Source organism: Prionailurus viverrinus, chromosome C1 (assembly GCF_022837055.1).
Source record: "Prionailurus viverrinus isolate Anna chromosome C1, UM_Priviv_1.0, whole genome shotgun sequence".
NCBI lineage: Eukaryota > Metazoa > Chordata > Mammalia > Carnivora > Felidae > Prionailurus > Prionailurus viverrinus.
Genome location: NC_062568.1, coordinates 196,886,799 through 196,954,425, shown reverse-complemented (window position 1 = coordinate 196,954,425; position 67,627 = coordinate 196,886,799). Strand labels below are relative to the sequence as shown.

Below are 67,627 nucleotides of genomic sequence, written 5' to 3'. Positions count from 1 at the left end.
TTTTTTGTACATTGCAGCACCCCTTGAAGGCTAAGTGTGTTTTATATCCATATACACGTGTCCTAGAAAGAGGTATAGCCAATCATAACTTAGGGTACAAATGGAGTAAGTAGGAATTAGCTGGGGACTCTCTGGTTGACGATCAAGGGGAGACATTGAAAGAGCTGTCAGTTGATGAATGAAATGATTAATGATAAGCATTAAAAAAAACCAAAACATTTATGGAGCTCTTATGGTGGAAAGGGGGCAGATCTTGTTATCTGATGCTGAAATGTAAGGGGTAGTCACTGTTACTATTCCAGGCACTGTGGCCCAGGACTGCACATGGTTTGTCTCTGAGAATCCTCACAGCTTGTAACGTCGTAAAGAGACAGGATCAGTTCCTTTTTTGCAGATGAAGTAACTGAGGTTCAAGAAGGTTAATGACTTGCACAAGATCGCCCAGCAGGGTGATGACAGGGCCAAACTGAAGCGTGTCCCCAACTCCGGAACTCTGTCTCAACAGCTCTGCTCTCCTGATTTTGACCTAGTTTTAGGACTACAGAAAGGAAATGTGGCCAAACCCAGATCAGTTTTCTAATCTACCCAGACATTTTGTGTTCACCATTTGCACCAGCAAAGCTCTGATTCTGGCAACTTGACGCAGGTCTTGAAATTCCCACTTGTATCAAAAAAACAATTCTGTTAAACTGTGACTCTTCCTGGAAACACGATACCCTTTTCCTGGAGAAACCTCTTCTCCTCCTTACTTTCCTTTGTGCTGGGTTCATGGGTAATTTCCCTAAATTGGTACCTTTCTCAGAAATTCTCTCTCAAAACTGGGGCAGTGATAGTTGTTGATTTTTGTTAGAGTTGGTAGGTCTGGTTCTCTTTAAGTGTTCTCTCACCTTGGTGTTGCACAGTAATTGAAAGCAGGCAATCTAAAGTCACAGACCCGCGTGTATCTGGCCCTTGTTGCGTCCTGGGGCAAGTAACTTCACTTTCCTGAGCCTGTTTTCACACTTGTAAAATAGAGATAATAACCATACTTACTACTGTATAACACTTAGAACTCAATAAGCACTTAACTGTCCGATATTATCTTCCAGTGAGTGGTTCTGATTTTATAGAAATTAATGTTTTTTTTTATTCTCTCTACAGCTCTTGAAATATTTGAAGAAACTCTCCACCTTGCCTATTACAGTAGACATTCTTGCGGTAAGAACTGTTAGATATTATATAACTATATTCCATCCCCTTCCCACTGGGAGGGATTGTACAGTAAGGTTAAAAGCATGGGCTTTGAAAGTGAAAGAAGCCAGACACAAGGCCACATAACGTATGGTTCTATTTATGTGAAATGTCCAGAACAGGCAGATCCATAGGCCCGAAAGTAGGGAGGTGGAGGAAGTTGGGAGGAATGGGGTTTCTCTGTAGGTTTACGGAAATGTTCTGGAATCAGTGGTGATGGTTGTGCAGTATTGTGAGTGTTCTGGAAACCAACAGACCATACACTTTAAAATGGTTAAAATGAGCTTTGCGCAGTGTGGCATTATCGTGGCCAATGAGGTTTACCCAAGGTACGATTATTGCTAATAAAAAAAAATAATAATAAAATGGTGAATTTTATCTTAGAATTAAAAAAAAAAATTAAAAGAACTTTGACTTTGGCATCAGTTAGTGTTGGGTTCAGATCCACGTTCTAGGACTTCTGGCTAATAACTGGACAGATTCCTGCCTCACAGAGTTGTTTTAAGGACTCATTGAGACATTGTATGCGAAGCTCTTAGCTCAATGCCTGCCACCTGCCATAATCACTCTTGTTATTTATCCTTAAAGTTCTGGAAGTATTTTAATATATTGTTTTTTCTCTTTGGAGTCGTGTGCTTTGCTACTGTGTGTCATTAGAGCTTTGAGGCATAGACACAAAGTAATTTTGTGTTGAGACTTGCAACATATGTTTAAGGAAGGAGTTTCTCAAAGCAAGAGGCCTTATTTCTTCGGAAAGTTGTGAGCCTAGTTCCACAACCCTCTAACAATTCTTCTGTCAAATTTGTAGGAGACCGGGGTTGGGAAAACAGTAAATAGCTTACGAAAACATGAGCATGTCGGAAGCTTTGCCAGGGACCTAGTGGCCCAGTGGAAGAAGCTGGTTCCTGTGGAGCGGTAAGAATGTTGATTACTCTGTAGGTTTGCTCAACCTCATGCTTCAGTATGGTACCTAGAATGTTTACAGACAGGATACGTTTTATTATTCCTTCTCTGCCTTCTTATTTAAAACATTTATTTGGCCTTGATTATAAAAATAATTCGTGATCATTATAGGATTTTAGAAAATATTAAAAAATGGAAATAAGAATGAAATTTTTTTGTAATTCTACCATCCGAACATAAGCATTATTAGTATTTTGGTATGTTTCTTTCTACTCTTTTTTATTTTTAGAGAGAGAGTGTGTGATGCACACAGGGGAGAGGGGCAGAGTGAGAGGGAGGGAGAGAATCTCAAGCAGGCTTCACTTCACACTCATTGAAGAGCCCAACACAGGGCTTGATCTCAGAACTGTGAGATCATGACCTGAGTTGAAATTAAGAGCCAGACATTCCTCTCCCCTCTTTTTAAAAAATGTTTGTATACAGCTGGGAACAAACTATATAAATAATGGCCTGCTCCCCTCCATTTTTTTTAAGATTTCATTTTTAAGTAATCTACACCTGTCATGGGGCCTGAACTCACAAACCCTGAGATCAAGAGTGGCATCCTCCAACCAGCCAGGTGTTGCAATAGCACCTACCCCCATCTTTTTTTTTTTTTTTTTTAAAGGTTGGTTTATTTATTTTGCGTACTTCTGCACAGGTGAGCAGGGGAGGGGCAGAGAGAGAGAGAGAGAGAGAGAGAGAGAGAGAGAGAGTCCCAAGCAGGCTCTGTACTGTCAGCCCAGAGCCCGATGTGGGGCTCGATTCCATGAACCACAAGATCATGATCTGAGCCAAAATCAAGAGTCAGACCCTTAACCTGTGGAGCTACCCAGACGCCCCAGCCCCCTTTTTAACATAACAAGTTAAATTGTCCCTGTTTTGAAAAACTTCAAAGCATTTTTCTTTTTTTTTTTTTAATTTTTTTTTTTTTTCAACGTTTATTTATTTTTGGGACAGAGAGAGACAGAGCATGAACGGGGAAGGGGCAGAGAGAGAGGGAGACACAGAATCGGAAACAGGCTCCAGGCTCTGAGCTGTCAGCCCAGAGCCCGACGCGGGGCTCGAACTCACGGACCGCGAGATCGTGACCTGGCTGAAGTCGGACGCTTAACCGACTGCGCCACCCAGGCGCCCCCAAAGCATTTTTCATGTCCCCAAGATATTTGATCTTTGTATCCTGTACTTAAACGTATCGTTTTCCATCGGTTGAATATTTGAGTTTTCCCAGTCTCACAACAGTGGAGTATCATAGAGCAGAATCCATTCACCCTCTTCCCAAGACCTTGTGTCTAACTCTGCATCTGTTTCCATCTATTTTTGTGAGTTCAGGTTCTATGACTTTGTCCTCTGAACAAAGATTACACTGATTTTATATCTGCTTTATCTGCTTTTTCTTTTATTCTAGAAACTCCGAGCCTGATGAACAGGACTTTGACAAGAGCAATTCCCGGAAGCGCCCCAGGGATGCTGTTCAGAAGGAGGAGACAGAGGGGGACTACCAGGAAAACTGGAAAGCCTCCAGTAGCCAATCCTATAGTCCTGATCACAGGCAGAAAAAACACAGGAAACTCTCGGAACCTGAGAGAACTCACAAAGTGTCTCACGTTCAAGAGAGGAGAGACGAGAGAAAGAGGTGCCATAGAGTTTCCCCCGTTTACTCTTCAGACCACGAATCTTCTGATTACGGCCATGTTCAGTCCCCTCCGTCATCTGCCAGTCCCCATCAAATGTCCACAGACCATTACAGATCCCCGGAGGAAGATCATGAGCCCTTTGTCCCACATCAGAAGCCTGGGAAAGGCCACAGTAATGCCTTTCAGGACAGACTGGGGGTCAGTCAGGACCGACACCTGGGGGATCCCCAGGGGAAAGGGGTTGTGAGTCAGAACAAGGAGCACAGATCTTCTTACAAGGAAAAACGTCCAGTGGATGCCAGGGGAGACGGGAAGGCATCTTTGAGCAGAGAGAAATCACACAAGTCTGTCTCCAAAGAGGAAAACCGAAGGCCGCTCTCAGGGGATAGCACGAAGGAGAAACCACCCTCTAGTGTCAAGAAAGAGAAGGAGAAAGAGGGCAGCACCAAGAAGAAGTTTTTACCCCCCTTGGAAGTTGCTTCAGACAACCACCTTAAAAACAAGCCAAAGCACAGAGACCCAGAGAAAACCAAATCGGACAAAAATAAGCAGAGTCTAGACAGCTTAGATGTAGGAAAGGGGGCGGGAGACCCGCTGCCCAAGGTGAAAGAGAGGGGTTCCAACAACCTAAAAACTTCAGAAGGGAAGGTAAAAACTTCTCATTCAGATAGAAAGTCAGTGGGCTCCCTCCCTAAGGTTGAGGAGGCAGATATGGATGATGAATTTGAGCAGCCCACTATGTCTTTTGAGTCCTACCTCAGCTACGACCAGCCCCGGAAGAAAAAGAAAAAGATTGTGAAAGCCTCAGCCACGACTCTTGGAGAAAAAGGACTTAAAAAAACTGATTCGAAAAGCACTAATAAAAACTTGGACTCCGTTCAGAAATTACCTAAGGTAAATGAAAACAAGTCCGAGAAGCTTCAGCCAGCTGGAGCCGATTCAGCCAAGCTGAAAAAGGTAAGCCCTTCGGCCCCTTGGTGGCTTCCCAGTCAGAGCATCTGGCCCCGCACAGTTCCCAGGACTTGTCTTGCCGCTGTCGTGCTTGGCTGGCTTTTTCGTGGCCTGCCGTTTCAGTTTGAAGTAATCGCCTCCAGGCCTTTGGAGGTGCTGCCAGGGTGTAGCTAGTACCCAAGACGAGTGTTTTCGGAGGTGTCCCGCTGTGCTGGGCCCATCCCGGTGTATCTCCTGCCCTCGGTGGTGTCAGACCTGACCGACGGCCCTCCTCCAGCCTGGGTCTGCTCGTGAAGTCGCCTGCCTGGTCACCGCGGCTGGCAGTCGGCCGAGGGCGGGGAGCTGTGCTTGCCCAGCGGGCTGTCCGGTTACTGGTGTTCTCACCGCAGGTTCCCGCTGATGCATTGCCCGTGTTGCCAGACCTCCCGTTACCCGTGATCCAGGCCAATTACCGGCCGCTTCCTACCCTGGAATTGATGTCCTCCTTCCCACCAAAGCGAAAAGGTAATTTTCTGCGTTCTTTTCTGAATGGAACAAAGATTTTAAAAATTTGTTCACGATGTCATAAGATTTGGGTGAGCTTTCTAGTGTCCTGGGCTCTGGAGTTTGACGGCTTGGGTGTGAATCCCAGCTCTGGCTTCACGTTCTATGAACTTGGATAATCATTTCCTTGGATTTCAGTCTCATGCTCCATAAGTGGACCTGATAATGGTGTCTGACTTACTAAGTGGATTAAAAATGATAATGCTGGTAAAGCTCTTAACTCTGGGTTTTTCCACAGGGTGAATGTTCAGTAAATCTTTGCTGCGGTTACTAGCTACCCTTCATATGTTGTACGTGAGCTTTTTATCTTTAAAAAAAAAAAAAAAGGTCTAGTTTTAATAGCAGAAGAATTAGAAGCCACATAAGGGTCGCTCAGCAAGAGACCAATCACATGAACCGTGGTCACGCACACAGTGGCCTCCTGTATAGCTGTAAAAAAATGTGGGAAGGTCTGTGTCTGACATAGGATGATTTCTAAAATGTGGCAAATGAAAAAAGTTGATAGTGGGGGTTTTTTAATCGGTGAAAAAGGAATGAAATACATATTTACTTATTTTTGCATAGACTCGCTAGAAGAATACACACAAGAAACCGGTAGCCCTGGTGGCCTTTGGGAAAGGGCAGTGGGAGGCTGAGGAGAGGGGAGAGAAGGAGAGCTTTCCCTGCACAGCTTAGTGCCCTGTGTGACGCGCGGTCCTGCTGTCCTTGCCCTGCAGCACTGTCTTCACCCCAGGAAGAGGAAGAAGCTGGATTCACCGGACGGAGAATGAATTCCAAGATGCAGGTGTATTCTGGCTCCAAGTGTGCCTATCTCCCCAAAATGATGACCTTGCACCAGCAGTGCATCCGGGTACTTAAAAACAACATCGATTGTAAGTCCCACGCTTTTCTCTTGCTCTTAACCCCATTGTGGCCTTGGCGGGGCTGGCCAATATTCGACACTTCCACCTTTGATTCTCTGCAGCGATCTTTGAAGTGGGAGGCGTCCCGTATTCTGTCCTCGAACCCGTTTTGGAGAGGTGTACGCCTGATCAACTGTACCGCATAGAGGAATGCAATCACGTGAGTATCCTGTTTGGGTGCAGAGAGGGCCCTCGTCGGGCTCGCGTCTCCAGAAGTAGCTTTGTCTCTGAATCCGTAGTGGGTGAAGGGCGGTGGCACGGGTCGGTTCACTGTTGTGGGCCTGTTGGTTTGCCCGTGGGCCTGTAAACGTGCGTGTTTTTAGCACCTGCTCTGGCTTCAAAGTGAGCTTCAAAAGGACCGGGAAAACGTTACCGACCCTTCTCCTTAGCTCGCCTGGTCACAGGTCAAGGGAGAATTCTGGCAGCTCGGCCTCTGGGATCCAGGGCAGGGACAGAGCTTTGTTTTCGACACTCGGTGTCTGGTGAATATAGAAGAGCACAGGTCGGCTGGGTGTGTCCCAGAGGCATCCAGGTCTGTCCAAATATCTTTCCTGTAATGCCGGGACATAAAGGTCATTCGATCACATTAGCTGGCTGTCTCTAATTCTGAACCCTTGCGGGTGACAGTTGCAGGGAGTGCCGGGAAAGTGCCTGGATGTGACTTCATGCCAGGTCTACCTGTCACTGGTTTCCTTAAAGGAAAAGACTAACCTTTTTTTTCCTTTTTAAAGTTCATTTAGTTATTTTGAGAGAGAGAGAGCATGAGCTTGAGCACGAGCTGGGGAGGGGCAGAGGGGGAAAGAGAGTTCCAGGCTGGCTCCACACTGTCAGTGCAGAGCCCAACATGGGGCTCAAACCCACAAACCATGAGCTTCTGACCTGAGCCAAAATCAAGAGTCAGATGCTTAAGCGACTGAGCCACCCAGGAGCCCCAGAGAAAGACTGATCTTAAGCTAGTTTCTGTGTTGTCTTCTCTCCTAGTCCCACAACCCCCCAAAAGCAGCTAGTACAGTGCCTTGCACTTAACATTTTTAAGTTTATTTGAGGTGGGGGGGGGGGGGTTGGGCAGAGAGAAGGGGGGAGAGAATCCTAGGCAGGCTCTGTGCTGTCAGCACAGACGCTTAACCAACCTGGGTTAACCCAGATGCCCCCTTAACGTGTTTTTAATATAGTGATTTTTTTTTTCTAGAATTGTGGTATTTTAATATACTACTACTACAAGGACCAAAAAAAATCATTAGGAGGAAAGTGGTCAGCCTGAGGTGATGAAGGATGGAAAAGAAATCTGTCAGAGTGCTTACATATAAATGATGCCCTGGTTCTGATTTTAGGTATTAATTGAGGAAACAGATCAATTATGGAAAGTTCATTGTCACCGAGACTTTAAGGAAGAAAGGCCGGAAGAGTATGAGTCGTGGCGGGAGATGTACCTGCGGCTTCAGGATGCCCGGGAGCAGCGGCTACGAGTACTGACAAAGAATATCCGATCTGCACATGCCAATAAGCCCAAAGGTAGAGGGGGGCGAGGGGGTGGCAGTGGGGAGCCGAGCAGGATGAGGTGATCTGGCGAAACAGTGAGCCCTGTGCTCTGATCGACAGCAGGGCCTTGGTGGGCTGGGCTCATGTAGCCTCTGGCTCCTGTATCTGGCCTGCTTTTGCAGAAGGGGTGCAGGGATGGAGCGTGTCTTCGGTCAGTACACTTACTGCCTACAGGGGTTTTCAGCGTTGAGAATCTCCTAGCTTTGGGAGCACCTGGGAAGGTTTTGTCTCTTACCAGTGTACATTATTAAAAGAACAGTAGCGTCTCTGCTCGAAAAGGCAGGTGTCGATCTCCCTATTTCTCTACAGGCCGGCAGGCAAAGATGGCCTTTGTCAACTCTGTGGCCAAGCCCCCTCGTGATGTTCGGCGGAGACAGGAGAAGTTTGGGACCGGAGGAGCAGCTGTGCCTGAGAAAATTAGGTGAGCTCTGCACCTCCAGGGTCTCCTTGCGCCCGCGGAAAAGAACCCCGGGAGCTTGTTACCCAACCCTCTGAGGCAGCCCAGGGGCAGGAAGCAGTTCACTTTTGGGGTGAGAGCATGGCAGTGCAGGTCAAGGGTTCTGGAGGCCGACCTTGACCAGCTCAGCACGTGCCCTCCCCGAGCCACCACTTCCGTGGCTGCAGCGTAGGTGGACAATTATTCCTGCCTCTCAGGGGGTCAAGAGTCAATGGAGAACAGGACCTGGCTTCTGGGAGATACTCCCTCGTGCTTTCCCCTTTCCCCATTGAAACCAACGGCGGCTGGGACGCCTCGCTGGGTCAGTCAGTGGGGCATGCAACTCTTGACCTTCGGGTTGTTTGAGCCCCATGTTGAGGGTAGAGATTGCTTTTTTAAAAACTAAAAAAATAAATAAATAAGTAAACCATGCTGCTGTGATGACTATATAATCTAAGTCACATTAGCATTTGAAAAATACGGATTCACACCTAAAGGGTGAAAATGGAGTTGAGATGATCATTCATTCTGAAGGGCTAAACTCTGTCGTCTCTGTGTCATCACCAGGATCTCGGGTGTTCGCGTCCACTGGTCAGAGCCACAAAACTGGGTCTTCCTCAGAGAGGCCAGCTTCAGGCTGTCGGTGCTGAGGGCAGATCCGTCACACTCAGGACTAACTAGCCTGCTCTGTGTTGCAGGATTAAGCCGGCCCCATACCCCACCGGAAACAGCCACACTCCTTCCGGCAGTGGCAGCAACAGCTTCAGCGCCAGCCCCGAGGAGCCCGCCTATGATGGTCCGAGCACCAGCGGTGCCCACTTGGCTCCCGTGCTCAGCACTGTTTCCTATGATCCTAGGAAACCGACTGTGAAGAGTAAGTGACTTGGGGTTCACGCCCAGATATTTCAAAACGGCATTTGAGCTCCATAGCGTCTTTATCGTCGTATTACGCCATGCGTGCCAGACGAGGCATACGTGCTCTGCGCATGGCTGGGCTCGATGTGGGTGCCTCCGTCCCCTGCTTTGGTTGCAGTGCACGAGTTCTCTTGCAAATAACGATTGCGGGGAATACTCATTTTGGCACGCCGCTTCGTTTACCTACGTGTAAACCTGTTTCTCCAGGGGTTCGTGACGGTTATTAACTGCTTGTAGTCCATCTTATTGAGGGTTTACGACCTATCATTCCAGCTTCTGAGTTTTGTGTTTTCATATCTAGTTGTGCATATTTTACATTTTATTAAGTTTTACCATAGACTGTCCCCAGTATTCTAAGGGGGTGTCTGCCTGTTAAAACCATGCTTCTGTGAGGGGCACCTGGGTGGCTCAGTTGGTTGAGCATCTGACTTCAGAAGCTCAGGTCACGATCTCCTGGTTCGTGAGTTCAAGCCCCACATTGGGCTCGTCGCTGTCAGCTCGGAGCCCGCTTCAGATCCTCTGTCGCCCTCTCTCTCTACAACTGTCCTGCTCACGCTTTCTCTCTCTCAAAAATAAATTGAAAATGCACAGCCCACTCAGATCTTCTGTCTCCCTCTCTCTGTCCCTCTCTTATTCTCTTTCTCTGTCTCTCTCAAAAATAAACATTTAAAAAAGCATGCTTCTGGATTCACTTCAAGACCCACGGGCAGGTAGAAGTGTTGGCAGAAGCTTCTGTGCTCAGGTTAAGCATCCAAGAGGGCAGGCCAGCCATCCACAGGTGATGTCTGCACTGAGCACATCTTAGACCTGTTGCTGCACTGGACAGATGGGAGTGAGAGGGGCTGCTTTTTGCTGGTTTGGATACTGGCGGCGGGGGGTGGTGGAACAGAGTGAAATTATGGCCCAGGCTGGCCTTTAGGTGTTAAATTCCAGTCCTTCCGCTTACTGCACAACCAGGGGCAGGTCGGCCAGTCTCTTGGGAGGTTGGGGACGTGGTTGGAATTAGAGCCGGGGATCGGCAAGGGCCCGGCAGGTGCTCAGGAAGTGGAGCTGTTGTGGTGCTGGAAATCAGAAATGGTTTCCGCTGTACCCATTCCTCTGATAGTGCAGAGCCAAGAGCAGCAAGGCTTGGCCTTGATTGTGAACCACTCACAGTGTGTGTCTGAACTGCCACAATCTGAAACCACCGCCTTATTTCTCTTCCCACAGAAATCGCCCCAATGATGGCCAAGACGATTAAAGCTTTCAAGAACAGGTTTTCCCGACGATAAACTGAGGACTCACCTTGGAGATGAAATCTGGGGGAGGAGTACAAGGACAATGGGGGTTAGGGAATGGAACTTCCAGAGGAGACCAGAATCCTCTGCTCCGAGGAACCTTTTGGTCTCCGAATCCTGCACAGTCTGCAGGTGTGGGCACCTGTGAACCCGTGTGCCGCAGCCACTGCCTCCCTGCCTGGAGAACACTTCAGAATTCTGGAGAAGATGTGAAGCCTCAGTCTTACTGAGGATTTTAAGGTCAATTATACTTTTGTTGTTAATTAGCTTCTTTGTAAACCATAAGACATAGTTTTAATTAATAAATATTGCCCCCAGATTGTATTTATATTACCCCCAGTATTTTTTTTCTTTTTTTCCTTTCCTTTTTTTTTTTTTTTTTTAGGTCCTCTATCAAACACTTAGCCTTTTATTTTCAGGGTTCTTTATTACAGTTAGATAAAAACCTAGTAAAAGCCATTCCCCTGTCCCAGTTCAGCTCTCCTGAGTGGACCCTGGTCCAGAGGGAGGGCTGGGCATCCTCAGAGCCTGTGTGCTGCCTGCTGCACGGAGGGTGAGGAACGGGTCCTGGGCTGCCCGCCCTAGAGGGCCGCCTCGACATGGAGTGTTCTCGCTCCACCTCAGAGGCCCTTCTCAGTGTTGCTTGAGTTCCTATGCAGGTGCATCTCTTTCTTCCTCATTAAATAGTATTTATTAAAGGAGGTTATTTGTAAAGGTCTCGAGTCTTTTCCCCAGCCTTTTTGCCAGTTCCCACTTTTTTGAGGCTCACTAGAGGACACAAACTTGGGGGATCAATTTGCACAGAACCCCAACATTTTTACAATTTCTGATTCAAAACTTTAGGGCTTTTTTCCCTCCCCTATCTTCCCTCCTCCCCGCTTGCAGGGGGGAGACACGAACACACGGCAGGGCTTTTTGTGCCCTCCCCTCGCCCCCACCCGCCACAACTTCAGAGGTTGAAAAGCCAGCACTTTAATCTCGTGTTCCCTGTGAACTGCTAACAGAAGTGAGTGGTTTTAAAGGTTGTAATGCTGTGTTGGAAATGGGTTTTGTTTTTGCCTTTCTTTTAAAAGGTAAGATCATGTGATTGGGAGAGCACAGGAATTTGCTGTTTTGCAGAGAACTCTGCAGCTGAAGCACTCTCTACTTCTAGGGTGTTTAAGCCAGAATTTGGAGGGAACGGCCCACTTAGGCAAAGTGTCTGAGCTGTTAGTGTCAGGATGGGGGAGAACGCGGGGGACACCCATCAGGTCTGAGAAGGGAGGATCTCACTTGCAAGCTGACAGAGGAACGACATCACTTAGGAGGCCAGTGTCAGCGCTCTTCCTGGCTGCTGGAGAGCGCTGGTCTAGTAGGAACCCGCTTGGTTGTGACCCAGGGGAAGCAGATGCTGTAAGTTTGAGGTGCCTGCCCTCCAGACACCCAAGGGGTAGACTGAGGGCGTGGTTAGTAGGACAGCGTTGGGAGCTTGGCAGGCTCCCTCTTGACAAGCCCCCTCAGAGCCCAGAATATGGGGTCCACTGCTTTTAACCATCCCGGAGACCTCAGGCTAACTTTGAAGATTCCGGAGCCGGCAGAGAATCTGTGCAGCAGAAGCTGCATTGTTCAGTGTGCGTTGCTGTGCAGGGTGCCTGTTGCAACAGGACACAAGGGTTGCCCTGTTTTAATTTGCTGTGTTTTTGAATTGGGGAAAACATTTCTCTTGATCGCTTGTATTGCATTCCACCCCCAGCCTGGGCCTGCTCCCCAAATCTGGTATTAGGAAGCCTCTTACCGAATGCCAAGTGAACATCTGGGCCAGGTGCCAGACATCTGTTGGCCTGGAGTAGCTTCCCGTAGGTGTCCACCAGCTTGAATTTGTCTCTTAGCCGCGTGTTCAAGTCTTTGTCATTGAAACCGGTATTTCACACTGCAGATTCGGTTGTGTGTGATTTTAATTTCCTCTGTTAGGAGTCTTTAGGCAGGGAGGAAGGAAAGGACATCTGTTTGTTCACGCCGACGTCACTACCCATTTTTAGCACATAAAGACTTTTGATCGGCCCTGTTTGCGTAGAGCCAGATCTTTCCCTCCTCCTCCTCCAAGAGTGTCTGCATCAGGGATGTGACTTGGTGAGAAGCGTAAGGAGGGAAGAGAAAAAGCCGAATTTCTGAACAACCTTCTCACCTGGGTTATTGAAATGGCTGCAGAGCAGACACAAAACAGGATGATGTCGAACCTTTGGTCTCATTTGTGAAAACGTGTGCAATTTTGTTTCTCCTGTGCTACACTACATACGAATCGAATCACCAAATTACAAATGAGCCCTTTGTGATCCTTGGTGTAATGAGCAGTGTCTTCGGGCTTTCTCTTTCTGGGAAGTGGGAGGGAACAGAGCAAGGTATCTGCCTGCTCTTCCTTTGTATTTTGGTCCCAAAATGTAAATACAATTTTCTATGTTACTTTTTTGTGGTAACTACCAAGATGAATATTTTAATTAGATAAGTTATATGAAAAGGAAGGACAGTTCCATGTCTAAATAAAAAACGAAACAAAACTCCACGCGCTGTGGTCTTTTTTCCTTTCTCCCTTACCGTGTCCTGGAATGGCAGCTGGTCACAGAGTGTGTGGTTCCCAGGCTGTGAGGCAGAGAGCTTAATCCCTGGCCTGGGCTGCGTCAAGGATGTTGGGTTTTAGGTCTGTAGCAAAGCAGGACTGGGGGATGGGAATTGAGGGTAAAGAACCCCTGAGCAGAGGGAGGAAACTCGGATGAAAACAAGCACCTTGCAGGTACCAGACACTGTCCCTTGTCATCCTGAGACTGAGAGATTAACCCCTTATTGCAGCCAGAAACTGAGGCTCAAGGATGAAATAACGCAGCCAAGGAAAGGATTTGAAACCCAGATTCTCTGACTGTAAAGTGTGTGCCACCCTACCTGTCAGTCGGTCACTGCCGGGTGGGAAGGACCGGGTTCGTCTCCTCCATCTTCCACTGACTTCCTAACAGGAGCATGATGACAACTTGTGCAGAAGGGTCGTGTCAGCAAAGACCTGATAAGCACCCACGCCTTGGCCCTGGCTGAGCTGCAGGAGCCTCAGCGTCCGGACATCACTACCCATCACTACCCAGCGTCAGGAGCCAGGGCTCGGGTGCTTGCAGCTTGCGGCCCCTGCAGACACGGGGCTGGATCTTGCATCAAACCTACAATCCCGCAGCGGCACACTGTTGTTACCCTTCTCTCCTGAAGAGGGCGTTGTTGGCGTGTGGGCTTACCTCTTCCCAGCCTTTACTGGATCGAATTCTCACTGTAAGAAGTTCTGTACATTCAACGATGGAACATGGGATCTGATGGATGACGACCCGGAGTTTGTAAGTTAGCCCTTTGTCCTTTACTCATTAATTCAGCATTTGCGGAGCCAGCACCCGGATTGGACCCTGGGATACACAGTGGCACAGAAGTCTGGCACGCGCAGTCCGGTAAGAGTCACCGGGCCCACTGGGGATGCACCTGCCACGGGGGGCAGGCCCTGCTCTGACTCCTATACACTCGCTCGGTTACCACAATGATCTTTCATGGTAGGTGGTCAGGGCCCCATTTTTAAAATGAGAAGACTGAAGCACAGAGAAGGTGTGCAAGCTGACCCAAGCATGAGCGGTAGTGAGCAGCACTGTGTGTCGGCCTTTGTCCCAAGCACGTGTTGTCAGTGACATTTACCCATCTCCTATATAATCACACGTCCCCAGGTTGGGCCCTTGGAGCAAAGCTGACCTCCGATGCAAAAAGATCCCCTAACTGTTGCTAAGAATGATTTCTTCTCTTGGCTGCATGTAATTAATGCCCAAAAGAACCCTCTCGCTGGCTTATCACCTTGACAGATGTCCCCTTCACAGCCTATCTCCACTAGGGTTCTGCATCCACTTGAGTCTCTCTCAGATTATTTGGCTAACTGGTGAAACAGGCAGTTTGTCCTCACAGGCTCCTGGACTTCCCTTTCTGTGATGCCTACTCTTTTTACCCCTTTCAAAAACTTGGGTGGAAAGTTCAGACATCAGAATTTAATATAGCTACACCTCTGTTTCTCAACTCTCAAATCTCTGGGGTTGGGGCCCCAGAGTGTGCATTAAAAGAAAAAAAAGTAATTCTTAAATTTTTAAAAAATGTTTATTTATTTTTGAGAGAGAGAGACAGAGCGTGAGCGGGGGAGGGACAGAGAGAGAGGGAGACAGAATCCAAAGCAGGCTCCAGGCTCCAAGCTGTCACCACAGAGCCTGATGCAGAGCTGAAACCCACGAACCATGGGATCATGACCTGAGCTGAAGTCAGATGCTTACCCGACTGAGCCACCCAGGCTCCCCAAACAATAAATAATTCTTAAAATGTACATTATTAAAAAGTTTGAGAACTGCCCTGGCTAATTTGCCACAAGCTCTTTGCAGCTGGCCCACCGGTCAGAGCTGGGAAGCTTACACATCTGGTCACGCAGTACACTTTGCCCCCGCTCCGTGTCCTTGAGTCAGACAGACACAGCCCTTACCTTCCTGGAGCTTCCATCTAGTAGAGGAAAACAGTAACCAGATAACTGTACAAATCATTGTTTAAAATACAGATTTCTCAGGGCGCTGGGTGGCTCAGTCGGACTTCGGCTCAGGTCACGATCTCATGGCTGGTGGGTTCGAGCCCCGCATCAGGCTCTGTGCTGACAGCTCAGAGCCTGGAGCCTGCTTCAGACTCTGTGTCTCCCTCTCTGTCTCTGCCCTTTCCCCACTCACACTCTGTCTCTCCATCTCTTAAAAATAAATAAACTTAAAAAAAAATTTTTTTAAATACAGATTTCTGGGCCCCACGGCAGAAATCTGTTCAAATAGGTCAGAGGTAGGATCTGGAGATAAATACTTTTCATAGGCCTTCCCCAGTGAGTTTGATGAACAGCCTGGTTTGGGAATGCCTAGTGTAATGGAAAAACAATGCATGAGCTTTAAAGGGAGTTAGGTCCAGGTTCAAATCCTGGCTCCACTATCCTTTAGCTTTGTGACACCTCTTTGACTCAGTTTCCTCACCTATAAAATGGGAATGATCACACCCCATAGGAATTCTTGTAAGGATCCAATGAGAGAAAGGGAGCTCAATACGTTTTAATGTCCTTCCTTCATTCCCTCTAAATTTAGAATGAAAGGAAAAGCTTTATCTCCTATTGATGGGAACTGAAGCTTTAGGGTCACGAGCTGAGAACCACTTAGAGGTCAGCAAGTCCTTCCTCATCACCCAAATCCTAGTCGATGCTGCCTCAGACAGGGTTTTTCAACTTTTCTCTTTTTGGACTCCCGTCTATTCTTTCAGGCCCTTATGCTATATAGCCCCTAACAGCCACGAAAAAGGCAGACTCTACCTAATTCCTTCTTGTCTCAGGAATCACAACTCACATGCCAGGAATTTGGCATAGGATGGTAGGAGGGGGGTGGGGAAACAGGAAACGAAAGCTATTTATAGCTCCACCTGCAGCTATGTCTTTGGAATTTTAAAGACAAGACAGAAATCTAGACTTCTTTGTAAAATTTCCCTGGTTTTAAAACCCTGAGCCACAACTGTATGAAACAGATCAGGAAACCTGTACGGGGTGGATAACTTCCCAGACAAAAGCAACTTACCAAGGCTGACTCCTCTAGAGTCTAAACAGCCTCCTTACCACAGAAGAAATAGACAAACCGGTTGTAGAGCCCCTTCTCTAGATGGTTTCATAGGGAAATTCTTTCAACCTTAAAGTCAGGTAATACCAACGCCACTTAAACTATTTCGAAGCAAAGAAAAGGAAGGAGAGTGCTATTGAAATTAGGATAATGCAGACATGGAAAATGGATAAAGACTGAACCAAAAAAAAGAAAAATTACAGACGAATCTTATTTATGAATATTGGCGTGATTACCCTAAATATTAGCAGAATCTAACAGCATATCGAAACAATGAAACAGGGGCTCTTGGGTGGCTCAGTCAGTCGGTTGAGCGTCTGACTCTTGATTTCGACTCAGGTCATGATGTCACTGTCACGGGATCAAGCCCCGTGTTGGGCTCTGTGCTGGGCGGGGAGCCTGCTCTCTCTCCCTCTCCCTCTCCCTCTGCCTCCCTCTCTCTTTCTCTTTCAAAGAGAAATAAATATAATTTAAAAATAAAACGGAAATCATACCTAAATGGGGTTTACTTAGGACTGGCAGGATATTCAGACTATTAGGATAGGCTGGGCAGTCATTCTTAACCGGAGGTGATTCTACCCCTACCAAGACACGTGGCAAAAATGTTACACATTCCACAACATGCAGGACAGCCCCCCCCCCCCCCCCGCCCAAGCAACATATTATCTGACCCCCAAATGTCAACAGTGCTGAGGATACGGAACCCTGGACTTGGGCATGCTGTAGTGACAATTCCCAAGTCTTGGTGGCTCAAAACAGCAAAGGTCTGCTTTGCTCTATGTCCAATTTGGGTCTGTTGGGGCTTCACTTTACATCATCCTCACTCAGGGACCCAGGCTAAGGGAGGCACCCACCCGTGCTGCTAAGGTTTCCAAGACGAATGAAGAATACTGCACTGGCCACTAAGCTAAGTCCAGAAGTGACAGCCGTCATTTCCATCATGTTTCACTGACTGCACCTAAATCCAAGGGGATAAGGAAGTACAATCCCTCCGTGTGCGTGGACACAGAGAACTGGAAATATTTGCTAACGGCACCGAAGACTCCAAAAGCAATTGCAACAGCCTAGATCCTCAGATAATCCACAAGGCCACCCCACTTCCAATCCCATACTTCCGAGCTGTGTGCCCTTGAGCAAGTCACTTAACTTCTGTATCTCTGCTCCTTCCTCCAAAAAGGAGGAAGATATAGCAACCTTGCAGAGCTATTAAGTAATGATTTCATGAGTTAAAATGTGTAACGTGCTTAAAACAGTGCCTGAGACATGGAGTTCAGGACATGTTAGCCAGGATGTTGACGATGAATACGGTGAAGTACCCCACATGGAAGGGGCATTTGGTAGAGGGTTGTTGTTACGACTGAAGCTCTGAGGAAAATGACTGTCCAAGGTCACCTAGCTGGTAAGTACAGCATGGTGGTTAAGGGCCTGAGCTCTGGGGTCTCCCCTTGGCAGTTAGTAAGTACTCAGTAATGTTAATTAATATTTGGAGAAGGTTCAATGTGGTTAAGAGCATAAACACTGCCTGGGTTTAAGTCCTAGGTACAATACTAACCAGCTGTGTGACCTTGGGCAAGTTACCTAGCCTCTCTGTGCTCTATTTTCATCATCCATAAAATGAGGATAATAATAGGACACTTGCAGTTATAAAGATTAGAAAATAATATAAGCAAGGCCCTCGGGGCAGTGTTTGGCGCATTATTAGCACCGTGTGGTTGCTGGCTATATTTTTACCACACTCTTAGCCACACAGAGGCATCCAGAAGTAAAACAGTTCATTTCTCCCAGCCTAATTAAGACGGCCGGTACAAATTTAGCAGTTCTTGAACCGCAGAAAAGTTTACAAGGGACCTGGGAATGAGAGAAGGAAAAAAATTGGAAACTTTTCCTACCTGCTCCAGGCAGTCCTAGAAGTCAGTGAGGATGTCCATTTGTTCTCAGACGTCCCTGCAAGGTAGGAGTGCAGGAGAAGGGACAGGCCGAGTAAGGCCAGTTAGCAGAGGCATTATTTCCAACTCAGAGCCAAAAACTCTGTTAACTGCTGGTTCCCTCCAAATTCAGCCCGCTGAAGCAATTGCAGTTTTCCATCCAAGCAGACGGGGGCGCTGAGTCAAAAACCTTGCTCTTAGTAGAGACTAACAGTCACTGTCTAACCTTTTCCAATCTACTGACCAGGTGTTGTTCCAAACATTTTCCATGCATGCTCTCTTATGACCCGTGTAATAAAACCCTACAAAGTAGGTATTCTTATTAGCCCCATTTTAGATATGACAAATCTGAGAAGAGAAACTAAGCAACTTGCCCAGCAGGCCATACCTAATATTTGTAGGATGGGGACAAAAGTACAACTGGAGGCATATTTAAAAAATTATAAATGAAAAAAAAAAAGAATAATGTAAAAAAAAAATAATAAAATAAAATAAAAAATTATAAATGGAGTTCATGAACTGTTATACAAAATACAGTCTGTTTTGCTACCTACAAAAATAAACCTTCACAATGACCTGGGAGGCCACGTTCAAATTTCTGGGCTTCTCAGAGCTCTGCACTAGAAGTTGGGGGAAGGGAGAGAAGCAGGACCCTCACCACCACCCGCCCCCCTTCTCCTTATACCTTTAAGTATGTTTCCCTGCAAGGGGCCTTGGGCACATGTGTGCAGATGTCCTAACCTGTGTGCTCAGGTTCTGTTTTAAGGTTTCTTTCTTTCTTCCTTTCTTCTTCTTTTTTTAATGTTTCTTTATTTATTTTGAGAGAGAGAGAGCAAGGGAAGGGCAGAGAGAGGGAGAGAGAGAATCCCAAGCAGGCTCCGTGCTTTCTGTGCATTGTTCGACACGGGGTTGGATCCCACAACCATGAGATCATGACCTGAGCCAAAATCAAGAGTCAGACGCTTAACCGACTGAGACGCCCAGGCGCCCTGTTCTAAGGTTTCTAAATTGAAAGGGTCCATCTGATATCCAGCACAGTGGATCACAAAAAGCCACAACAAAGCACAACATCATCACATTTTCTAATACTAGGGACTGAGAGAAAATCTTAAAGGCTTCCAGAAAGGGAGCGGTGGTGGGGGTGGGGGTGGGGGTGGGGGGATCCATATAAAAAATCAGGAATCAGAATGGCATTGTACTTCTCAAAGCTAGAAGAAAACAGCAAAATCTTCAAAATTCTAAATGAATTTTATCTTCAAATTACCAATTAAGTGGGGCGCCTGGGTGGCGCAGTCGGTTAAGCGTCCGACTTCAGCCAGGTCACGATCTCGCAGTCCGTGAGTTCCAGCCCCGCGTCGGGCTCTGGGCTGATGGCTCAGAGCCTGGAGCCTGTTTCCGATTCTGTGTCTCCCTCTCTCTCTGCCCTTCCCCCGTTCATGCTCTGTCTCTCTCTGTCCCAAAAATAAATAAACGTTGAAAAAAAAATTTAAAAAAACCCAAAGAATCTTTAAAAAAAAAAATTACCAATTAAGTATAAGAGAAAAGTAAAGATATTGTCAACAGTCACTTAATATGTATGGTAGTGTGGTAGCCAGCCTTTAATGAGTTCTATCTCCTGGCATTCATAACCTTATATAATTCCCTCACACTTTGAATTTGGCTGACCAAATCTGTGGAACCCTGGGATATTCCAGAATGACTGTATGTGATTCCTAAGGCTAGCTTGTAAAATACATTGTGGTTTCTACCTTGCTCTCTCTGCTTTGGTGAAAGCTAGCTCTCCTGTCTTAAGGACACGCAAGCAGTCCTATGGAGAGGTGTGTATGACAAGGAACTGAGGCCTCCAGTCAATAGCCTGCAGCAACCTGACAGCCATGTAAGTGGCCATCTTGGAAGTGGATCCTCCAGCCCCAGTCAAGCCTTGAAAGACCCTAAGCTCGTGAGAGAGCTGAGCCAGAACCACCCAGCTAAGCCACTCCCAAATTCCTGGCTCAGAGAAACTTTGAGATACATGTTAACTGTTTTTCACACAACAAAATATAATTAATACAGATATACTGGGGAGGAGGGGGAAAGGAGCCACAGCATTTTATAGTTCTTCCCACCAAAAGGTGACGTCAGTATCTCCACCCTTGACTTTGGATTTGGCCACGAAACTTGTTTTGGCTGATGGCACATCAGCAAAAATAACGCAAGCAAGGGTTAAAAAGTGCCTGTGCAATTGGGTCTTCCCTCTCTTGCTTCTATAGCTCCTACCATGTGACTAAGCTCAGGTAGCCTACTGGAGGCATATGGCTCCCATCACCTCGGCTGACAGACAACTTCAACCAACCATGTGAGTGAGGCCATTCCAAGCTATCCAGCCCGAGCCAAACTGGCCCAGAAAAGAATTGCCCAGGTAATCTACAAAATCATGAGTACAGTTCTCGGCACATTAGTGCTCAATAAATCAGTAAAGGAGGGGCGCCCGGGTGGCTCAGTCGGTTAAGCGTCCGACTTTGGCTCAGGTCATAATCTCGTGGTTTGGGAGTTCGAGCCCTGCATTGGGCTCTGTGCTGACAGCTCAGAGCCTGGAGCCTGCTTCAGATTCTGTGTCTCCCCCTCTCTTCATCCCTCCCATGCTCATGCTGTGTCTCTCTGTCTCTCAGTAATAAATAAACGTTAAAAAAAATTAAAAAATCAAATCAGTAAAGGATGACAAAGATGAAAATGACAGGCTAGAAACCAGAAGTGAGTAGATATCCTGAGTAAGTAAGGCCTGTATTAGTCCCACGGTCTTTCCAAAGAAAGGCTACTGAGAGTATCAATTCAATTAAACAAATATTTACTAAAGTGTTTACCATGTGCCAGGCCCCTGGCCTGAAACTGTGATAGGAAAGCAGGAATAATTCATGACATTGTGCGGTTCTGAACCAGAACCCAGCTCACCTATTTCACACAAAATTGAACTAGGACATCAGAATATGTTTGAATGGAACTTATTTTTAAAATTTTTTTTCAACGTTTTTATTTATTTTTGGGACAGAGAGAGACAGAGCATGAACGGGCGAGGGGCAGAGAGAGAGGGAGACACAGAATCGGAAACAGGCTCCAGGCTCTGAGCCATCAGCCCAGAGCCCGACGCGGGGCTGGAACTCACGGACCGCGAGATCGTGACCTGGCTGAAGTCGGACGCTTAACCGACTGCACCACCCAGGCGCCCCAAATAGAACTTAAACAGATGGATCTTTTGATTTGTATTTCACCTGCCCCCATTCTTGTCTGGACACCCCAGAGCCAGACATGAAGGGCAAGGGGTATCCACAGTATCCCATAACTCTCTTTACATCCTCTGTCTTTCCCTCTCCCCACCAGCAGTTAAGAATGTATTTGACCCTGAATCCAAAAATCATTTCAACTCTAAACAGTGGCTGCCAATTCTTTTGACTTCAACCCACGACGTGAAAAACACTTTGCATTGCACCTGGGTACTCAAACCCAAACTGAAATGGAAGTTCTAGAAATTGAGACTCAAAATGTGTGATATATTCTGAATTTTTAATTATATTCTATTTTTATGCTGGTCACAATCCTCTAAACGGATTTGAACACCTATTAATGGGTCACAACCAGCCGTTTGACAAAAAACCCTGCTCTGATATGTCACACGGCAAGGGGACTCTTAAAGGTCATTTAGTCCAATTCTTGCACCTCACAAGTAGTAAATGGAGACTCAGAGAAGTTAAGTCACTTGCCCAAGGCCACGTAGCTAGCAAGTTGGCAGTGCCTGGATTTGAACCAAGATCTGACTCAGCTGTTACCATGTGTCAGCCACTGTGCTGGGTTCTTTCACTTCCTTATTTCATGTAATACTCACTGTGATTCTATGAAACATATCACCATTCCCACTTTACAGATGACAAAACGAAGTCTCGGGATGGGGAAAGTGACTTATTCAGAGTCACACTGTCAGTAGCAGACCCAGGACCGGTCTTCAGATCCGGTGGTTTCGACCGCTAAGCCCACTATGGAGTGGTTATGGAAGTGAGTGTGTGCGCTCTCAGTGCCTACACGTGCACGTGGGAAGCAGCTACAACGTTGTGCTCCCAGCCCATCAGGACCTTATCGCTGTACACGCTTTCTGCGACCAGCTCCCCCAAAACGTTGGTGGAAAAAGAGCCTTTAGCCTAATGGGGAAGAGGATTCGAATTCCAGCCCCATCATTTACTGGGACACGAGCCTCATCTCTCTGCGCCTCAGTTTCCACACCTGGGAAGCGGGGAGAGCAACAGGACCGCGGACTCCAGACCTGAGTCAACAGGAACTCCCTTGCACCTGGAAGCGCTTATCGAATGTCAAGCGCTCGCCGAGCCCCGCCCCCCGCCTTCCCCCCCCCCTTCCCCCCCCCCCCCCCGCCCCGGGCCCCGGGCGCATGCGCCGCACAGGGGCGCCTTTTACGACGCGGCGGCCGCGGTGCGCTTAGCGGCGGAGCGGAGCGAGCGCGGCGCGGGCGGCGGCGGCGGCGGCAGGGCCGAGGGGACGCGCGGACGGCGGCGTCGCCATGTCGCACGGCCACAGCCACGGCGGGGGCGGCTGTCGCTGCGCCGCCGAGCGGGAGGAGCCGCCCGAACAGCGCGGCCTGGCCTACGGCCTGTACCTGCGCATCGACCTGGAGCGGCTGCAGTGCCTCAACGAGAGTCGCGAGGGCAGCGGCCGCGGCGTCTTCAAGCCGTGGGAGGAGCGGACCGACCGCTCCAAGGTGGGCCTTTCGGGGCCTGGGGCGGGCGGGCGAGGCGGGGACCCGCGCGGGGCCTCAGGCCTCCCGACTGCTCTGTCCGCCTCAGTCCTGCTGTTAAAAATAACGACAGCCCGCTTGCCAAGCGCTTTCCCGTGCCTGTCACCTGCCCGCCCCTGGGGAGGGAAACAGCGTCGAGTCTCCCCATTTTGCAGGTAGAGGAACTGAGGCCCGGAGAGGGAGAGGGACGCTTTGGCTTTACGAAGCCGACATTCTCTTCCAGGGCTTTCGGGAGGATGGCTGTAGGGCGTTTTCTCTACTGTTCGACTACCAGTCCCAGTGGCTGCCTGATCATATCACCTGATGAAGACCAGAGACAGCGTAGGCAGATGAAGCGTGTTATCCTATCTAGAGCATTTACCGTTGTGGGGTCACAGAGCCATTTAAAAGCTGTGGACCCCATAGGCACATACTTTTGCACACAGTTTCAGGCTCGTCGAGCCTGGAGGTTCGTTCATGGGCTCCCCATTTAAGAACGCTCTGAGAGGATGGCCTGTAGACTCTTGTTAGCATCAAAGTAGTAAGTGCTGAAAAACGGAGGGAGGTCGACTATTTATTTGCATTGCACTCCCAGTTGTAGAACAGGGTGGAAGATGCCTAAAATTGTAGGCTCTCAGCAAATATTTGTTGCTTTCTCCTCCCCACTCCCCATCCCCTCCAGTTTGTTGAAAGTGATGCAGATGAAGAGCTTCTGTTTAATATTCCGTAAGTACCTCCTTGGTGTTTGCCTCAGGCTAGATAGGCTGTACCCAGAATCCTTATCAGGATTCACTCACTGGTTGTGTCAAGAGCACACATCTGTTTCTAGAAATGGGGGAGATTACAGTGTGGTGGGTTTGAGGAGGAAAGCGTAAAGATGTTTCGGTTGAAAGATAACTGAGAAGCCGTGGTAAATTTCTTAGAATTGCAGGATGCCAGAGGCAGACAGGATCTTAGAAATTTTCTGGTACAAGTCTGACACATGAGTCACCTGAAACCCAGGAAGGGGAAGGGTCTTGCCTGGGGTCACGCAGCTAAGCAGAAGTTCAGACCCAGGTTGACAACTTCTTTTGCATCCTGGCAGATTTACAGGCAATGTCAAGCTCAAAGGCATCATTATAATGGGAGAGGACGATGACTCACACCCCTCTGAGATGAGACTGTAAGTGGCAAGGCCTTCAAGAAGCCTCGGAGTTCTCTTTTCTCTGGTAGCACTTTATTCCAGAATGATCCCCTTTTTTTTTTGTTTTCTACTGGGTTAAATATCCCCTCCTCCCCCTCTTAAAAATCTTGATCTTGTTCTGCATCAGAATACACTTATCTCTTCCTGAATTAACGACTTTTTTAGATTAAGTGTCTTGAAGGCCAACAGCTCGTGTCTTTTCAAAATGCTTTTGCTGTGCCAACCATTCATCCAGAGAGCATCCTATAAATGCCAGTTGTTGATGACTTTGCAGTTTCCTTAGTAACCCAGCTGCAGATCTCAAATGGTCTTTATGGTTTCTACTCCTGGGGTTAGTTTCCAAATTTACCCTTGTTATTTCACACAGTTAAAAATCTTTGCGTGTGTTTTGTTTACATGGAATTACTCCATCTGAGTGTGCATGCCCTTTAGCGAGCAAAGTTCCGTAGGCCTCTTGCGGTACAGGAATCTGTTGCCACCAGGGCTGGTGCCCCCTATTTGACCGCTTGCCTTATTCCAGCATAGCCTTCCTAAAAGGAGGGGCAAACTTTTGAGTGCTGGAGAAACAAATACCAGAAGAACTTTACATTTTAAGGAATTTCTTCTGAAAACGTTTAAAGAGAAATTTAAGAAACTCACACTTTTTGAATGTTAGAAATATAAATTTGAAAGCAAACCCACATATGCAATCATTTTAAGGGAACAGTACATTTGAGTTGATGGTTTTGGAGGCTTGTTCACTGGGGAGATGGATTGGCTTGAGAAAACTAGAAATCCGTGTTGCATTGTGGTTAAGAGGGGGCTCTGGAATAAACTGCTTGGGTTCCAGTTCTGTCTGTACCACTTGCTAGCTCCATGACTGTGGGGCGTTACTTACCTTCTCTTTATCTCTGTGCTCTCATATGTAAAATGACAACAGTAATAGCAGGAACTTCGTAAGATTGTAGAGAGAATTAAATGATCTATAACATGTAAAGAGCTTAGAAGAAGTCTGGAACTTTATTAATAAATGCCCAGTTTTGGGAGGGCAGGTACAAATACTTACGTAAGACCTCCCATCTAAACACTTTACCTATATTACACTTTATCGAATCTAAGATATCATTGATGTAATTATCTGATACACCATTAATAAAGAAAAAATATTGCCTATTCAACTATGACATGCCACTGACACATCCGGAAAAGTTAAATTGGTACTTAATGAAATTTGAACACAGACTAGGTGTTAGATGTTGTTAAGGAATTGTTAATTTTTGTAAAGTGGTATCACTTTTTAACAGTGGTATTTTAAGAAGTCTTTGCTTTTTAGAAATATGTACTAACGTGTGAGTGAAGTGAAATGTTTCAGATTGCTTTAAACTATCAAGCACAAACAAAATGGGGGTGATAGGAAATAGGCATAATGTTCATTATTGAAGCTGAGTGATAAATGGAGATAGAGTAATTGTATTTTTCTCTCTGCTTGTGTATAATTTGACATTTCCCATAGTAAAAATTTTTAAGTACATGTATCTTAAAAGTGATTCAGTTTAATCTCATCACTGTATCGGATATGTACTATTGCCATCCTCAGTTTATACATGAGGAAACAGATACAGAGAGGTTAAATCACTTGTCCAAAATTATACAGCGGGTAAGTGACAGAGCCAGGCTTTAAGCCCAGGAAGTCTGGCTCCAGAGACACTGCTTTTAACTACAGTGCTACGCTGCCTCTCATAATGCTGCTCATAAATGTTCACTATTATTATTCTGTGCATCATTCTTAGAAACACTTTGAAGCAAACACTTGCTTTCTTAAATTACATGCATTTTCCTGCCGCCAATATCTAGGCCCCTTCTGTGTGGGTGTGTTAATAAAACACTCTGGAGATGGTGGGGGTGTGGCGCAGGTCTTTAGAATCTGAGAGTTATAGAGGAGACAGCTGTTTCTTAGATATTTCTTTGAAAAATTTATTTCTTCATTAGCAGTTTTACTTGACTTTCCAAAGCCCATTGTCAGTTGGCAACCTTGTGCTCTTTTCAAACTGGAAACCCGCAGATACTATGTGTTTAAAGAACTGTAAGATGACTCTATGTATAGGGTAATTTTGAACACAAAAGTTGCTTGAGTGTTAAGTTACCTGCTCTTATCTCTTAGCTGTGTTTAATGTGTTTCTGCCAAACTATTTTTCTCCCATGAGTAAGCTGTTTTGTTTAACCTCCTCAGCTTGGTGTGAATGTGCTGAGTTGCTGATTTTCTCCATGCATTTGCTGCGTGTGACCTGGTTTGAGCCTTCTCTTTGTATATTGCTTCTCATGTGATCTTAACCCACTCAAAGATGCCACTGGCTTCTGTTGCAGTTCTCAGCTCTTTTCCTGCTGGTTTAAAGATATTTGTGTATAAATGCCAGTAAAATGCCATTCCTAAAATTTGATCTTCTTTTGATAGAACTGAAGGCAGTTGAGTCAATAGGCAGTTTTGAAAAACTGCAAAATATGATAATGCACATTCTTGATTTTTCTCCCCTTTCCTTTCTCAGGTACAAAAACATTCCACAGATGTCCTTTGATGATACGGACAGGGAGCCAGATCAGACCTTTAGTCTGAATCGGGATCTTACGGGAGAATTAGAGTATGCTACAAAGTAAGCACTGAACCTGTTTCCATTCTCTGGCTTCTGAGGAACAGCAGGTGTTCATTTGCAGCGAACATAAATATGCATTAGCACTTACTGAGCTTGCAGTTTAATTTTGGCCCATCTCCTGCTTTCTTAACATCAGAAACTAGTTAAAACAGTGGAGGGAAGCTTGATCCTCAGCTTGGTCAATTTTTGGCAGAGATGCAGTGCAAGCCATAGGCCTGTTGCACTTGTAAGCAGTTGACAGATCTGAGTGAGCTCCTAGGGTGGTCTTAGGAAAGATGTTTTCAGAATTCCTCTTTGCACAGTGGGCTTACAACAGGCCGAGTTACACATGACCACTTTAGCTCTTCACTGGCTCTCTTTTTCCTAATGGTAAGGTCGGTGAGATCGGCACTGAACTTGCATTAGAATCGCTGCTTGATCATACATCATTTCTCGTTCCCGCTCCTTGAGGGCAGGGCAGTGTTGACTCATTTTTCTATTCTTACTGCCTTGGGCAGGATCTGGCAGATGCTCAGGCAGTGTGTACTGAATCGATTGCTTATCCAAAAGGGAAGAATGAGACCTAAGAGCCCAGAGTGTTCTCTGACATTTGCCCGGGTGTTACCACAAGTTAGAGTTAGAATTGTTTCTGAGCCGGTGGTGAGATATTCATTGAACTCTAACCTGTGTCTTCTCTCCCCATCCCTTTCATTCTCTAGAATTTCTCGTTTTTCAAATGTCTATCATCTTTCAATTCATATTTCAAAAAACTTTGGAGCTGATACCACAAAGGTCTTGTATATTGGCCTAAGAGGAGAGTGGACTGAGGTAAGAAGGGGCAGGAATTCCTGGCCCCCCGGTATATATGCATATGTGTGTGTATATCTGTGTGTTGCCATATGGGCACTTTAGGGAAAGGAAAGAGAGCAGGTGAGACGCTGCTTGCTCCCAGTCTGTTTATAATTTTTCTTGGTTTCGTTACTGCACACTGTCCATCTCCTTTGGCAGGCTGTCCGTACTTTTTTTTTTTTTTAACGTTTATTTATTTTTGAGACAGAGGGAGACAGAGTATGAACGGGGGAGGGTCAGAGAGAGGGAGACACAGAATCTGAAACAGGCTCCAGGCTCTGAGCTGTCAGCACAGAGCCTGACGCGGGGCTCGAACTCACGGACCGCGAGATCATGACCTGAGCTGAAGTCGGATGCTTAACCGACTGAGCCACCCAGGCGCCCCAGGCTGTCCGTATTTTTAAGGGAGTTGAAGTAGCCCAATTGACACCAATTCATTTTTTTCACTTTAAGGTTCTTTTCTTTATCCACCATTTTTGATGACCTTTCTTGTGTCAGGAACCAGAGAGAAGATGATAAGATAGACAAGGTCCTCTTCTCATGGTGGCACCATTATAGTGGGGGGATGAATCTTCTAAGTTATGGGGTGAATCATTGATAATGGTCTTTGCAGTCTTCCTAGGATGATTGTATCAGCAGGGGGAAGAGGTGGCTTCCAGAAATGAACCTGAGTAAGGACGACTCCACTGTATGGTCTGGGAAATGGCCAGCTGACCCAGCCTCTCACTTTTCTTGCAGCTTCGACGACACGAGGTGACCATCTGCAATTATGAAGCCTCAGCCAACCCAGCAGACCACAGGGTCCATCAGGTTACCCCACAGACACACTTCATTTCCTAAGGCTGGCCAGGGCTCCCACAGAGGCGCTGTGTCAGTGAAGACGTGCAGCATCCTGTTGGGGAGGACAAAGAGATGGGGTTCCGGAGAGAGTTGGCGCCACAGCCTCTGCCAGGCTGTGTCTTTGGGGCTTTTGCTGCAGAAACCCGGCCTATGGAAGATACCACACCACCGGGGAGGGTTGTGTGGGTGCTGAGGGACAGTCGTGGTTCTCTAGGGCCTAGGAATTGAGTCTTGGACTGGTCAGCATCTGGCAGTCATTGGATGATGCCTGCCTTTCCAGTCAGTGTGGCCATGGGATCCCAAGCGTCTTGTTGCTTTGTGGCAGGATTTTTGTGTGACTTGTTTTTTTTAAACATGGAAACTGTTTCCTGGGCTGCAGTAAACTTTCTGAAGCCTCAGCATTGCGTTTCTATTAGCCATCAGGAGGGTCTCCAACTAGAAATACTTGTCCCTGCTTGCTCCTTCTTCTTGTCAGCGTTCAGCATTCTTGTCAAGTTGCCCGGCTTGGAGTTGTCTGTCATGTACTAGTGTCCCATGGTAGCTAGGAGAGCAGGAATGTCCTGATGATGCTTGATAGCTTGAGGAGACGGTCTTTCTACTGCCTAGGTAAGCAGTCTGGGGAGAGCATGGGCATCATTTCTGTGTTTGTGAGTTATCCTGGTTGGATAAGGTTGGGACTTAGGTAAGATTCCCCTTGGGACATCTTTAATGTTTATTAGCTTCTAACTAGTGTCATAAGCGCAGTGCCAGAAATTGGAGATCTCAGTTTTTCTGTTCATGGCTTTTTATTCACCGTAACTAATAAGCTTCCTAATAAATCTTTGCCGGACTTCATGTTTGTATATTCTTTTGATTTCTTGGCAGTACTGATGAAAATTTTACTTCACAGGAACTGTGTGGAACTTTGAAATTTGTTGTTTTGTACTAGGTAGATCGTAAGTGCCACAGTGATATATATTCAAGACTAGATCATTTCTCCGGGAAAGATACAGTGGACTAAAAACACTCCTACACCCACCCACCCACACTTTGTAAAGAGGAAGGTGAAGTTACAAACTGATGTCCCATTTATCATGAGAGGAAGTAACTTGAGTGACATTTACAAAGACAAGGGAGAACAGATTCTGGAACTCACCAGAAGAAACGAGAGCAAAGAGAGTAAGTGAACAGCACACGGCAGACCCAAGACCTTGGACTTCAATTTTAAGACAGCAATTGGAGAGAATTTAAATATCTAAAATGAGTTCGGAGATGGTCAGTTTCTCTCCTTTGTAGAAAATAGGAACAGTGGATAATGGGAATCAGTGTTGAACCTGATTCTCTTGAGAGAATTCTCCTGAAAGTGTTGGCCCACACTGTTTCTCCAGCTTGTCCAACGGAAAGCCTGCCACCACCGTTTTGTCAAGCCTCAAGATTTCTAAAATGAATCCTGAAATCACCCAGAGTGCAAACACGATTATTGATGCACTAAGGGACCTACTCGTCAGCCACAGCCTCTTTATTTCAGTTGGATCATTTTGGAGATAAAAATATAAGCTATGTCTTTAAATTTGGAGTAGGGGGAAGAGCAAAGTTAGAAATCTTAGAGCAGACTATCCCTTCATTAATTCCACTAATTAAAATCTAATCACAGGTAGCCCCTGGGACTGGGTTTCTGAATATGAAGTTTCACTCTGAAGAATCTGTTCCAGGATGTGAAGAAGGGCCCCAGGATCTCAGGCGATTGGGGGTGTAGTCTAGGAGGAATTGTTTACTCTTCCGTAAGCAGACCTAGCAGGGATCCTATGTGGGGGGCAGTTATGTGGTCTCCGTGCACTTCTTCCTTTCTGACATCTAGTCTGGGTCTTCGGCTTGTTGCACTTCTCAGGACTCAAAGATTTCCTGCTCAGAATCCTGGCGTTTTAGGCTCTTTGTGGCCCTTTGAACACTAAGGCCAAACTGCCTCTCAGCCTGGGAAAAGTGCTTTGAGTTCCCAGGTTTACAGTGTTCTTTCAGTTCAAAGAAAAACTGTAGGTTATGCTGGGAGAATGAGTCCTAAGCTGCTGAGGTACCAGTGTCACTCATCTCCTGTTTGCAGGTGTCTATGTGTTCTCTTAGGGATGTGGCCTTCGACTCAGTTTGCCTCCCTTTCCAGCTTTTCTGTGGACCCTGAACCCATCTCCACTTTATCAGTGCAGCAAGGAGCAAAATGGGAACAACATGAAGCCTTTTTTGTTCTTAACAACTGGAGCTCATTGATGGTATTTTGTGCACCGTCTGCATGGCATTGCTTGTGGGGGGCAGAGCTAAGACAACGCTGCCAATGCCTGTCCAGCTGTCCTGATGTAACCTGTGTTTTCCCAGGGTCCTTTTTGGTCAGTACATCCTCACACTGTAAGTTTACAGTGTATAAAGCATTTCCACACGACCTCGTTTGAGCCTAACAGCAAAGCTGTGAAGGAGGCAGGGTAGTGGTTATCACCGTGTTTTATAGCTCAGGAAGCAGGTGCAGAGAGGCAGCATTAGTGTTGTCCTGAGATCGCCGTTTCCTTCCACGCTGAGTGGGAGTTTCCTCATCTTTAGAGTAAGACTGGAGGACTAGATGGTCTCTAAGGTTGTCTCAAGTGTATGATTCCATCCCTCCAGTGTATGATACATCCTGGATCATTCTGAGTATGATTCCATCCAGAAACAGGGCGTTGAGGTCAGTGGTGGATATCCAAGACCACGGTGAAGTGCCACCCATGAAGACCGGGAGGTGGGAAACTGCTAGGAGAGGTATGCCTCTCCTTCCGGATAGCTTTCCTCCAGGAGGCGCACGGGCGGCGGTAGCAAGCGGGGATTACCGACGCGCTGTCTAGATTCCGCAGGTAACTCCGTGGCTTCATTACGGGGAGTGGCCCCGCCGTATCCAACATGGCAGCTTCTATCTGGCGGATCGCCGACGCCCACTTCCGGGTTCCGTACTGCTGGCCAGGCTACTTCCGGCAGCGCGATGGCTGGGTTCCCGGGACTCGAACGGAAGTTCCGGCGGGGGCGGCCGAGGGGGAAGAGAGTGTGTCTGTGCAGGAGAAAGAGGAGAATCGCCCGAGAGGTCTCGAAACCCCCAGGGAGTGGAGGTACCCTCGTCCGGGGCCAGCCGGCGGAGGGAGGGCACGGGGGTGGGGGGGAGAGGGGGAGATCGGAGCACCGCGGGGGTCCCGGAGAGTGGGGAGGGGACCGCAGTTGTGAGGGATGGGGGTGGGGAGTGAGGTGCGAAGAGGCGCTGGCCAGTCCTGGGGACTTTGGGGGGAGAGAGGGGAGAGAAGGCGGCCGGGCTATGACGGGAGGGACTTAGGGTTGAAGTGGAAGATCTCATTGTGGGGCGGGGGCTCCACAGGGTCAAAAGTAGAACAATCCTTTGTGGACAAGAGAGGGTCCTGGGTCAAGGTAGAAAATGTCACTGTGAGAAGGGGGCGACCCTTGGTCAGAACAGACATTCCCAGGGTAGGGAGTGGGAGAGCCTGGATTAGAGTGGAAGTTGTTACCGTGGGGAGCTCCCTTCCCTGGTCAGCGGGGAAGGCATTACTTTGAGAGAGGGGACCCTGGGGTGAGAGGTGGAAGTCTCCCAGTGAGGAGGGAAGGGAATCCCAGCTTAGGACGAAACGTGCATCTCCCATGTGGGAAGAGGGACCCCAGGGTCAGAGGTGAGGGATCCCACGTGGAGAGGTGCACTCAGGGTCAGAGATGGAAGGTTGAAGCCAGTGGGGAAGGCGGGAGGGGTGGGCGCCGCTGGGAAGGGCAGGCGTTTAGGGACAGGTTGCACAAGCTTCTGGGGACTTTGGAGGATGCTAAGGACGGGGAGGAGCCCGCCAGCCTTACATTCTTTCATGTGTTTGGGAGCCCCAGAGCATGGTCAAACCGGGGGACCCGGTTGGATTCAGGGGCAGTAGCAGCAGGTAGCACCGTTCAGCGGGGCGTGGGGCGCCAGTTACGGCTGGTGGACGGGAGTTCGTGCGCCTCCTGGAGACCTGGGCAGCCCCCCGGGGCTCTGCGAACGGCTGAGCCGGAAACTGCTTGTGAAGGCTGGGTGGGGGCTGGATGGGAGAGAGGTGGGAGAAAATGTGTGGGGTGGTTGAGGGTAGGGGCTGAAAGCATATTTTTCTGGCATTTCCCCCCCCCCCCCCTTCGTTTCCCAGTAGGGCTGAGAGTTGGGGAGGAGGGGACCAGGGGCTCTATTAGAGGCATGATGATTGGAAAGCAGGGAGGAGGCAGTTAGTGGGGGGACGACAGCAGGGGATGCCCTGCCCCTCCCCTCCCGCACGGTCCCTAAGCCCTACTTCTGCCCCTCTCCAGCAAGCTCAGGCTAAGGGGTGGACCAGAACCGGGGACGCTAGGGTGGCCGCCTCTGCTTTTCAGCCTGGAATAGAGGCAAACTTCCTACCCCCTGTGGCCTGAGACTTCTTTCCTGCCTTTTCTTTGTGGCCAGGACAGAACCCGGGGTGCTTTGGGGGGTTGACGGCCTGAGTGGGCCCTGGGTTTGAGGCTCTTCTCCTGTGTCAGGAGTCTCTCCCTAGCTCTTGACCACTCCCTCGAATTCGCACAGGCCCCAGCCGTGGAGCCCTGCAGTGTATGTGTGGTAACACCATGTCTGTGCCCCTGCTCACCGATGCTGCCACTGTGTCTGGAGCTGAGCGGGAAACGGCTGCGGTAAGGGTCCTCTCCCACCCTGGGCAGCCCCCAGGCCGGCTGCTGCCGGTAACTGGCTGGAGGGGGTGTGTGGGAAAGATGGAGGTGCAGTGCGGAGAAGGGAGCAGCCTGAAGCCAGGCGGCAGCGAGGTAGTAATCTGTTTGGCTGCTCCTGTACTTCGCCCTAGGCCCTCGGGGGTGAGAGGGTGGCCAGAAGTTGGAGGACAGAGGGGGAATGAGAGCAGGGGGGTGACTGCCCTCTTTCCACCTCCCCATGTCTCACCCTCTTCCAGGTTATTTTTTTACATGGACTTGGAGACACAGGGTAAGTGAGCTGGAGAGGGGGTGTTCTTTGGGAAGGTGGGGAAGGGCCCAGTGGGCAGGATTAGAGAGGCCCATGCCCTCCTTTCTCCCTCCCCACATCGGTGCCTTTTTTCCCTTCCTTCCTACAGGCACAGCTGGGCTGACGCCCTCTCCACCATCCGGCTCCCTCACGTCAAGTACATCTGTCCCCATGCGTGAGTGTCACCCCAGCAAGGGAGGGGCTGAGGATGGGGATAAGCTGGGGGGTGGTCCTGTGGTCCCAGGCCTGTTCTCTCCTGCCAGCTGCGCCCTGGGCTCGGGCCCAGGGCAGTCGGAAGTGCCATTTTCAGCCTTCACGCCCGTGGAGCCTGCGGCCCCAGCCCCCAGCCCTAAGGCCTCCTAGACCCAGGGGCCTCCTGTGCCCCTTCCCCAAGTACTCACCGACCGAGCTGGAACCCCGTCACGCAGTGTGTCGGGCTCTGCTTGTCTGCTGATGCCCCAACCCCAGCCTCCGGCCCCACGTGGCAGGTTGCCTGGCAACACCTTAAACACAGGCCTTGCCTGCTGGGAGGGGCCCCCCCCGGGGGCTACTCTGCCCCCTCCCGGCTCTCTGCTGTGGCTCCCTCACCCTTCTGAGCGTGATGGCCCTTCTCGCCGCCCCTCCCCAGACCCCGGATCCCTGTGACGCTCAACATGAAGATGGTGATGCCCTCCTGGTGAGTTGCAGGGGCAGGGATGGCTGCTGAGAGAGCGGCAGGGGGCTGGCCAGGGTCTTCCAGTAGCTGCCACCGCCTCTCCTCCCTCAGGTTTGACCTAATGGGGCTGAGTCCTGATGCCCCAGAGGACGAGGCCGGCATCAAGAAGGCAGCAGAGAACAGTAAGGCCCCGGTCCCTCCTCAGCAGCCCCCTCCTCCCCCCCCCCCCCCCCCCGGCCTCCCAGGAGAGCACTGGGCAGTATCTGGCTCCCTTCCCTGGGCCCCTCCAGCAGCTTTCCCCCCACCCAGTCATGCCCCCTCCCCCCCAGTCAAGGCCTTGATTGAGCACGAGATGAAGAATGGGATCCCTGCCAATCGAATCGTCCTGGGAGGCTTTTCACAGGTGAGGGGAGAGCGAGGGGTGGGGGGTGGTAGGAGAGCTGTGCCCTCATGACCTGTCATTCTCTCCTTCCTCCAGGGTGGGGCCCTGTCCCTCTACACGGCCCTTACCTGTCCCCACCCCCTGGCTGGCATCGTGGCATTGAGCTGCTGGCTGCCTCTGCATCGGGCCTTCCCCCAGGTGAGTGTCTCCACGAGTCCCCTCCTGGCCTTTGGGTCTCCTCGCGGCTCGGGGACCGTGCCAAACACTGGCTTTGCCCTCAGAGCCCCGTCTGGCCCACAGGCAGCCAATGGCAGCGCCAAGGACCTGGCCATCTTGCAGTGCCACGGGGAGCTGGACCCCATGGTTCCAGTACGGTTTGGGGCCCTGACGGCCGAGAAGCTTCGGTCCGTCGTCACACCCGCCAGGGTCCAGTTCAAGACGTACCCAGGTGTCATGCACAGCTCCTGCCCTCAGGTCGGTGATGGGGGACCACTTCCCACCCCACCCCTCCTTCCTCCCTCCGGCTGGGAGCCCCTCACGAACCCTCCTCACCCCCAGGAGATGGCAGCCGTGAAGGAGTTTCTTGAGAAGCTGCTGCCTCCTGTCTAACCAGAGTCGCTGGCCCCCAGCGCAGGACCCCAGCTCCTGGGGGACGCAGCACGCGCGGCGCCATCTCGGATCTGAGCCGGTCGAGCCCCTGTCCCCACCATCCCTGACCCGTCCTCTTCCCATAGGCCTCTGGGGCAGGCGGGCCCAGGCCTGGCCAGGCCTGCCTTCCTGGCCTCAGCCACCTGGCTGTCTGCAGCAGGGGTGGGCCACCCTCTTCTCCCGTTTCCCCGAGGTGGGCCCCCCCTGGCAGCAGTATTGGAGGGGCTGTAGGCAGCGGGAGAAAGGGGCCCGGCCGCTGACCCACTCACTCAGGACCTCACTCACTAGCCCCGCTTTGGGCCCCCTCCTGTGACCTCAGGGTTTGGCCCATGGGGCCCTCCCGGGCCCCACCTACCACTCCACCCCCCCCCCCCCCCCAAGTGACTCTGCCCAGATAATCGTGTCTCTCCTCCTTCTCTCCAGCTGCTTCTCAATCATGAATGTGTCCATGGCCCGGCCCCCGTGCTGCTGTGGGCTGCCTGCCCCTGGGCAGGGGTGTTGGTGAGGGGGCAGAGTCCTTTGAGGGGGGCCTTCTCTTAGGCCCCTGAAACGTGGGGGCTGGGCCCTGCCCCTCCCCGCCCCCCCCCCCCCCCCCGCCCCCCATTGCCCTGTTCCCCCCGTAGGCCTGGAGCCTGCAGGGCTGGACTGAGGCTCAAAGTCTCCCCCCGCTGTCCCACTCCCACGTTGTCCCCACTCTAGGGCCAGGGGGGGAGGTGGGGGAGTTGTGTCTCGTCTTCTGTCTCCATGTGGTTTTGGGTGTTTTTCTTGTTGTATCCTGGATTCCGATAAAATTAAATTGCTTCAACTCTCAGGCTGGATGATTCTGTCCGAGGGGTAGAGAGTGATGATGTGCAAGAATCTGCCCCAGTGTTAGAAAACTTTTATTTTAAATACTTTAGAAATCTCTTTCAGAGCAGTATAAATTAGTTCCTGTGTCAGGGCCCTCGTTCCCACATTTGCTTCTGGTGGCCCTGATGGGTTCGTGGAAAAGAGAGACCCCCAACTCCTGGTCAGTGGAACCCTTGGCCCCCGGCCTGGTGGGCTGAGCAGGCCCGTCTGGGGTTTGAGGTAGGGGAGGCTGAGGCCCCTGGGTTCCCACCGGAGGCTGGAGAACAAGCAGGTGTTTCTTTCCTTCACTGGTGAGTGGCAGGAGAAGGTCTCAGGCCTGCGCCCCAAAGCCGGAAGGATTCTGCTTCTGCCAGCGCCACAGATCTTCACCTGTGATGGGGGGAGGTGTGGGGTCAGGGTCCACGTCGGAATGCGGGGTTCCCGCCACCTCGGGCAGCCCAGGGTGGGCATGCCCAGACCCAGTCAGCCCCTTCCCAGCCCCTGAGCCGGTCGAGCCCCTGCCCCCACCATCCCTGATCTGTCCTCGTCCCATAGGCCTCTGGGGCCTGGCCAGGCCTGCCTTCCTGGCCTCGGGGGTCAGGGGTTAGGGCTAAAACTCACACATCCTGTCCAGCCCTAAGGCTGCTGTCCAGCCCAGCTCCTTGAGGGCCAGGCTGGGGTTGGCATAACAGGCAGCCACGTCGCCTTCCCGCCGTGCCACCACCTTGTATGGGATCTGCAAGAGAAGGGGCAGCGGGAGATTGGCTGAGCCGGCCCTGGCGTCGCCCGCCCCGCTGCCGACCAGGCTCAGGCACCCTGCGCTAACAGCACTAAGGCAGGTGGTGGAACCAGGCGGCGCTGGGATCCCCGTCAGGGAGGCTAGTGGGAAGGGCCCAGCTCACTGTGACGTTCCGGCCTACCTTCTGCCCGGAAGCCTTTTCCATGGCCTGGACCATCTGTAGCACCGAATAGCCCGTGCCCGTGCCCAGGTTATAGATCTGCCCAGGAGAGGAGAACGGGTTATGGAGGGGGTGGACCAACTACCCCTCTGGACCCCATCTCCCTCACCAAATTCGCTTCTCCCTTTTCTCCCTACCCGACAGCCACACTGCTCCTTCAGCTTCCTCAAGGCCGCGATGTGGCCCTTGGCCAGATCCACGACATGGATGTAATCCCGGACACCTGCAGAGGAGGTGGTTGGGTGTGGGGGTTAAGTGTAGCCTCTGTCGGACCTCCCTCTCCCCCTGGCTCCCCCTCCTGGATCCTCCTGGTCCTGGGCTCACCTGTGCCATCCTCTGTGTCATAGTCATTGCCAAAGACATTCAGTGCCTCCCGTCGCCCAATTGCCACCTGGGGTGGAGGTCAGGTCAGCTCTTTCCAGGCCTTTGGCACCAGTCGTACCCTTCAATCCTATGGCCACCCCCCTGACCTTCCCCTTCTTCCTTACCTGGGAGACATAGGGCATGAGGTTGTTGGGGATGCCTTGGGGATCTTCACCGATGCAGCCCGAGGCATGGGCGCCTATGGGGTTGAAATACCGCAGCAGCACTGCGTTCCAGGTCTGTGGGACACAGGTCAGATGATGGGGAAGGAGGCGCATGCTGTGCCCAAGCCCAATCCAGAGCTCTTTAGCTGCTTCCCCCGCCCCCAGGCCTAGTCTCTATCCCCGGAAAGCAGCAGGGGGTCAGGCCCACCCACTCCGTGCTGGGACTTTGGGCAAATCGCTGCAGCTTCCAGAGTCCTAGCTGGGGGTGTTCACGGGAGACCTTGAGTCCATGAGTGGAGCCAGGGCTGGGTTAAGCGTGCGTGCGTGCGTGTGTGTGTGTGTGTGTGTGTGTGTTGGGGCGGGGCGAGGGTACCCTCACCTTGTCTGCCCGGCACAGGTCCCGGATCATTTCCTCGATGAAGAACTTGGACTTGCCATAGGGGTTGGTACAGCCACCTGTGGGGTGGGCCTCATCCAGGGGCAGGTACTGGGGATTCCCGTACACGGTAGCCGAGCTGCTGAACACCAGGTTCTTCACCCCGTGGGCCCTCATGATCTGGTCACGGAGGAGAGGCGTCAGTGGCCTCTGCCCCGCACTTAGTCCCACCCCCTTACTCCTTTACAGGTAGAGAGGGGCTGAGGTTCGGGCACTCCCATTTATAGATGGGGAGACTGAGGCGGAGAAGTCAAAAGAGACACGTGTCCAAGGTGGTACAGCTTGGGCCCTGCCTGACTCTGCCCCCCAGGCCCTCATCTACCATGTCTGGCGTGGCCTGCCTGGCCGGGGCCTCCCGGTGTCTGTGTTCTTGCCACACGTCTCACCTCCAGAAGCTGAATGGTTCCTGTCAGGTTAACTCTGTAATAATCCAGAGGCTTCTGCACGGACTCTCCCACCGCCTTGAGACCCGCAAAGTGGATGACTGCCATAAAGTGATGCTGCAGGTGCAAAGCCAGGGTCAGAGGTGGCTTTACAGGCCCTGGCCCTTGGCAGGGCCCCCTGCCTGCCTGTCAAGCACTGACCTTCTTGAAGAGACGCTGTAGGGCTGCCTGGTCCAAGATGTCCATCTCCTCAAACTCCACAGAGCGGCCTGTCAGCTCCTGAACCCGCTGTAGGCTCTCAGGCATGGAGCCCCTTCCTGGTTGGACACATGGAGACCGTCAAAGGAGAAGACGGGTCCTGGGTTCCCAAGGGACTAGCCTGATGTGCACGCGCGCGCGCGCACACACACACACACACACCCCTAGTAGGTGGAGGTAGAACAAAAGGTTTTCCTTCCGTCCCCGCCCAAAGCCCTAGCCCCCCACCCCTGTGCTCACCACGGATGGCATTATGGAAATTGTCAATGACCACAGGCAAATAGCCGGCCTCCAGCAGTTCCAGCACCGTGTGGCTGCCGATGTAGCCAGCGCCGCCTGTCACCAGCACCTTCTCTGCCATCGCACCTGGCGCAGAACACAGTGTCAGAGGTGGTCGAGATGGCCCACTCAGGGCCCCCGACTAACGTCCGAGGGAGGCAGTAGTGTGTCTCAGCTAATAGGGTGGATCTGGAATCAGCCCTGGTCCGGGTCTGGACATCATCTCTTTCTGGCCTCAGGCCTTGGAAATCACTTATCCTCTCTGCCTCAGTTTCCATCTTTAGAAAAGGGAGTTTATAACTACAAACACGATGCAATCGTGTGAGGCGTACGTGAGTGATTTGAAACGCCCACAATGTGGCACAGGTGGGGAGACTGATGCACGGGCACCACAATCCTGGTCCCAATTTACCGGTGATTGAGAAGAAGAAACCTAAGGCCCCCAAGGTGTCTGGGGACTAGACAGTCCTGGCCCGAAGGACACACAGCCAGCAGCACTGGGACTCCCAAGAGCCCAGGAAGAGGTTCTGTCTGCTCAAATTCAGGCCTTCCCAGTCTCTCTGCCATCACTAGGTGTAAAGTGGCCCAGTGATTAATACCTCCCGCTCCAGGCAGCTCCCCTGACTCCCACAAGAGTCAGCTGGGAGGAAGCAGGAAATATACCAACTGGCCACAGGGTGGGGTCTTTTGCCAGGCCCACTGGAGCCCGACTCTGGGGCTGCAGCACCACAGTCCCGGAGTGGGCCCCACCCGCCCCAGGTCAGTCAGGCTGGCTCCGCCTCTACCAATGCATGCCAGGGCCAGCTGGGTCACTGCCCGCTTGGAGCTAAGGATGCCACCCAACTTTAGGCGGCACCGAGCCGGGTGCTGTAGACGTGGCCCTGGTCCCGACTCCACTGCCAGGTGTGCACCTCCGCCCTGAACAAACTCTGTGGGCAGAGAGGGGGAGTGGGTAGGGAACCCCAGACACTGAGGCCTTTCATTCGGTGTGGCCTGGCCCGCAGCCGCCTTCCTCCTGGCTGCCTCAGTCCCCCTCTGGGCTTATTCACTCCCACCCACTTGACTGCGCTCCTGCTGAGTGGCGGGCTCCTACCGGGCACTTCTGCATTTTTCTCCCTGTGTTCCCCCAACATCCTAATGAGGCAAGTGTTAGTGCTGGCACTTTACCGAGAAGGATACTAAGGTCAGAGAGGTCAAGTAATTTGCCCGAGGACACACAGCTACTATAGCCGCCCTAGAATCCGGATCTCCAGGTTCACGGCCAGCCAACCTCGCACTTCACCCTTCCCCCCATGGCTTCCCGCTGGACTCTGCTCCCGACGCCAAGACCGCCCCCGCCCCCACCCCGCCTCGCGGAAGCCCGAAAAGTGGTCGCGGAGGGGCCCCGGGAGGCAGGAAGGGTGGTGAGGTCGAACTCGCCCCGGACCGACGGAGTGACCTCGGTCGGATGTCGCCTCCTCGGTTTTCCCAGTCTGCAAAATGGAGGGGAGGAGGCGATGGGCGTCGGGCTGGGATGTGGGCCGTGGCTCCGAGGGGGCCGAGCTCGGAGCTCCCGGGTCGGGAATGAATGAAGTCGGGCCGCCCCGGCCAAGGCGGCGGGAGCTGGGAGCGGCACAGGCACGGGCGAGCCCGCCCTAGCGGGGCTCTGCCCGGAACGCGGCCCGGACCCCTGAAACCAACCCTCGCTCCCCGCAGGCCACCCGGCCCCTCGCGAGCCCTCTAGCCCTCCCCTCCCCCGCCCCCCCACCGGCATTCGCCTTGCGAACCTGTTCGGAACCTCGCGCCCCGCGCTGCTTCCAGCGGCGCCGCCTCCCGCGCTCGGCGCCCGGGTCCCTTTAAGAGCAGACGGCCCACCTGGTCCCGCCCCCTCCACGCCCCCAAGGAAACGTGTCACCGGGGAGTGCGCACTACGGGGCGCCGGGAGGCCCAGGGGCGCCGCGACATCTAGGCGCCTGCGCGGCGCGGTCCGGTCTGGTGTCGGAAGGCGGAGGGGAGGCGCGGCCTGGCCCGGGGAGCTCGGCTCCGGGTGCCCGGCGGCTGTTCCGCGGCGGGAGCCACAGGCCGAAGGCGGGGCACCCCCCCTTCCCACCACCCCCACCCCGCTCACCGCCCGTTCGCCAGCCTCTCTGCACGTGCCCCGCCTGTTCTTCCGAGCCAGCCTAGCGGGAAACCAGCGACGGCGTGCAGCCCAGGCCCTAAGGGGCGGCCGCCCAGAGGCCGCGGGCTCTGGGAAGTCTGGTTCGAGAACCACCCAGAGAGCTGGAGGGCAAGCGGAAGCTCGGGCGGACGCCGCAGTGCTCGCTGCACTCAGCACCCGCACGGACCACTGGGGACGGTCGGTCCGTCCGCACCGTGCCTGCCACAGTGGGCTAGAAGACGGTGTCGTGCTTCTGCTGAAAGTAGGGGCAGGGCTGGGGCACTGGGCGTAGAAGTCCTGACGACCCGAGCAAACAAGCCGTGCCCAGCCCGGAATGCCCTGGGCCCGGAGTCCAGCAAGGACGACTGACGACGGTAGCGCCAGAGCTGGAGCCCGAGGCGCCCGGACCCGCGCCTCCCGGCTCTCAGGGCCAAGAGCCTCAGAAACCACCTCTCCGCGGGTTTCTGGCCAGACCTGAACGAGCCCAAAGCCACTGATTTCCAGTCATTATGAATTTGGGGCCCGGGTGGGGAAACGGAGGAAACCCAGAGGCCAGTAAACCAGCTCAAAGTCTCCATTTTCCTCTCAGGATGCCATGTTGTAAAGGTGGTTTATTCCCCACCAGTCTCCCCCATTCGTACACACATCTGCACAACGGAATACCTGAATGCTTCGTGTCATTAAACCTTTAATTACATAAGCGCTTTTCGAAAATCATGCTCAGAGTGGAGATTTTCCAGAGATGCCAGAGTTGGCAGTGGCCACCAGAGAAGCTCAGCCCTGGCCCCCTCTGCCGGCTTGGGGAAAAACTCCACGCCCCTTTGCTCTACAGAGTCAGCGATGGCCCCAGGGCCATGGCAGGGTCAAGCTGTGTAGTGTAGCTAGCTGACAGATTTCACCCAGAGATGAGGCCGGAGCACCAGGGAATGGGTTCCAGGGGACCCCCAGGCATTCAGCTCCTGGGGTTGGGGGGGGTTCATGGGGCAGGGAGACCTACAGCCCCTAAGGCTTCTCACTCACACCTGGGTCTGGCAAGGAGGCCTGAGGCCAAGCAGCTCCTGCCCTCCTGCCGGAGCCCTATGTGCAGACCCCCCGGGAGGTGCCTGCTCCTGTGAATTTCATTCCCATTTCCATGTGCCCTGTCCGGAATCATTCACGTGTGCCCCTCTTTCCCACATTGTCCCCAGCGCTTGAGGCAGCAAAATGGCTCAGAGTTTACAGGTAGCCTGAGCCACTTTGGAGCAGGTTTTTCTGTTCAAGGCTTGGCAGATAAAGGCCCCAGCTTCCAGGAGCTTCTGGAGGTTCACACCCTTGGAGAAACAAGTGAAACGATGCACTAAGTCATGACCTGCCTTCAACACCCAGGGAAACAGACTGGACAGAAAGCTGATATTGAGAAAGTAAAGGTGAAGACAGACCGGGTCTTGTTCCTCTTATGGTGGGACCCCGACTGCCCACTGTATCCTTGTGCCATCGGGGGTTATCCCTGTGACTCTCCTTGTATGTGGAAATGGTTTCTAGGGCTGCCACCAGGGCAGGAATCTGGTCAGTCCTGTTCGGTACCCCATCTCCAGCACCCAGCACCGGGCCTGGCCTGCAGTGGTCAAAAACTCCATATTGAAGTAATAAAGACCACAGGCGGAGAGCTAGGACAAAAACACCAGCTCAAAGGGCCACCCCGGAAACCTCTGTTCATCACGGTAGCTCTCATTCACTGATGCATTCTATGCTCTCAGCCCTGGGCTGCACATTCTCCCATTTTCCCATCGAATCCTAACAGCCCTAGGAGACAGGTGCTGTTATCATCACCATTTCCTAGGCCCAGGGAGGTGAAACAATTGTCAGGTCACACAGCCCGTGAGTGACAGGAGTAGGTTTTAAACCGAGTTCTATCTGGTCCCAAAGCTCAGACGTGGTACTGCTTCCAACCCACCACTGAGGGCTCTTAACCGACTCTGATGGAGCCCCGGGAAGGGCTGGCTACCTCTGCCCTCATTCTGCCCGGAGTGAGACAACGGTTTGGGGGGAAAGGACTCAGGTAATGGATGTGACTCCTTTCAGGGCCCTGTCCCTACACCTTGGTGCCTCCTCCAACTGACCTGTCCAACTGAGAGCCTGGCCTTGTGGCCTCCATCAACCACACTCTGCTACCTCAAAAACATACAATAGGTGTTCCTGGGTGGCTCAGTCGGTTAGGTTTCTGACTCTTGGCTTTGGCTCAGGTAGTGATCTCACGGTTCGTGGGTTCAAGTCCCACACTGGCCTCCACGCTGACAACACAGAGCCTGCTTGGGATTCTCTGTCCCTCTCTCTCTGCCCCTCCCCTGCTCATGCGCACTCTCTCTCAAAATAAATCTTATATTGGAAAAAAATACAATAAAACATCCCTAACCCCCTGAAAGCCTTGCCCTCTTAACTGCCCTCCCTACCCCCCCCCCCCCCCAAAAAAAAACCCAAAAAGAAAAACAAAAAAAAAACTAAAAACTATCAGCTTCTGTCCTCTGGCTTCAGGGAGAGCTCTAGTCCGTTCAGGGTTGTCGCCACCAGGGGGCAGGCGTGCTTACCGTGTGAATGCCCAAGCCAGACAGCATGTAGACAAGGTCCTCAGTGGCCAAGTTTCCTGATGCCCCCTGTGCATAAGGACAGCCTCCAAGTCCGGCCACAGAGGCATCCACAACACTCACTCCCATCTGGAAACACAAGGGGTTGAAACATGGCTGTCACTGTGGGGACCAGGGCCCTACAAAGCCAGTCTTTGCAAACCTCCCAATCAACTGCTGGCTGAAATTCCACTGAGAGTTATTCTTTCCTTTGGCTAAAAATTCTGTTACTGTTCCTCCTCCTAGTTCATGGAACAGTGTGAATCTTTTTTGTGGACACTGTTTCCTCTACCAGGGGTATCATCCCTGGTTCCTTTCATGCTGGACTCCTCACCCTGAAAGGTCTCCTCATGCTCTTCCTGGACACAGACCTAAAGGAAGTACCTCCCACTGCTGAGATTTCAGACCCCTGTTGTTTACTGTGATTCATTTATCCACCCCTCCTTCCCTGCCCAAGGCTGTTCTCACTTCAGGTTGGACCTCTAGCCCCAGAAGGCCTTATCCCACAGCCCTGAGTCAGTACTGCCCACTTGCCCCTTTCCCTCTCCTCAAACCTCCCAGACCTTAACCTGGATACCCACAGTGGAGAAAACAGACCCAGAAAGTTACAGAGTCATGTGGCTTAGAGACGTGAGCTTCTAGGAGATAAGACAGAAAAAAAAGAAGAAAAAGAAAGGAGAAACAAAGGAAAAAAAAACAACAACCCAAAGATGGCCCAGGATTGCTTTAGCTAACATAAAGAAATAGGTCAGACCTTGACCAATGTGAAGGCAAGGTAGCTTGCAGTCAGGCACTCAGAACTCTCCTTCTAGGGCTGGCCAGTCCAGGGAATCCTTCTGGGCCAGCCCACAAGAAGCAAACCTCAAGGGAAACCCAGCCTGAGGCCTCAGTTCAATCTTCGGGGAACAGCATGCAAGGCTCCAGCGGAGTGACCTTTGCCTACCCCTACTTCCGGTCTCCTGGTGTGCTCCCCGGCAGCCCTGTGCACACTCCCCGGGCCAGCGCACGCGTGCTCCCTGAACCCCGCCTCAGCCTTACAGTGGAGGGCTGCCTAGTCAGCTTTTCACTTCCCTTTTCAACTGCTCACCTCTTCACAGCCTCCGAGCCTCATTCAAGCCTCTTCTGGCAAATCCTCTCTGGCCTTCCTGGCTGGGACGGAGGCCTTCCTCAGCCTTGTGCTTCCTCTCTTCCTGTGAGCTGTCATGATGCACGAAGGCTACCACAAAACTCCCTTGGCTGTCTCCCCTAAGGCCCTTTTAGGCGAGGGTCACATGTCTGTGTCCACAGTGGCCGGGCAAGGGCCCGGCACACAGGTAATCAGTGAGAGCTTATTGAAAGAATACATGAACCTAGCTGGCCTGCCACTATGCCCTTTAGGAGAAGGGACACAGGTCTTTCTCCCAGGACATGCCCTGATTACCTGCAGGGCCATCAGGGTGTTGGCCAGGGCCTGGCCATAGGTGTCATGGCAGTGGACGGCCAGGGCAGCCACGGGCACCTCATACATGACAGCGGACAGCATGTCCTTCATGATCCCAGGGGTGCCCACGCCGATGGTGTCCCCCAGGGAGATCTCGTAGCAGCCCATGGAGTACATCTTCTTGGTGATCTGGAGAAGCAAGCAAGCAGTACTTGGAGGACACTGGATTCTCCAGGTCCGGGGCCCAAGACTTCAGACGCAGGGATTCTTGGCCTATGCGGAACATCTCCACGTCCGAAACACTAAATTCCTGTCGCATCATAGGCCCCTTATGACTTTCTGGATGGCAGTGACAATAACCTTTCTCCTCATTAGGTTGCTGAGACGTGAGGGAGCAGGGCCAGCCGCTGGAGCAACCCCGGGGCTGTGACCCTGTGCCTTCCTCCCCGCCGTGCCTCAGACTTCGGTCCTTCACTTCCGACCTCCACACCCTGTGCCACAGCCAAACGCTGGACCCAGGACCATGGGTTCCTGTCATGTAACTTTATCCTCAGCAAGATCTGTCACCTCGTGGGTCTGAGGTGCTAGTTATATACTGTTAATAGAAGCACACAACCGTTTAAACTTTTAGAAGCCCATTTGCAAATCCCTAAAACCACTGAAAATCCAGGGCAGCGTGTGTCCCGCTTGAGGAGACGCTGCCCCACCCTGCACTGCAGAGAAGGCGGAGGGGATGACAGGGCCGGGGACGCAGGGGGCGCAGCGGACGCTCGGCCGAGGTGCGCCAGGGGGATGGAAGGGCGAGCCCCCGCCGCCCGGGCAGCAGGCCGAGGACGACCCGTGGGGACGGAGGCCGCAGCGAAGGAGCAGGCTCTGGCGCGACGGACACTGGTGGCTGTCCCAGTTTGCCCGCTCCCTGGCTGGGGGCGCCGGCGAAAGGCTGACCCTCCCGGAGCTTCCATTTCTGCTTCTGAGAAACGGCGACGAGCCTTTGTGGGCTGCGGTGAGGACTGGCGGGACCGGTGGCCGAGACGCGGCGTGAAGCCGCCACCCTCAGCAGGCACCTGCGCCCGACGCTCCCCACGCGAGTGGGGGCACAGCAGGTGGGGCTGAGACTGTGCGGCAAGTCGTTTAGTCTTCGTTTCCTCGCCTGAAAAATGGAGTAACACTAACACGACCAAATTTTCGGGGTGACTTTGAGGGCCAAGGGGCGTAAGCTCTTGGGTGGCTCAGACTCAGTTCCCACACGTGCTCTTCTCAGTGCTGACTTGGTTACTGCTCAGAGGACGCCAGGGACGCGGCCTCCCCAACCGCTGCAAGGAACCGCAGGCACCCCGGGGGAGGAGCCTCTCCACAGATCACCTCAATTATCACCAGTCCACTGACCAGACTGGGGCAGAAGGTGGGGGCTTGAGAGAATCCAAGCTGCACTGGGAGGCGGGCCTCCAGGAGCAAGTGCTGGGCCCTGCTCCCAGGGGGAATGAAGGAAGGAGCTGGGTGAATGAAGGACATCAGTGACCCACCAGGAAAGGGTGGTGAGGAGAACCCCAGGGGCAGGCAAGGGAGATGACCCTCAGAAAACCCCCGCCCCGATACACACACACACCTCAGCTACTTTAGCCGGGGAGATCTTCCCTTCATAGGGGCATCCAAGCACACAGGAGACATACCTGTGGGAGGACAGGGGAGGTATGGTGTCAGTTCCCCTCAGCTCCTTGGCCAGCAGAGCTGACGCAGGGTCGAGGGTTGCTGTTTCACATACATCCCTGAAGTGGGGCAGGTCAAACGTCTGGGTGAAAGGCGAATTCAAGGATGTGGAGTCAGAATGGTCATGCCGTGTCACGCCAGGAGGGGGCAGTGGAGAGCCAATGCAGGGAGGGGACTAAAAGGCGCTGTTCAGGAAGCTGGGGCTGCTTAGGCCTGAGGAGAGAAGCCAGAGAACAGGCGGGAGAAGCCGGGAGAGGGCAGTATGACAGGCCCCGGAGCCACAGGGTATGCGGCCCCTACTCACAGGTGGGGGCCAAGCACAGATGAAACCCAAGTAGGAACAGAAGGGCTGGGCTGGCCTGAAGGCCGAGGATCAGCTGCTCCGGTGAGCTGCTCGAGGATTCATACACTCATTTACTCAACTGGTATCTACTGAGTTGCCCACTAAGTGCCAGGCCCTGGGTCATGTGGTGAGCAAGACGCCAAGGTCCCTACCCTCACGGAGTTTGTTTCCAGTTAGGGAGAGAGCCAATAAAAGGGCAACCCAAGGGGTGGATGCGATCATCTCTGAGTGACTGCTGTGAGGGGAAGAACGGGGAAAGTGACAGGAGCAGCTACAGGCGGTCCATGGCAGCCTGGGTGGCCCGGGGGAAGGGGGGGGCAGACCTCTGGGGCCCGTGATGTGGGAGCTGGGGGTGGGGCAGGAGAGCTGCTGGAAGAGCATTCCAGACAGAGAGAAGAGCGGTGTGGAGGCCCCAAGATGGAGGAATGGGGGTGTTCAAGCCACAGAACAAAGGACAAAAACAGCCAGGGCTCACAGAGCAAGGGGCAAAGGGCAGCCTGTGGCTGGAGAGGTGGGCACAGGCCTGATCATGGCGACTTGCAAGCTGTGGGAAGGAGGCTGGGCCTCTGGACCTTGGTGGGCTTCCGTTCCCACCTGCCCTGTTGGAGCTAAGGCTCCACTAAAACCTTAGAGTCTAGCACACTTTTCTGCATGTTAGAGGCATAACAAATGTTTGCTGGATAAACAGTTTCTGCCTCAAAGATCTCAGTGCATTTTCCCAATTCCATTGCCTGCCTTGTTCTCCAATCACTGCCAAGCAAGGCGAAGAGACAAGATATGCTGGGGAAAGAGCACAAGCTTGGAGTCAGGCAAACCCCACGAGGCCCTGCTTCCCCATCCACCCATCCACCCATCCACCCATCCACCCTTTCCTTCCTGAGCACCCCCGAGCGCTGGCCCTGGGCTGTGGGAGGGAGCCCACCAGGGACTTCAGGATGTGGGCTCTGCCCTCACGGGGAGCATAGTCTAGCGGGGGTGGGAGGCGGGGAGAAGCTAACACGCAGCTAAGTGTTATGTCAGAGGATGTCTGGGGGGCCATGGGAGCCTGGATGAGGGGCACTAACTCCAGTAGGGGGGACAGAGAAAGTTTCCTGGAGGAAATGGCTTCCCAGAGGGGATGTGAAGGGTGAGCAGGAGTTAGGACGTAGGAGCAAGAGAGTTCAGTCTATGGAAAGCACATGGAAAGGCCCAGAGGCCAGACAGTGGGAGCATGTGACACAAGGAAAGAAGCCGCAGTTGGACTGAAATGCAGCGTACAGAGGAAGTAGGGCTGGACGGGGAAGTGAACAATGACGTTGCAGGGAGAGACAGGGTCTTGTAAGCCTGCTGAGAAGTCCAGGGTTGGGAGTCACTGAAAGGTTTTAACCAGGGAGTGAGGTGATCGCTTCTGAAAGAACACTCTGGCTGCAGTGTGGACAGTTATGTGGCCTCATAGCACTCCCCAGCCTTCCTGAGCCAGTTTTGTCATGTGGAAATAGGGACAATCTTCCTTGCTGAGTGACTGTGAGGTCAGTTAGATAACACATGGACAGTGCCTGGCACTCCTGCCGTTAAAGATGTGATGTTGGGGCGCCTGGGTGGCTCAGTCAGTTTAAGCGTCTGACCAGCTCAGGTCATGATCTCACAGCACAGTTCTGTGCTGACAGCTCAGAGCGTGGAGCCTGCTTCAGTGTCTGTGTCTCCCTCTCTCTCTGCCCCTCCCCGCTCACACTCTGTGTCTCTCTCAAAAATAAACAAACATTAAAAAAAAAAAAGATGCGATATTGGAGGGATGCCTGGGTGGCTCAGCTGGTTAAACGTCCAACTTCAGCACAGGTCATGATCTCATGGTTCATGAGTTCAAGCCCCACGTCGGGCTCTGCATTAATGGTGAGGAGCCTGCCTAGGATTGTCTCTTTCCTGCTCTCTGCCCCTCCCCTACTTGTGTGCGCACACATGCTCTCTCTCTCAAAATAAATAAACTTAAAAAAATACATATGAGGTTGGAGACCTAGAGGCCGAGGGGATTCTTCCGACACGTGAGAGGAGAGGGTGGTGGAGCCAGGATTAATCTGGCCTCCGCAAACCCCAGTTAGTGTCCTGTCCTGATGGATTCCTCTGGTGACCTGCCCACAAAACCAGGTTTGGAGAAAGCACTTGCCAGGATTTCTTCTGACCACATCTACTTGAGGAAAGATGGCTAGGTATGGAGTGTGGGCTGCCTGCACCCAGGATAAGGAGTTTGTGGGGAGGAGGGTGTGGAGTCAGAGGCTGGCCCCATTCCAGAATGGTGCCGAGGGAAAGGCACTGATGTGGTCTCACTCACCCGCGCACAGGGATACCAGCGGCCCGAGCCGCCCTCAAGATTTCATCAGAGCGCTGTAAACTCTCATCAATGGAGCAGTTGGTGTTCTTCTTAGTGAACTGCTCCGAGGCAGCTCCAAAGATGCTCACTTCCTTGGCTCCAGCAGCAACCTGCCAAGAGCCGGGTGAGCTCCTTTCAGCCTTTTTCCCTTCGAGGAACACCAGCGTGGCAAACACTCTGGTCTTATGGCAAATTTTATAATATATGAATATTATGGGTTGAATTGTGTCCCCCCACAAAAGATTTATAGAAGTCCTAATCCCTACTACCCCAGAACATGGTTTTATTTGGGAAAAGGGTGGGTGTATAAGTAATCAGTTAAGGGGCGCCTGGGTGGCTCAGTCGGTTGAGCGCCCGACTTCAGTTCAGGTCATGATCTCGCGGTTTGGGGGTTCGAGCCCCGTGTCCTGCTCTGTGCTGACAGCTCAGAGCCTGGAGCCTGCTTCGCATTCTGTGTCTCCCTGTCTCTCTGTCTCCCCCCGCCCCCCCCCCCACACTCTGTCTCTCTCTCCTTCAAAAATAAACAAACATTAAAAAAAATTAAAAAAAAAAGTTATCAGTTAAAATGAAGTCATACCGGTCCCTACTTCAATAGGACTGGTGTCCTTCTAAGACGGAGGCCACAGAGGAAATGGCCGGTGAAGACGGAGGCAGAGAGAACAGAGTTGTCCTCCCAGTCCTCAGAAGGAACCAACCCTATTAACACCTTGATTTCACACTTTTGGCCTCCAGAGCTGTGGAGAATACATTTCTGCTGTTTTAAGCTGCTTAGCTTTTGGTATTCTCTTGTGGTAGCCCTAGGAAATTGACACTGTGAATTAGATCTTCATTTAAAAAGACACCACCATCTGGTGTGCCTGGGTGGCTCAGTCGGTTAAGCTTCTGCCTCTTGATTTCGGCTCATGTCATGATCTCGCAGTTTTGTGAGTTCGAGCCCCGTATCAGACTCTGCGCTGGCAACACGGAGCCTACTTGAGATTCTGTCCTTCTCTCTGCTTCTCCCCTGCTTGCACTCTCTCTCTCTCTCAAAAATAGAGAATTAAAAGCTTAAAAAAAAAACCCACCACCACCCGTGGCCTTCCCCCAAAGGCCAACACTATCACTGCCATCACCACCCTGCAAATCACCCTGAAGGACAGTTTTCTGCCTAAATTCAGAATCAACATCCCCAATGATGCTTTTGTCCTAACTTGTAAGAAAGTTAGCAGATACGAGCAACCACTGTGGGGAGCACGATTCCCTTTCTCTAAAGAGGAAACGTGTATTAACAAGAGCTAACATTTATTAAGCACTTACCTTCTACCAGGCTTTTGCTAAGCAATATAGGTGCATTCTATCCTCTGAAATCCTCCCAGCATCAGGTAACTATGATTAGCCCTATTTTACAGGCCGAACCTGAGGCTCAGAGAGATTAAGTAGCCGGTAAGATCAGAGAGCTGGGGGTATCAGGGCCCGGTCTGTCTGACAGTGCTCATCGTTACTGGAGAAAGCCCTTCAGACAGACATCCCACAACAGGAACTGGGGCTCAGGGACAAGACAGGGACCGATGCGGTCTATCTCATTTCAGAGGCCCCCGCCATCAAGCTAGTCTCTTACCGCTGCCTGGAAGCCTTTGATATTCGGGGTCAGGACTGGGTAGTTGATGCCAGGAAATTTCTGGATGCCCTTCAAGACTTCAGCATTGTCAGCCATCTGGGAGCCAAAGGAGACAATGCCAGGTCACTGCCAAAGGCAGGCAGAGAGCTCAGGTACAGAAAACGTTTTTATCACAAGATCTTTGTTGTCCAGAACCCCTGGAAAAGAAGTCCTTTTGCAGAGCCGCGTCTTCCCAGGGCTTTACTATTTGTTTTGCACTGGTGGGCCAGAAGGCTCCTCGGTGCAGGTAATTCCCCCAATTTCTCCATATGGCTAATACTGTCAGCTTTACATAAGCAGGAAAAGCAGCAATGACGCTACCAGCCATTTAATGAGAACATACTCTGTGTTATTTACTACTCAGGTAAACAGGATCTTTCTTCCCACTTGACTGTTTCTGTGAAGCAGCAGTTGTCTTTCCCTTTTACAAACACAGACACCACATCTCTAGACAGGTCTAGAGATTCTCGACTTCCAGAGCCAGAAGAGACCTGAGAGGTCACCCTCAACCTGGAGAAGGGAAGACCTCACCAAGATCCCCAAGCCAGGAAGGGGCAAACCTCCTCCTTATGTTCCTGTGCTGCCCCATGCTACTAGAAGTCACCTGAGACCAAGCCAGAGATCAGGAGACCTCTGTTCCCAACCTCTACCTACTTTCAGGGCAAATGCAAAACTTCACACCTCTTTCATCTGAGAAATGCCTGTTACTGAGGGCTGGGGCTCACCTGGGGAACCCACTTGGGGGACACAAAGCTGGTGGCTTCTATAACAGGGAGTCCTGCTTCAGAAAGCATGTCTATCAGCTTGATTTTTGTAGGAGTAGGCACAATATTCTGTAGAGGAGACAGAAACACCAGAAAAGACAGGTTAGCAAAGCTGGGAATACAGTGGTCTCAAAATGCAGTGCCCGTTAGTTCAAAGCTCTGCTTAAAGCATGCACTTCACTATCTCAACTTCTAAGCATGAATGAATTCACACGTAATCCTTGCCAGTAGGTGGGGTACATCTTCAAGTTCTACAGATAGCATTTTGCAGTGGAGGCAACTTCTCGCCTGAAAAGGTGTAAATATTTACATGGAAATGATAATTTTTCTGCCTTAAAGGCTTTTTCTTAACTGTTAATTTATGAACCCATCATAAACAAATTGAGATCAATGTGCGATGGCTCGAAAGGGCAGAGATGACTAACTCTCTGGGTCCTAGGAGATGGGGCCCCTAAAGTATCACACTGCCTCCTTTCCCACCTCCCAACTGGCTCAGGGCCTCATCCTCACATGGTCAGCCTGCTGCTTCTTTCTTTCCCTCCCCCACCACGCCTAGTGGCTCCACTAGGTTCTATGGCTCCCCCTTTCCAAACCCACTATCATTGTCCCATGTATATTACGGCATGGTCTCACTCTACCAATTCATCCCACATGGAATCCTTCCAAAACAGTCTCTATTGTTCCACTCTCCTCTCAAAAGCCTTCTGTGGCTCCTTAGTACTTACAGGCTTAGGTAAAAAATCCAAGAACTCAGTCCTTCTCACCAGGCCCGTCCACCCCAACCCCCTAATTTCTCTCCCATTGCTTTACCTTAATTCATTCCATAATTTTTAAGAGCCCTCCATGTTCCGGGGATTGTGCTAGGTGCTAGGGAGACAGCAGTGAGCAGAACAGAAATGATTCTGCCCTCACAGAGCTTACAGTTTATTGTCAGAAATGAGCTCTCACTATTAAAACTTGGCTTTTCAAAAAGAAGAAAGAAAGAGAAAGAAAGAAAGGAAAGGAAGAAAGAAGGAAAAAAAGACATTTCTGATTGAAAAAATAATACATGATTATTTCAAAAAACATGCCAAAACCAGAAGAAAACCATCCTTAAAATCTCCCAGAGATAACAACGGTAACACCCTGATAATGTAGCTTTCTAGATCCATGTAATCCAATACATTAAACACTAGCTATATGTGATTATTTAAATTGACATTAATTCAAGTTACATAAAAACAAACTTTCAGTTCTCCAGTCACACTAGTCACTTTTGTTTTTTCTTTCTTTTCTTTTTTCTTTTCTTTCTTTCTTTCTTTCTTTCTTTCTTTTTCTTCCTCTCTCTCTCTCTCTCTCTCTCTCTCTCTCTCTCTCTCTTTCTTTCTTTCTTTTCAATGTTTACTTATTTTTGAGAGAGAGTGGGGGCACATGTGTGAGCAAGGGAGGGGCCAAGAGAGAGGGGGACAGAGGATCTGAAGCAAGCTCTGTGCTGACAGCAGACAGCCCGATGCGGGTCGTGAACTCACAAACCATGAGATCATGACCTGAGCCAAACTCGGACGCTTAACTGACTGAGCCACCACAGCACCCCACGTTAGCCACATTTCAAGTGCTCGATAGCCACATGTCCAGCACAGCTCACATCTACGACGTTTCCATCTTCACAGAAAGTTGTACTGGACAGGACAGTTCTAGACTCTTTTCTAGGTAGATGTTCCCACACACATATAAACTTTTTTGGTTCTTACGTAAAAGTGTAAGATTAAAGAATATACATATTATCTTATCATCAGCTTGAGTCACTTAATATACACCTACGTTAGTAACAACTTCATAATCCATTTTATGAAGTCATTTAAGTACTTGATCTAACATTCCCCACACTGAGCATTTAGGTGGTTTCCAACTGTCCTGTTGTTACAAGGGGGTTGGAAGGAACATGTCTAAGGCTAAATCTTTGCATGTGGCCTTCATGACTTCCTTTGAATAAGTCCCCTTGCGTGGAATTGCTGGATAAAAGGCATGCTCTCACCTTCACTCTACTCTCCTGTGGTCTGCCCCACTGGGCCTTGAGATGTTCCCCCTGGGGACACCACACCTGTCGCTCCACCAATTTAGATTGCTTTACCGTCACAGGTGCCCGCCCGGCCTCCTGGACTTTGGCTGGGACAATTGTGTCTTGCATAGCTCTGTCTGTCCCGGCCGTGCCCACCACAGGGAACTCTTACTGCTTGAAAAACCTCTTTTGGATGATTTCCATCTTTACCTTTTCATTTTGTAGTCCGTCTCGGGCACCAACTTCCACAATTTTCACTTGCTTTGGGAAAGTATCCGCAGAAGAGGTGCTGACCTTTGGTTTAAAAGAGGAAACAAAAAGTAACCAGAAGAGATTGTCCCAAGTCCCCGGGGGGACAGAGCTAAAAGAATGGATCCACCTTCACTGAGACAAGAAGCAGTATTTCTCACTGAACAGTAAATATTTCTCACATTTGGTTCATTTTGGAATTGAGAACAAGAAGAACAAAAATGTTTCACTGAGGAATGGGCAAGAGATTCATGCTCCTAGTAAAAGTCCGTTTCCAACTGTCTGTCAGCGGAGCATTTAGGTTGTTTCTTACACAAACCTATTTGCCCCTCCTAAACTCAGAAGTCCCCAAACAGAACTAAATTCTCCTGAAGCCCCATCTGACTTCACACTTTCTCAGTAAAAATCATCACATACATTCTACTGCTTAAGCCAGAAATTTGACTCATCCCCTGACCCCACTCACCGTGGGCTAGAAGGTTATCATTTGGCTCCTGCTAATCCCAGTGAACCCATTACTTGTTCCCACTGCCCCACCTTCCCCAGTGGGGTAACTACACTGCAGTCCCAATGGCCTTCCTCCCACAGCAGGGCCTCGAGGGTTACTGTTCCCTCTGCCCAGAATGCTCGTCCACATCTGGCTCCTTCTCACCTTTCAGCCAGATGAGCCATTTCTGACCACTCTTTGTAAAGCTGCCAATCCCCTCACCCTCATCATTTTCCGTATCAAAACAGTGATTCCTTCAGAGCACTGCAAATAATGCCCACTCAATGTTTCCCCCAGTAGAATATAAGCTCTATGAGGCTCAGTCTCGACCTCCACTCCATCCCTTGTGTTTGGCACTGTGCTTGGCACACAAAGCAGGCACTGATTAAAAAGTTACTGAAACAACAAATAAATGCATGAAGGGGCATAGCTGCCCCAGAGGAGGGCAATTACTAGGTATGGGGAGTAGTTAGTCTTAGACTTCGTGGGGTTGGGGGATAGAGGAGGACTTGTTCTGTTAGTCATAGGCTGGGTGATGACAAGGAAGGGTCTTGAGGGGAGAGGACACCAACAGCTGAACACATTAAAAAAAGTCCTTGAGTCTCCTCCATTTAAAGTCTGCCCCAAATCTTCCTCTCCTTACCACCAAGTAATAGGAGGCTTTTCTCCCCTCTCTTCTCTGTTCTTCTTCTTCTTTTTTTTTTTTTAATTTTTTTTAATGTTTATTTATTTTTGAGACAGAGAGAGACAGAGCATGAATGGGGGAGGGGCAGAGAGGGAGGGAGACTCAGAATCGGAAGCAGGCTCCAGGCTCTGAGCCATCAGCCCAGAGCCTGACGCCGGGCTCGAACTCACGAACTGTGAGATCGTGACCTGAGCTGAAGTCGGACGCTCAACCGACTGAGCCACCCAGGCGCCTCTCTCCTCTGTTGTTCTTAATACTACAACTCTTCAAATTAACTTCGTGTTACCATAATTAATCTGGATAAACATACTGCAATGAGGCCACGGGAGAGAAGTGCATTGGGTAATCTGCTGAGGATCGCCAACTCCTGAAACCCTTAAGGAAGGAAACATTCCCTGCTATGAATCAGCTAGAAGTTGAACAACTCACCTGAACTGGCCTTGCTTTTATTTATTTATTATTTTTTTTTTTCAACGTTTATTTATTTTGGGGACAGAGAGAAACAGAGCATGAACGGGGGAGGGGCAGAGAGAGAGGGAGACACAGAATCGGAAACAGGCTCCAGGCTCCGAGCCATCAGCCCAGAGCCCCACGCGGGGCTCGAACTCACGGACCGCGAGATCGTGACCTGGCTGAAGTCGGACGCTTAACCGACTGCGCCACCCAGGCGCCCCTAATTTTATTTTTCAAGTTGGAAGTACCATCTCTACGCATTAATAATTGGTAGGGATGGGTGGCCTAGCAGACATTAGAGTGGTTTTCCCAGGGGCCCACTGCCAAGACAGTGTAATTTTCCCCACCTTACTCTTCTAACTCTTCCTAAACAATCTAAGGCAAAAATAACACAACTGACTTATCCCTTACTATGACCTAAAACAATGTCAAATGCTTTACCTACATTTTCCTTCCACTCCAAAGAACCCTGAGGTAATGTTTACCCAAGTTATAGACGAGAAAACGGAGGTTTAGAGAGTAAATAATTGTCACTCAATTTAGAAAGGGGCAGAACCACTGGGCACCAGAGCTCTAACTCTAACCAAAACAATGTATTCAACCCCTTATTCAACTAGGTCTCCGACACTTTCCCTCCACTCACTGAGCAGGAACATCAGGCTCGAATATGCCCAAAGTACGATTCCAAGGGAATCACAAATAGTCTTACGCGATCCCAGTCCTACTTGGCACGCTAGGATGGCTCTCCAAGCGTCCCCAAGCGCAACCAGAGCTGGCAATGCCGGCGGAGGGAGGGCGAGGGTCTTGCTTTCTCCGCTCGGAACTGGAAGGGTATTCGTGATTTTCGCTACTGAGAAGCCTGGCAAGGTCGGAAGCTCGGAGGGACGAGGTGCTAGGGTCGCCGGGAAGAGGCCCAGATCTCCATTGACCCGGGCAAATCGTTCCCTATCTCCGGGCCTCAGTTTCCCTGTGCCCCTCAAGGGACTTGGGCGGGACAAAGAGGATCCATGACTCCAAGACCCTCCTCCCGACGGTGGCCTGAGGAGCTGTCCGGCTTCGGCTCTCAAAGAGCAGCCGCCACGGGCCAGGGCCCCGAACCCGACCGTCACGGTGCCTGCAGGGCCACCCCTCGGCGGGCCGGGGCACTTACAGCCCGGAGAGACGCCAAAACCATCAGTCTCCGCGGCAGGACCTTCCTCATTGTCGCCATCTTGGCCCAGCTTCCCTCGCGGACCTCGGCTGAGTCTCACGTGACCGCCAGCCGCCAGGTGGGCGTGCCCCTGCCTTTGGGGCGGGGCTTCGGGTGCGGCGGAATGACACCCTCAGCTGACCCTGTTTCCAGTTTGTTTTTCTTTCTTCTGGCCTGCTGTTCCTTATCCATTACGTTTTCTGAGTGCCTTCTACTTGCCATGGCGAAGTGAGGCTAGGACTATAAAGATGAACAAAAATTAATCAAGGGGTTTGGAGTCTGGGAGCTGTAGGAAGACATTAATAATCACATAAATAGTTGCATAATTACTACCTTTAGCACGAATACCCTTCCAGTTCCGAGTGGAAAGTAATAAGATGAAGCATTACTATTTGCCATGCTCAGGTCTGAGTTCTTTGCACGTATTAACTCTTTCATCACGACATCCCGGACTCAAATGCAGGCAGTCAATGAGAGAGACAGAGTGCGCGTGAGCATGAAACATCCTTTGATTTCATACCTTGAGAATGAGTAAGATTTATCCAGGTAAAGAGGACACAAGAAAAGCTTTCCATAGAGCAAACCATATGCAAAGGCCCTGGGGCAAAGAAATTGAATGCTTAGAGCAGTGTTTTCCAAAACGCATGTTGTACCCCATTAATGGGTCATAACGTTAATCTAGCAGGTGCCAACTTTTTTAAAAAATAGAAAAAATTGGAGAAAATAGTAGTAAAGCTAAGTACTGCTTTGCAAATCTTTTGTTTGTTGTTACATATGTCAACTAGGTTACAATGTAAATTAAATTTCTTACTGTAGGCTGTAATTTAGAAATGTTTGAAAAACACTGTTTTAGAGAGATAAGAAGGCCAGAATGACCAGAGCAAGGATGGGACTTTCTACTAAGATGGGAGAGATTGACAGGGACCATACCACTGGCTTTGGAGAACACATTAACAGCTATCCTAATAACAATGCATTTGATGGGTTTTAAGCAGAGAGAGATGATCAAATTTCCATTTAGTGAAAAGTCACTGTGGCTACTGGGTGGGTGGTATCCAGCTGGTAAATGCATTAACTGGCATTCCTACGGGAGTCAGAGAAGGCACTGTCCCTGCCATCAGGGGGCTCAGATTTTAGCTAGGGAAAGAACATGACCTGATAAGTGTTCTGTTATGCTTCCATAGTACCAAAAATTTCCTCAGCACCAAAAACTACTCCCAGAGTTCTCAAACCTGCAGCTAATGGACAGAATCAGACCTCAAAATACTAGCACGGCATTTAATTTATTTTAAAATATTTATTTAGGGGCGCCTGGGTGGCTCAGTTGGTTAAGCATCCGACTTCGGCTCAGGTCACGATCTCACTGTCCATGAGTTCGAGCCCCGCGTGGAGCTCTGTGCTGACTGCTCAGAGCCCAGAGCCTGTTTCAGATTCTGTGTCTCCCTCCCTCTCTGACCCTCCCCCGTTCATGCTCTGTCTCTTTCTGTCTCAAAAATAAATAAAACGTTAAAAAAAATTTTTAAAATAAAAATAAAAATAAAACAAAATATTTATTTATGATTTTCATGACTGTTATGACATATTTATTTTTGACTTTCAGGAATTGTGCACTGAAAACTATAAACAAACTGTAAACAATTCCTGAAATTAAAGAAGACAGAAATAGGGGCGCCTGGGTGGCGCAGTCGGTTAAGCGTCCGACTTCAGCCAGGTCACGATCTCGCGGTCCGGGAGTTCGAGCCCCGCGTCAGGCTCTGGGCTGTTGGCTCGGAGCCTGGAGCCTGTTTCTGATTCTGTGTCTCCCTCTCTCTCTGCCCCTCCCCCGTTCATGCTCTGTCTCTCTCTGTCCCAAAAATAAATAAACGTTGAAAAAAAAATTAAAAAAAAAAAAGTAAAAAAAAAAATAAATTAAAAAAAAAAAAGAAGACAGAAATAGATGGAAAGGTATCTCACGTACATGAATTGGAAGACAATATTGTTAAGATGTCAGTATTATCCAAAGTGATCTGCAGATTCCGTGCAATCCCTATTAAAATCTCAATGATGTTTTTTGAAGAAATAGAAACATTCATCCTAAAATTCATGTGGAACCTCCAGGGGCCCCGAATAGCCAAAACAATCTTGGAAAAAAAAAGCACAAAGTTGGAAGACTGACACTTTCTGATTTCAAAACTTACTATATTAATAAAAACAGTGTGGTACTGGCATAAAGGAAGACATATAGATCAGTAGAATAGAATAGAGAACCAAGAAAGAAACCCTTGTATATATGGTCATATAATTTTCAACAAGGATGCCAAGATCATTCAGTGGGGAAAAGGACAGTCTTTTCAATAAATGATGCTGGGAAAATTGGATATCCACATCGGAAAGAACGAAATTGGACCCTTACTTCACACCATATACAAAAATTAACTCAAAATGGATCAAAAATCTACACGTAAGAGCTAAAACTACAAAACTCTTTGAAGAAAACATAGAGGAAAAGCTTCATGACATTTGAGCTGGCAATGATTTCTTGAGTATGGCACCAAAATCATAGGCAGCAAAAGGAAAAACAGAGAAATTGGACTTCATCACTTTTGTGCATCAAAGAATACCATCAAGAATGAAATAATAACCCACAAAATGGGAGAAAATATTTGAAAATCATATATCTGATAAGTGCTTAATATCCAGAATATTCAAAGAACTCCTAAAATTCAAGAACAAATAAACATCTCAAAAATGGCAAGAATGTGGGGCGCCTGGGTGGCGCAGTCGGTTAAGCGTCTGACTTCAGCCAGGTCACGATCTCACGGTCCGTGAGTTCGAGCCCCGCGTCAGGCTCTGGGCTGATGGCTCGGAGCCTGGAGCCTGTTTCCCATTCTGTGTCTCCCTCTCTCTCTGCCCCTCCCCCGTTCATGCTCTGTCTCTCTCTGTCCCAAAAATAAATAAACGTTGAAAAAAAAAATGGCAAGAATGTGAATAGACATTCCTCCTAGGAACATGGTGTTTGCCAAAGTAGAGTGGTTACCAGAAGCTGAGGGGAGAAGGATATGAGGCATTATTGTTTAATGGGTACAGAGTCCCAGTTTGAGAAGATGAAAACATTCTGAAGATGAATAGTGGAGATGATTGCACAACAATGTGCCTTAATGCCTCTGAACTGTATACTCAAAAGGGTTAAAATAGTAAATCTTATGTTGTGTACGTTTTACCTTAATAAAAAAGTGCACACACGCTCACCATACGATGACTGTTCTTAGGCAAAGCATGCCATTGCCAGTTCCTGTCCCCACCCCTCCTAATTATTATCACAGATGGTCTGATTCACTCATTCCCTGTCTGTTTCCTGAAAGCACTTGTTAGTAAATTCTGCAAATGTAAATTACTTACAAGCCCAGCTCTTAGTTGAATGCCTAAAGGGCAGAGACTTTAATTGATTGCTCACTGTGGTGTCCACAATACTAGGTACATGGCTGGCACTAAATACTTGCTGAATGAGTAATACTAGCAAATGTACTTGAGTCTGCTCAGGGTCACTCTCAGTTGCAATCGTATTTTAACTCAAATATGAGAGAGAAAAAAAAAAAACGAAAAAAACACCAAGTAAGTAGAGTGAAGAATAAAATAAAAGGTACAAATTTGAATGAAAGAGGGAAGAAGTTACAACTGAGAGGATCATCCAATCAAAAAAAAAAAAAAAAGGAAACTGGCTCTTTGAGACTAAAAACAGTGCCAACGCCATATGACCACACTGATTAAAAAAAAAAAAGAAACACGAATAAAACAAGAGGACAGAATTAAAGACACTGCACTGTTGAGTTTACAAATTTATGGACACTAAATCTGAAAACTTGGTTGAAATGGATTTCCTAGAAAATTATAACTTTCAAAAGTGGCTCAAAAATAAAATCATCTTCACATCCATAGAATGGCTGTAAGCGGGACCCCTGGGTGGCTCAGTTGGTTGAGCGTCTGACTTCGGCTCAGGTCATGATCTCACAGTTCGTGGGTTCGAGCCCCACATCAGGCTCTGTGCTGACCTCTTGCTCAGAGCCTGGAGCCTGCTTCAGATTCTGTGTCTCCTTCTCTCTCTGCCCCTCCCCCGCTCACGCTTTGTCTCACTCTGTTTCTCAAAAATAAAGAAATGTAAAAAACTTTTTTTTTCAAATAAAATAGAATGGCTATAATCAAAAATACAGAAAAAAAAAGACAGATAATAGCAAGTGTTGATGAGGACAGGAAAAAACTGGAACTTTCGTAGATAGCCCGTGGGAATGCAGAATGGTAAAGCACCCTGGAAAAGTTTGTCTGTTCCTCTAAAAGCTAAACACAGAATTACTATATGATCGAGCAATTCCACTCCTAGTTACGCATCCAAAATGAATGAAACACAGGAAGTCAAAGAGATAACTTGCATGTCAATGTTCATAGCAGCATATTCACTGTAGTCAAAAGGTCTAAGCAATCCAAATGTCCATCAATTGGTGAATGGATAAAAAGAATGTGGTATACACATACAGTGGGACATTTTCCAACCTTAAAAAGGAATGAAGTTTTGATACAGGCTGTACTATGAATAAACCTTGAAATACTATGCCAAGTGAAACAAGCCAGTAACCGAAGACAAATATGATTCTACTTGTATGAAGTATCTAGGAAATTCACAGAGACTGAAAGGAGAATAGAGATAACCAGGGACCGGGGGCACCTGAGTGGCTCAGTCAGTTGACTTTCAGACTCTATTTTGGCTCAGGTCATGATCTCACAGTTTGTAGCATCGGGCCCCCCCTTGGGCTCTGCGCTGACAGCGAGAAGCCTGCTTGGAATTCTCTCTCTCTCTTCCTCTCTCTCTGCCCCTCTCCTATTTATGGCCCCCCCCTCTCTCAAATAAGTAAACATTAAAAAAAACAAACAAACCAGGGGCTGGAGGAGTGGGGATGAGAGGGATGGGGACTTATGCTTCAAGGTTTCAGAGTTTCTGTTTGGAATAATAAAAATCTTAGAAATAGTAGTTGCACAACACTGAGGAAGTACTAAAAGTCACTGAGAATTATACGCCTAAAAATGGTTGACGGAATACTACGTGGCAATGAGAAAGAACGAAACATGGCCCTTTGTAGCAACGTGGATGGAACTGGAGAGTATTATGGTCACTGAAATAAGTCATACAGAGAAAGACAGATACCATATGTTTTCACTCTTATGTGGATCCTGAGAAACTTAACAGAAGATTGTGGGGGAGGGAAGAAAAAAAAAGGTTAGAGAGGGAGGGAGCCAAAACATAGGAGACCCTTAAAAACTGAGAACAAACTGAGGGTTGATGGGGGGTGGGAGGGAGGGGAGGGTGGGTGATGGGTATTGAGGAGGGCACCTGTTGGGATGAGCACTGGGTGTTGTATGGAAACCAATTTGAAAATAAATTTCATATTAAAAAAAATGGTTGAAATGATGAATTTTATGTTATATATATATATATATATATATATATATTCATAATAAAAAAAAGTTAAAAAAAGAGTTACCATATGAACCAACAATTCCACTCTAGGTATATATGCAAGAGAAATAAAAACATATGTCCAGGGCGCCTGGGTGGCTCAGTCGGTTAAGCGTCCAACTTCGGCTCAGGTCATGATCTCACAGCTTGTGAGTTCGAGCCCCGCGTCGGGCTCTGTGCTGACAGCTCAGAGCCTGGAGCCTGCTTCAGATTCTGTGTCTCCCTCTCTCTCCGCCCCTCTCCTCCTCACATTCTGTCTCTCTCTCTCTCTCTCTCTCTCAAAAATAAACATTAAAAAATTTTTCTTTAAAAACCATATGTCCATTAAAAAAAGTTGTGCATAACTGTACGAAGCAGCCTATTCATAATTAGCCAAAAAGTGAAAGTAACCCAAATGCCCATTAAGTGATAAATAGATAAACAAATGTGGGGGAGGGGCATGAAGACAACAGAGTATTATTCAGCCATAAAAAGAAAGTTCTGATATGTGTTATAACATGGGTCAACCCTGAAAAAACTAGGCTAAGTGAAAGAAGCCAGACCCAAAAGACCACATATTGTATGGTTTCATTTATACGAGGTACCTAGAATAGGTCAATTCATAGAGAGAAAGTAGGTTAGTGGTTACCTAGGGCTGGGAGAGTACTGAAGGGATATGGGAGTGCCAACTTTTAAAAGGTATGGAGGGGCGCCTGGGTGGCGCAGTCGGTTAGGCGTCCGACTTCAGCCAGGTCACGATCTCGTGGTCCGTGAGTTCGAGCCCCGCGTCGGGCTCTGGGCTGATGGCTCAGAGCCTGGAGCCTGTTTCCGTTTCTGTGTCTCCCTCTCTCTCTGCCCCTCGCCCATTCATGCTCTGTCTCTCTCTGTCCCAAAAATAAATAAACATTGAAAAAAAAATTTTTTTTAAATAAATAAATAAATAAAAGGTATGGAGAGGTGGGGTGCCTGGGTGGCTCAGTCGGTTGAGCGTCCGACTTCAGCTCAGGTCATGATCTCACTGTCCATGAGTTCCAGCCCTGCATCGGGCTCTGTGCCGACAGCTCAGAGCCTGGAGCCTGCTTCGGATTCTGTGTCTCCTTCTCTCTCTGCACCTCCCCTGCTCACACTCTGTCTCTCTCTCTCAAAAATAAATAAACATTATAAAAAAAAAAAGGTATGGAGGTGTGCCTGAGTGTTAGGTCATGATCTCACAGTTTGTGAGTTTGAGCCCTGCTTGGGGCTCTGTGCTGACAGCTCGGAGCCTGGAGCCTGCTTTGGATTCTGTGTCTCCTCTCTCTGCCCCTCCCCCACTTGTGCTCTGTCTCTCTCTACCAACAATACATAAATGTAAAAAAAAAATTTTTGTAAAGCTATGGAGTTTCTTTTGGGGGTGATAAAAATGTTCTAAAATGGATTGTAGTGATGTTTGGACAACTCTAGCCCCCACAAGTATAGTATCTTGGGCCTGGTCAAGGTCTTCTCATCTGCAACCCACGTCCCCAGAGGGGCCACTGTGGCGGGGTTGTCTACCTTTGGAAAATTCTCAGCCCATTAACAGACTATGAGAGTCACTTTTGTCAGTTTCCTAAGGTAACTACAGTGAAAATATAATTTGTCAGCTTAGGATTTGCTGGCAGATGAGAGGACGTGGCCTGCCAAGGTCCTCAGCTGAAGAGTCCAGAAACTTAGGCTTCAATTTCGTAAGAGATCCAATCAAGTCTTGCCTACAAACTATCCTGCCCTGGGCTGGTAATTCCAACATGCAATTACTTGAGACATTTGAGTTGATGCAAGGTGTTTGATTTGCTTGTCTCCGTTGAGAAAGATCCTGGGACACACCTTGAGCCAACATTTTGTAAGGGGTTCCATCTTTGTCCCAGCAGCAAACCATCCTGGACCTGTGACCCTCCACATGAGCAGGGAGGCTAAAAGGATATGACAGACCTCTGACCTCCGTTTCGTAAGAAGTTGGATCTACTTATTTCCATCATAACCGTCATCTGGAATCAAATCCAAAACAGCATGGATTTACTCCAGACATTTGAAAAAATTTTAAACATTTATTAATTTTTGAGAGGGGGGAGGGTCAGAGAGAGAGGGAGAAACAGAATCCAAAGCAGGTTCCAGGCTCTGAGCTGTCGGCACAGAGCCTCATGCAGGGCTCGAACTCATGAACCATGAGATCATGACCTAAGCCGAAATCAGATGCTTAACCAACTGAGCCACCCAGGTGCTCCATACTCCAGACATTTGATGCAATATTTAAGACTTAAGAGTTAGGGACAACTCAATCTTGTAAGAAGTTGGACCTGCCGGTTTTCATAGCAGCCATTCTCCAATAATGACCAACAGCGATGATTTACTCCAGACATTGGATGACATCTTAGAGTTGGGACCACACTTTGGAATTACATTTTTAAGGAGCTGAATCTACTCTTCTTCTTGAGAACCATCCTGGAAGCACTCCAGTTTGGCATCTTCTGAAAGACTGAAGAGCTGAGGACACACCTGGGGTGTGTAAGATTTTGCCAGGAGCTGGGTCTGTAAGTGAACTCAGCCAGCAGGATTTACTGGGGACCTTTCATACCATCTGGGAGGCCTTCAGATGCAGGCCACATTGTCTGCCACATCTCCTTCCAGTGGGATGAGGGGTTAGGGCCGTGGGAGTGGCAATTGTTGAGTCTCCGGCACAACTTTTTCTCATTTTGTTTTAGGTATCTTGTATCTTTCATTGTTACAGAAGAAGGAAGTTTTTCATTGTTTTCTAGTTTCTGGACCGTAGAAATGCAACTGATTTTTATCTACGGATCCAACAACCTGCTAACATATCAGGTTACTTCTAAGAATTCATTTGTATATTCTTTGAGGTTTTGTATGTGGACAATCACACAATCTGAGAACAGCGACAGCTTGGTTTCTTCCTTGCGAATTCTGATGTCCCTTATTTCTTTTACCTGTTTTACTGCATGGGTTAGGACCTCCCAAATAGCACTTAGCACAGTGATACTGGGCACCCCAGCTCACTCCTGCTTTAAAAGGCTTGCTTCTCAACACCCCCTTTTAGGTATAATGTTTGCTGTAAACTGTTAGCGTATGCCCACTTCTGGTCCTGCTTTTCACATAGGTTTGTTGTTGTTGTTACTCTGAATTACAAATGTGATGTATCAGGGGTGGTACCCGGCTGGCTCAGTTGGCAGAGCATGCAACTCTTGATCCCAGGGTCATGAGTTCAAGCTCAATGTTGGGTGTGAAGCCTACTTAAAAAAACTACAAAAAAAAAAAAAAAACCAACAAAAAACAAATGTGACTTATCAAAAAATATTTCTGAAACTATTGAGATCATCTAGCTTTACTCTGTTAATGTGTTGAATTCACTGGCATTTTTTTCTGATATTAAAGGCAACCTTAAATTCCTGCTATACAACCAATTTCAACAAGTGTTGTCATACTTTTATGACTGTTACCTGGATTCAGTTTGTGATATTTTGCTTAGGATTTTTTGCATCTTTGGGGGTGAATGGGTGGCTCAGTCGGTTGAGTGTCTGACTCTTGATTTTGGCTCAGGTCATCATCTCATGGTTGATGTGAATGAGCCCCAAGTCGGGCTCTGCAATGGCGGGGCAGAGCCTGATTGGGATTCTCTCTCTCCCTCTCTCTCTGCCTCTCCCTGTCCCCACATGCTCGCTCTCTCTCTCTCTCTCTCAAAATAAATAAACTTAAAAAATTTTTTTAAAAAGAATTTTTGGGGGGTGTCTGGGTGGTTCAGCTGGTTAAGCGTCTGATTTCTGCTCAGGTCATGATCTCACAGCTTGGTCAGTGCAGAGCCTGCTCGGTTCCTGTCTCCCTCTCTCTCTGCCTCTCCCCAGCTCATGCTTTCTGTCTCAAAAATAAAAGCATAAAAAAATTTAAAAAAAGATTTTTTTGGATCTTTATTTATGAGTGGATAGAGCTATCCTAATATTTTACTATTTTCCTCTAATTATGGTGTCAAAATTATGGTAGTGTTATGAATGACACGAGGTGTGTTCCCTGTTTCCATTGTCTGAAAAACAGAAAGACTTCCAACCTCTTTGGAAGTTTTGCGTGACTCAACTGTAAAACCACCTGGGTCTGGTGTTTTCTTTACAGGAGGATCGTGCAGTACTGATTCGGTTTCTTTAAATGTTAGAGGACTTTCAAGGTTTCTATTTCTCCTTAAGTCATTTGGCTTAGTGCTTTTTTACAAGGAATGTTTTCATTTTATTTGTTTCAAATTTTACTGGTACAAAATCATCCATCCTATTCTCTTTAAAAAATTTAAATTTTGGGGGGCACCTGGGTGGCTTAGTCAGTTATATGTCTGACTTCGGCTCAGGTCATGATCTCACGGTTTGTGAGTTCAAGCCCCGCGTCCGGCTCTGTGCTGACAGCTCAGAGCCTGGAGCCTGTTTCAGATTCTGTGTCTCCCTCTCTGACCCTCCCCTGTTCATGCTCTGTCTCTCTGTCTCAAAAATAAATAAACATTAAAATTAAATTTCTTATTTTTTTATTTTTAAGAGAAAGAGAGCAAGGGGAGGGGCAGAGAGAGAGAGAGAGAGAGAGGATAGAGGGAATCCCAAGCAGGCTCCATGCTGTCAGCACAGAGCCCAACTTGGGGCTCGATCTCACAAACCCTGAGATCATGACTGGAGCTGAAATCAAGAGTCATACACTTAATGACCGAGCCACCCAGGCACCCCTATTCTCTTTTTAATCTTGCTGTGTAGTGTGTTTTCATTCCTAAGATTGTTTATTTGTGCCTTTTCTTTTCTTTTTTCTGTTTATTGTTAGTATTTCAAAGAATAAACTATTGGCCCTATTGATCATTATTGTATTCTGCTTCTTGAGTTTCTGCTTTTATTTTTAAATTTTTTTTTAAATTTTTTTACTGTTTATTTTTTTATTTTTGAGACAGAGACAGAGCATGAACAGGGGAGGGGCAGAGAGAGAGAGGAGACACAGAATCTGAAACGGGCTCCAGGCTCTGAGCTGTCAGCACAGAGCCCGACACGGGGCTCGAACCCACAGACCGTGAGATCATGACCTGAGCCGAAGTCAGACGCTTAACCGACTGAGCCACCCAGGCGCCCCGAGTTTCTGCTTTCAATTTCATCACTTAAATATTATTTTCTTTGAATTGGTACTCCGTTTCCACCCCCCAACCCTGCTTCCTGATTTTTTTACAATGATATTCCATAACTTATTAAATCTCAGCCTTTCATTTTTCCCAATATAAATTTAAGGCTATACATTTCCTTTAAGTACACTTTTCCATTTTTTCCCATTTTTTATTGTGGTAAAATACATATAACATACGATTTATCATCTTAATCATTTTTCAGTGTACAGTTCAGTGGTATGAAATATTCATAATGTACAACCATCACTGTCATCCATCACCATAACTGATTTCATCTTGTAAAACTGAAATTCTACAGCCGGTACCCACCACTCTACTTTATGTCTCTGTGATTTGAACTGTGCTAAGTATCTCAGAGAAGTGGAATCTTCTTGTGACTGGCTGATTTCATTTAATGTTCTCAAGGGTTATCCATGT

General features: G+C 49.5%; 5 protein-coding genes and 1 pseudogene across 9 annotated transcripts in view; 4 read left to right on the top strand and 2 right to left on the bottom strand.

The window, feature by feature from the left end:
* The window catches only part of ELOA (elongin A), a 16,773-nt gene extending 3,862 nt beyond the window's left edge, over nt 1-12,911 (top strand). Inside the window, exons 2-11 of the mRNA XM_047869214.1 lie at nt 1,141-1,197; nt 2,039-2,145; nt 3,581-4,766; nt 5,150-5,264; nt 6,020-6,175; nt 6,268-6,365; nt 7,537-7,717; nt 8,054-8,165; nt 8,879-9,054; nt 10,305-12,911. Of these exons, the coding sequence (XP_047725170.1) occupies nt 1,141-1,197; nt 2,039-2,145; nt 3,581-4,766; nt 5,150-5,264; nt 6,020-6,175; nt 6,268-6,365; nt 7,537-7,717; nt 8,054-8,165; nt 8,879-9,054; nt 10,305-10,366 (2,250 nt within the window). The 3' untranslated portion in view covers nt 10,367-12,911. The remainder of the gene's footprint in view (nt 1-1,140; nt 1,198-2,038; nt 2,146-3,580; nt 4,767-5,149; nt 5,265-6,019; nt 6,176-6,267; nt 6,366-7,536; nt 7,718-8,053; nt 8,166-8,878; nt 9,055-10,304) is intronic.
* Nucleotides 1,513-1,621, top strand: LOC125174124 (uncharacterized; annotated as a pseudogene).
* Nucleotides 12,912-22,389: 9,478 nt separating the features above from the next.
* PITHD1 (PITH domain containing 1) lies at nt 22,390-29,025 on the top strand. The gene is made up of 6 exons (XM_047873060.1): nt 22,390-22,698; nt 23,396-23,439; nt 23,798-23,875; nt 26,419-26,523; nt 27,222-27,330; nt 28,090-29,025. The coding sequence occupies exons 1-6, from the start codon at nt 22,501-22,503 to the stop codon at nt 28,189-28,191; spliced, it is 636 nt and encodes a 211-aa protein (XP_047729016.1). The 5' UTR covers nt 22,390-22,500; the 3' UTR covers nt 28,192-29,025.
* Nucleotides 29,026-29,243: 218 nt separating this feature from the next.
* LYPLA2 (lysophospholipase 2) lies at nt 29,244-35,677 on the top strand. The gene is made up of 10 exons (XM_047873059.1): nt 29,244-31,289; nt 32,756-32,859; nt 33,132-33,163; nt 33,291-33,356; nt 33,810-33,857; nt 33,948-34,018; nt 34,166-34,239; nt 34,315-34,416; nt 34,519-34,692; nt 34,777-35,677. The coding sequence occupies exons 1-10, from the start codon at nt 31,166-31,168 to the stop codon at nt 34,825-34,827; spliced, it is 846 nt and encodes a 281-aa protein (XP_047729015.1). The 5' UTR covers nt 29,244-31,165; the 3' UTR covers nt 34,828-35,677.
* Nucleotides 35,678-35,729: 52 nt separating this feature from the next.
* On the bottom strand, nt 35,730-43,361 carry GALE (UDP-galactose-4-epimerase). Of its 3 annotated transcripts, none has more exons than XM_047873053.1 (11): nt 43,238-43,361; nt 38,498-38,623; nt 38,201-38,316; nt 38,003-38,116; nt 37,560-37,736; nt 37,142-37,255; nt 36,978-37,044; nt 36,791-36,876; nt 36,615-36,692; nt 36,316-36,430; nt 35,730-36,084 (listed from the first exon to the last, which is right to left on the bottom strand). In XM_047873053.1, the coding sequence occupies exons 2-11, from the start codon at nt 38,616-38,618 to the stop codon at nt 36,026-36,028; spliced, it is 1,047 nt and encodes a 348-aa protein (XP_047729009.1). In that variant the 5' UTR covers nt 38,619-38,623; nt 43,238-43,361; the 3' UTR covers nt 35,730-36,025. The 3 variants fall into 3 exon arrangements, with proteins under 3 accessions (XP_047729009.1, XP_047729008.1, XP_047729010.1); XM_047873052.1 differs by lacking the exon at nt 43,238-43,361 and adding an exon at nt 40,303-40,527; XM_047873054.1 differs by lacking the exon at nt 43,238-43,361 and adding an exon at nt 39,975-40,238.
* On the bottom strand, nt 41,345-56,641 carry HMGCL (3-hydroxy-3-methylglutaryl-CoA lyase). Of its 3 annotated transcripts, none has more exons than XM_047873056.1 (9): nt 56,550-56,641; nt 53,736-53,819; nt 51,449-51,556; nt 50,685-50,780; nt 49,049-49,197; nt 46,300-46,363; nt 44,694-44,882; nt 43,238-43,363; nt 41,345-41,983 (listed from the first exon to the last, which is right to left on the bottom strand). In XM_047873056.1, exons 1-9 carry the CDS (start codon nt 56,607-56,609, stop codon nt 41,882-41,884), a joined length of 978 nt encoding a protein of 325 aa, XP_047729012.1. In that variant the 5' UTR covers nt 56,610-56,641; the 3' UTR covers nt 41,345-41,881. The 3 variants fall into 3 exon arrangements, with proteins under 3 accessions (XP_047729012.1, XP_047729014.1, XP_047729013.1); XM_047873058.1 differs by lacking the exon at nt 56,550-56,641 and adding an exon at nt 56,043-56,516; XM_047873057.1 differs by lacking the exon at nt 56,550-56,641 and adding an exon at nt 56,109-56,516.
* Nucleotides 56,642-67,627: the final 10,986 nt, after the last annotated feature.

Excerpts from the sequence above, each read along its gene's own strand:
- LYPLA2 (XM_047873059.1), top strand. The coding sequence starts at position 31,166 with ATGGCTGGGTTCCCGGGACTCGAACGGAAGTTCCGGCGGGGGCGGCCG. Across the intron at positions 32,860-33,131 it reads CTGAGCGGGAAACGGCTGCG|GTTATTTTTTTACATGGACT; the intron begins GTAAGGGTCCTC and ends ACCCTCTTCCAG. Across the intron at positions 33,357-33,809 it reads AAGTACATCTGTCCCCATGC|ACCCCGGATCCCTGTGACGC; the intron begins GTGAGTGTCACC and ends GCCCCTCCCCAG.
- HMGCL (XM_047873056.1), bottom strand. The coding sequence starts at position 56,609 with ATGGCGACAATGAGGAAGGTCCTGCCGCGGAGACTGATGGTTTTGGCG. Across the intron at positions 50,781-51,448 it reads CCCCCAAGTGGGTTCCCCAG|ATGGCTGACAATGCTGAAGT; the intron begins GTGAGCCCCAGC and ends TTTGGCTCCCAG. Across the intron at positions 43,364-44,693 it reads ACACCCTGATGGCCCTGCAG|ATGGGAGTGAGTGTTGTGGA; the intron begins GTAATCAGGGCA and ends TTGTGTTTCCAG.
- PITHD1 (XM_047873060.1), top strand. The coding sequence starts at position 22,501 with ATGTCGCACGGCCACAGCCACGGCGGGGGCGGCTGTCGCTGCGCCGCC. Across the intron at positions 22,699-23,395 it reads AGCGGACCGACCGCTCCAAG|TTTGTTGAAAGTGATGCAGA; the intron begins GTGGGCCTTTCG and ends CATCCCCTCCAG. Across the intron at positions 23,440-23,797 it reads GAGCTTCTGTTTAATATTCC|ATTTACAGGCAATGTCAAGC; the intron begins GTAAGTACCTCC and ends GCATCCTGGCAG.
- GALE (XM_047873053.1), bottom strand. The coding sequence starts at position 38,618 with ATGGCAGAGAAGGTGCTGGTGACAGGCGGCGCTGGCTACATCGGCAGC. Across the intron at positions 37,256-37,559 it reads ACCTGTGCCGGGCAGACAAG|ACCTGGAACGCAGTGCTGCT; the intron begins GTGAGGGTACCC and ends TGTGTCCCACAG. Across the intron at positions 36,877-36,977 it reads TGACACAGAGGATGGCACAG|GTGTCCGGGATTACATCCAT; the intron begins GTGAGCCCAGGA and ends CCTCCTCTGCAG.